General features: G+C 46.6%; 20 protein-coding genes across 20 annotated transcripts; 9 read left to right on the forward strand and 11 right to left on the reverse strand.

Annotated features, from left to right (window-relative positions):
* Positions 1–3480: 3480 nt before the first annotated feature.
* Positions 3481–4631, reverse strand: K444DRAFT_555392 (GINS complex, PSF2 component). The gene is made up of 2 exons (XM_024876704.1): positions 4494–4631; positions 3481–4391 (listed from the first exon to the last, which is right to left on the reverse strand). Exons 1-2 carry the CDS (start codon positions 4605–4607, stop codon positions 3777–3779), a joined length of 729 nt encoding a protein of 242 aa, XP_024741187.1. The 5' UTR covers positions 4608–4631; the 3' UTR covers positions 3481–3776.
* Positions 4632–6353: 1722 nt separating this feature from the next.
* K444DRAFT_521401 (MFS general substrate transporter) lies at positions 6354–8068 on the forward strand (the record flags this gene model as incomplete). The annotated part of the gene is made up of 5 exons (XM_024874126.1): positions 6354–6556; positions 6601–7134; positions 7183–7601; positions 7652–7805; positions 7858–8068. The coding sequence occupies 5 exons, from the start codon at positions 6354–6356 to the stop codon at positions 8066–8068; spliced, it is 1521 nt and encodes a 506-aa protein (XP_024741188.1).
* Positions 8069–9415: 1347 nt separating this feature from the next.
* K444DRAFT_641046 (heterokaryon incompatibility protein 6) lies at positions 9416–11577 on the forward strand (the record flags this gene model as incomplete). The annotated part of the gene is made up of 3 exons (XM_024884559.1): positions 9416–9625; positions 9655–9900; positions 10378–11577. The coding sequence occupies 3 exons, from the start codon at positions 9416–9418 to the stop codon at positions 11575–11577; spliced, it is 1656 nt and encodes a 551-aa protein (XP_024741189.1).
* A 6920-nt stretch (positions 11578–18497) lies between these two features.
* On the forward strand, positions 18498–20518 carry K444DRAFT_714229 (uncharacterized protein; the record flags this gene model as incomplete). The annotated part of the gene is made up of 4 exons (XM_024888322.1): positions 18498–18522; positions 18602–19129; positions 19188–19268; positions 19299–20518. 4 exons carry the CDS (start codon positions 18498–18500, stop codon positions 20306–20308), a joined length of 1644 nt encoding a protein of 547 aa, XP_024741190.1. The 3' UTR covers positions 20309–20518.
* A 211-nt stretch (positions 20519–20729) lies between these two features.
* Positions 20730–21185, reverse strand: K444DRAFT_521499 (uncharacterized protein; the record flags this gene model as incomplete). The annotated part of the gene is made up of 3 exons (XM_024874133.1): positions 20730–20891; positions 20971–21047; positions 21155–21185. The coding sequence occupies 3 exons, from the start codon at positions 21183–21185 to the stop codon at positions 20730–20732; spliced, it is 270 nt and encodes an 89-aa protein (XP_024741191.1).
* Positions 21186–24748: 3563 nt separating this feature from the next.
* K444DRAFT_609237 (S-adenosyl-L-methionine-dependent methyltransferase) lies at positions 24749–26862 on the forward strand. Its single transcript, XM_024879539.1, has 12 exons — positions 24749–24950; positions 25019–25051; positions 25108–25198; positions 25264–25286; positions 25340–25358; positions 25416–25541; positions 25612–25634; positions 25699–25736; positions 25851–25988; positions 26064–26323; positions 26429–26585; positions 26659–26862. Exons 1-12 carry the CDS (start codon positions 24813–24815, stop codon positions 26714–26716), a joined length of 1104 nt encoding a protein of 367 aa, XP_024741192.1. The 5' UTR covers positions 24749–24812; the 3' UTR covers positions 26717–26862.
* Positions 26863–29298: 2436 nt separating this feature from the next.
* On the reverse strand, positions 29299–34001 carry K444DRAFT_583541 (putative nucleoporin). The gene is made up of 3 exons (XM_024877830.1): positions 33546–34001; positions 30282–33499; positions 29299–30233 (listed from the first exon to the last, which is right to left on the reverse strand). Exons 1-3 carry the CDS (start codon positions 33832–33834, stop codon positions 29622–29624), a joined length of 4119 nt encoding a protein of 1372 aa, XP_024741193.1. The 5' UTR covers positions 33835–34001; the 3' UTR covers positions 29299–29621.
* Positions 34002–34204: 203 nt separating this feature from the next.
* K444DRAFT_555403 (NAD(P)-binding protein) lies at positions 34205–35606 on the reverse strand. The gene is made up of 2 exons (XM_024876705.1): positions 35401–35606; positions 34205–35346 (listed from the first exon to the last, which is right to left on the reverse strand). The coding sequence occupies exons 1-2, from the start codon at positions 35551–35553 to the stop codon at positions 34483–34485; spliced, it is 1017 nt and encodes a 338-aa protein (XP_024741194.1). The 5' UTR covers positions 35554–35606; the 3' UTR covers positions 34205–34482.
* A 209-nt stretch (positions 35607–35815) lies between these two features.
* On the forward strand, positions 35816–36348 carry K444DRAFT_521296 (Erg28-like protein; the record flags this gene model as incomplete). Its single annotated transcript, XM_024874117.1, has 2 exons — positions 35816–35890; positions 35950–36348. The coding sequence occupies 2 exons, from the start codon at positions 35816–35818 to the stop codon at positions 36346–36348; spliced, it is 474 nt and encodes a 157-aa protein (XP_024741195.1).
* Positions 36349–36559: 211 nt separating this feature from the next.
* K444DRAFT_521510 (galactose-1-phosphate uridylyltransferase) lies at positions 36560–37923 on the reverse strand (the record flags this gene model as incomplete). Its single annotated transcript, XM_024874134.1, has 5 exons — positions 36560–36786; positions 36858–37487; positions 37544–37679; positions 37724–37775; positions 37823–37923. The coding sequence occupies 5 exons, from the start codon at positions 37921–37923 to the stop codon at positions 36560–36562; spliced, it is 1146 nt and encodes a 381-aa protein (XP_024741196.1).
* A 1007-nt stretch (positions 37924–38930) lies between these two features.
* On the forward strand, positions 38931–39969 carry K444DRAFT_308689 (uncharacterized protein). The gene is made up of 2 exons (XM_024871789.1): positions 38931–39211; positions 39271–39969. The coding sequence occupies exons 1-2, from the start codon at positions 39052–39054 to the stop codon at positions 39792–39794; spliced, it is 684 nt and encodes a 227-aa protein (XP_024741197.1). The 5' UTR covers positions 38931–39051; the 3' UTR covers positions 39795–39969.
* On the forward strand, positions 39970–41031 carry K444DRAFT_308690 (uncharacterized protein). Its single transcript, XM_024871790.1, has one exon. It carries the CDS (start codon positions 40144–40146, stop codon positions 40711–40713), a length of 570 nt encoding a protein of 189 aa, XP_024741198.1. The 5' UTR covers positions 39970–40143; the 3' UTR covers positions 40714–41031.
* Positions 41032–43348: 2317 nt separating this feature from the next.
* On the forward strand, positions 43349–44576 carry K444DRAFT_641053 (ClpP/crotonase; the record flags this gene model as incomplete). The annotated part of the gene is made up of 2 exons (XM_024884560.1): positions 43349–43388; positions 43750–44576. 2 exons carry the CDS (start codon positions 43349–43351, stop codon positions 44574–44576), a joined length of 867 nt encoding a protein of 288 aa, XP_024741199.1.
* K444DRAFT_308731 (uncharacterized protein) lies at positions 44499–45311 on the reverse strand. The gene is made up of 2 exons (XM_024871792.1): positions 45128–45311; positions 44499–45077 (listed from the first exon to the last, which is right to left on the reverse strand). The coding sequence occupies exons 1-2, from the start codon at positions 45197–45199 to the stop codon at positions 44712–44714; spliced, it is 438 nt and encodes a 145-aa protein (XP_024741200.1). The 5' UTR covers positions 45200–45311; the 3' UTR covers positions 44499–44711.
* A 174-nt stretch (positions 45312–45485) lies between these two features.
* Positions 45486–48065, reverse strand: K444DRAFT_308718 (uncharacterized protein). The gene is made up of 4 exons (XM_024871791.1): positions 47716–48065; positions 45777–47655; positions 45670–45721; positions 45486–45620 (listed from the first exon to the last, which is right to left on the reverse strand). The coding sequence occupies exons 1-4, from the start codon at positions 47902–47904 to the stop codon at positions 45572–45574; spliced, it is 2169 nt and encodes a 722-aa protein (XP_024741201.1). The 5' UTR covers positions 47905–48065; the 3' UTR covers positions 45486–45571.
* A 158-nt stretch (positions 48066–48223) lies between these two features.
* K444DRAFT_609245 (uncharacterized protein) lies at positions 48224–48891 on the reverse strand. The gene has a single exon (XM_024879540.1). The coding sequence runs from the start codon at positions 48726–48728 to the stop codon at positions 48522–48524; it is 207 nt and encodes a 68-aa protein (XP_024741202.1). The 5' UTR covers positions 48729–48891; the 3' UTR covers positions 48224–48521.
* A 3921-nt stretch (positions 48892–52812) lies between these two features.
* On the reverse strand, positions 52813–54352 carry K444DRAFT_660624 (glycosyltransferase family 1 protein). The gene is made up of 4 exons (XM_024886487.1): positions 53791–54352; positions 53357–53741; positions 53184–53322; positions 52813–53135 (listed from the first exon to the last, which is right to left on the reverse strand). The coding sequence occupies exons 1-4, from the start codon at positions 54210–54212 to the stop codon at positions 52915–52917; spliced, it is 1167 nt and encodes a 388-aa protein (XP_024741203.1). The 5' UTR covers positions 54213–54352; the 3' UTR covers positions 52813–52914.
* A 3718-nt stretch (positions 54353–58070) lies between these two features.
* On the forward strand, positions 58071–58679 carry K444DRAFT_626160 (uncharacterized protein; the record flags this gene model as incomplete). Its single annotated transcript, XM_024882608.1, has 1 exon — positions 58071–58679. One exon carries the CDS (start codon positions 58071–58073, stop codon positions 58677–58679), a length of 609 nt encoding a protein of 202 aa, XP_024741204.1.
* A 1296-nt stretch (positions 58680–59975) lies between these two features.
* Positions 59976–60468, reverse strand: K444DRAFT_714258 (uncharacterized protein; the record flags this gene model as incomplete). The annotated part of the gene is made up of 3 exons (XM_024888323.1): positions 59976–60157; positions 60214–60340; positions 60454–60468. The coding sequence occupies 3 exons, from the start codon at positions 60466–60468 to the stop codon at positions 59976–59978; spliced, it is 324 nt and encodes a 107-aa protein (XP_024741205.1).
* A 1639-nt stretch (positions 60469–62107) lies between these two features.
* K444DRAFT_521361 (glycoside hydrolase family 72 protein) lies at positions 62108–63627 on the reverse strand (the record flags this gene model as incomplete). The annotated part of the gene is made up of 4 exons (XM_024874123.1): positions 62108–62678; positions 62728–63337; positions 63396–63449; positions 63498–63627. 4 exons carry the CDS (start codon positions 63625–63627, stop codon positions 62108–62110), a joined length of 1365 nt encoding a protein of 454 aa, XP_024741206.1.
* Between the last annotated feature and the right edge of the window lie 1806 nt (positions 63628–65433).

Below are 65433 nucleotides of genomic sequence, written 5' to 3' on the forward strand. Positions count from 1 at the left end.
CAAGTTTGTTTGGTTATGCTCAAGAAAGCATGGGCAAATGGAAATTGCAAGGTTGGTAGTGCATACAAGAACTCGGGTATCTCTCCAGCGTGCCAGCAGTAACTTTCTCAATAAACGCCTTGTTTGCCACATAGGCAAGTTCACTCCTATAGGAATGAAGGCAGAGGTGGTGAGATTTGATTGAGGTTGATGGAATCAGGATTGGAACGTTGTGAGCGAGGAGGACTAGATACATGTACGAAATGAAGGTGGGGCATGAAGACCCGGGAGTTGCAGGATGACAGCCCCACAGGACTTGACAAAAAGGAGTACTGATAGCAAGAATTCTCCACTATCCCCTATCTTTCAAAGTTAAACGATGGGAGAGAAGGAGAGACAAGAGCCCGTTGTCTAACGAAGGGTGTTAGAATCAAGTTTCTATTAAAGGGAGAAAGAAGTTAGGCAATGCAAAAAGCTACATATATTTTGTCGTCTCTGTAACTAAGTTACGTGTGTATCGATTAAGACTAGGGCTGCATTTCTGGGTAAAGTGTAATTGAGAGAATGCTGGGTCTGCAGGGGAGAGGAGAAGAAGCAGCTGTGTTCAGACCGAACAATCAGGTTAAGGTCCAGAGATGCAATGCCTTTCGGGGACTGCCACGCTTCTATCTCAGGTCTCAAATTCACCCCATGTAAACTGTAAATGGTGCATGAACTTCGGAAGGCAGAAGGCACGTGTCTAAATACCAGAAGCATAATTCAGTGGAGGGAGGACTGACAGCAACGCAAAAGTTGATAACAACACATCCTCCCCTCTTTGCATTCCTCGACGTAGGGCAGAGATGTGGAAATCCGGCCACAAAGCAGTTTCACTATGTAGCGGGAATGGATGGGGAAATATCATTGATAGAACAGAGAAAAGAACGAAAAGGCTAAGGCGACTGTTGCCTTAAGGTAAATTGGAAGATAAAGTCTCAAACTGTGTGGGTTTGAGGTAATATTTACACCAGAAGCCATCCAAAGAGTGCGGTGTAAAAGAGAAAGGGAAGTGATGCACTGGTGATGGCATTGAACACCATAATGGCTTAGGCTGGAAGGTTTGAAGAAAACAGTATGGATGGCGCATCGCTAACTGATAAGGAAAGCCCGGCTCTCAGTTTCGCTGCGCTTATGCAGAGAGCGATATAAATAGTGTAACAAATTCTTTTGCATGAGGCAAAGCTGGTACTTACAGGAAGACTTCAAAATTATTCCGGTGAGGGGCGGGGAGTAGAAGCATGGTGCTAGCCGCTAATACCCTGAGCCAAAGGATTATTCAGATATAACAGGGGGAAAGGGGAAGAAGTGGTGAAGGAATAATACTGATCATAGGAGGGAGTGGGGGGGTTTTGACAGCGAGATGAAACTTGATAACCAAACAGAAATCGACAACAGAACTATCTTTCACATCCTTTAGTACAGAGAAACGGAGAGGGAGATGAAGCAGTTAGACATAACTCCTGCCTGCTACAAAGAAGCTAGATTATGAGCATGAGTATGAGCATGAGCTCGCGCTGAGGAAGGAAGGCAAGGGGTCCTAGAACAGTGAGGAGTCGCAACCTCGTCTCTGATACCTTGAATATGTTGATTCCGAGTTATATTTATATTTTCACATTTATGTACAATAAGGAAGGTAAGAATGCGTGGCAGAAGGAGGAGATATCTTTGAACCCACCGGCATGCTGTCTCGAGAGGCAAGAGAGGAAGTGAATAAATGCTACCTTCACACAGGAGTTTGTAAGATGAGGGTTCTTCGGGGAAATTTTTAATATTTTATCGAGAGAGAATATAAATTAGGCCACATGAACGCGGGGAGATTTCATAGTTCAGAGTCTCGACGGGGAGGGTTTCCACGGGTGAGTTGGGGGTCGAAGTGAAGAAGATAAACTGCTGTGCATAAGTCGGAGCTTTTACGCGGAAGCTACTGCAGTGGAAGTAGGACTGGGTAGATGGTATCGCGATCTTCCAGCATTGAGATCGCTGGCTTGAAAATGGACGAAAGAAATGGCAGCAGCAGAATGTTTGACAACAAGGATAATATCTACAATAAAATCCATCAGCGCCAAGTAGTGGCAGACAGGAAAGGGGATCATAGCGAACTCTCTCACTATAGGATCTCACCACAGAATCCGAAAGGGTAAAGGGAGCCAGGCTGAGGCCAGAAATAGTTCGGTTAGTCTGCTGTGTAGACTCTCGAGATTTTGGGCGGGATGATATTTATCCCTGCTACTGAACAAAGAATGCGTTGAACTGAGCACAACAAACAAAAAAGTTTTGGGAAAGTGGCACAAGAATGGCATGGTGTTATGGCAGAAAATGCGGGGGAAAGAGGAAGGAACAAGCTGTGTTCATTTCGGGGATAACATAAATTAATCCACTCCTGAAGTATAGCGGAATGCAAACTTACACACTGGGAGAATGTCGAGCGATCTGGTTCGTAAATCAAGGGTCTGGAGCGTCTCTAAGTTTCCCTCCGTGAAGAGCTCTAGATCGAAAGAAATTTAGATGCTGGAAGAAGTGCTAGTTGTATACCAAGATCACCTCCCGCATAAATGAATCATTGACTTTACGGACGGAAGGAAGTGACAGCAAGAAGGAAATTGACAACAAACTACCTCTCTCTCCTCTTTTAACTAAATAACGCTACAGAGGATTTAGGAGAAGGCCATGAGTTCTTACCTCACTAGAAAAGATACAGAGAATCTCACGGCAAGTAAAGACAGCAAAGGGACTTGGGTCAAGTCCGACCCGTACATCAGGGTGGCCATTGTTTTGATGCGTAGGTTTTGGCTTTTGCTGATCTCGGGGATATTTATATCTGCTGCTAGGGACAAAGAAATTGCTGTTCTACTGCAGAAATGCAAGGCGGAGTATGGTGGGGCTTGGGGATATCTTCGCCTTGTGCAATTCAGAAGTGAGAAGGAAAGGAAATAAAAGTGTCTCAACATCATAGTTATAGAAGTAAGGCTCTCCAGAAGTGGACTCAATCATTTCGGGATATATAAATAAGGCAACGCCGATGCGGGAGGAGAATAGGAATTCCTGACGAAATGACAGCAGAACTCATAACGGAAAGATTGGGGAGTGGCCTGGGGCAGCTCTGCTATTTTGAATCACGGATTTTGCGTAGAAATTTACGTTCATTTGCTATTCATGCTGATTCTCCGACTGCTGTTGCGAAGTAGCGTGATTGGGTGAGGAGCTGAATGAGAAGAAGTGGTAGCAAAAGGAAGCTGACAGCATCGACAGGTGCCAGGGCTCATATTCTTTACAGTCGAGCACCTACGAATTAGGGATGAGGGTGGTGTCACAACTCGTTGCCCCGCAGCAGAGTACTCAAAGAAGGGCGTGTCAATCAAGGAAGGGGAGATGCTGCCAGAAGCCTGTCTCTGTGCGTCCGACGCAGGCTTTTGATGCAGAGTACGAAAGGCTGGGGAGCTGACACCCTTTTAATGTGCGTCTGCGAAGGAAAGATGACGGCAAGAATCAAAGGCGTGGAGGAGTGGCTGGAAACTACCCAACAATTTATTCTTGGGGTTGAAGGAGTCAGGAGAGGTCAAAAGTCAGGAAATGCTCGAATTTGGGATTGTCCTGTTCCGTCATTCTGCTTCTGCTTTTACCGGCCATGATTTATGCAATGCCGCTGCATCATCCATCGCAGCGCCAGCCCTGCCCGTTTCCACCAAAGCAAAAAGGCAATGGTATATCCTTGTTCCCACGCAATGCTCCGTCCCCAAACGCCATTCAAATATGTACTCTTACTCGAACCCCATCGCCTCATCCTCACTCCCTTCCCCACCCCCTTCTTCCTCCTCCCTCTCCCTTCTCGCCACCTCCCTACTACTCCCCAGCCTCCTCAACCCATCGAGAACCCCCAAGATGAAGCCTCTCCCCTCCGCGACCTCCATCGCCCCAACACCCGTCATCTTACTAACCCCTCCTCCCTCCCCTTCAAGCACCTTCACCGACCCTCTCATCTTACTCATTCGCACCTCTCTTAAATCCCTCAACAGTCCTCTCACCCGATCAGGCTCAGGCACATCATCACTCGCTGCCTCCAGTAATATCTCCCCGAGCTCAAGCCAGTGATAGGGTAGGTAATCAGGCGGTGCTTCGGCGGTGGACGAGGGGAGGAATGGTGGGGAGATGTGATCTGTTGGTGAGATTCGGGCGGTTATCGGGTGAGGGTGTGGTGGTGGAGGCGAGAAAGCGAGGGGAGAGGTCTCGGTTTCGTGTTTTAGGATTCTTTCGAGGGAAGAGGGGAGGAGCCAGGGTGGTGGGAGGATGTTGGCTCTTCGTTGGCGCTTGAGGAGGAGTGCGAGCCAGAGAGGCAAGGGAGCGCGGTGCGGTGGGCGGAGGGCGGGAGTTGGGCCCTGGGAAGGAAATGTTAGCTCCAAAGATATGGAAGAGGGGAATTGAGAATGGATTTTGGGGGGGGGGAGTGTTTGGTGGGGTAGAATTTGGGGGAAACCCACAGAGAGGAGATTTAGGCGTTCCAGGCGTTGGCGTGGAACGACAGTAACCATTTCCATTTCACAGAGGAAGGCGACCTCCATTGGCGTCAGGCCAGCTTGCAGGGGTAACGCCATGGTTGCTGAGGGTTTGTGTCTCGTGTTGAGGTTAGAATTGATGTATTAGTAGGACGCGGTTTGACAAGGATAACGCGACGCAAGTGCCTGAGAAATAAGGTTGTAAGGTCTGGGCATACAAACTTCACTCTCAATGACATCTCTTCGTCCTCAACCATGAAACATCTCCATGAGCCCACCGCCGCAAATATCCCAGTGATCTGTCAAAGGGCGGCTGCGTCCGATGTCTCTCTGGTAGTCGCTTTTCCAGTTTTGTATTAAAGTAACCCACTGGCTGTTGTGAGTCAAGATGTGGTCGATCAACTCGGGTCACCGAACATGTCTTGGATCGGGAGGACGACACTGTAGGACAGTCATCAGTATGAGTAGAAAATGGAACTAGCCCGGTAGTCCTTTGAGGTATCGTTTTCAGTCACAGAGATAGAACATGTGAGCAAGTGGTGGCAGTTTCCAAGTGAAGACCTTTCGGCTTCCGGATGGCTGGATAGCTTCCATTCTCTAGTCCCCACGGCTACCTGCTCCTCAGCATGCTATACCGATAGTCTGGAAGCCATATTGCCGGGTCTTGTATCGGTTTTTTGCCAACAGCTGCTGTGCAGCTTGTGATACCTTCGGATACCTGCTGCGCCGTCGATAGCCCTGTCGCACAATCTAATCATCTGCTGCTTCAGTGGTTGACGGCCTCGAGCGTTGTCCTCAAAAATTTCGTGTTTGCTCTTCTTCTTATCAAAGGAGGAGGTTCAGGGCCAAGGAGACTCGATACGTGCAGTATATTAACAATATAATTAAGGTAATTAATTAATAAAATATTTAATTAATTATAATTTAATTACTATCTAAAAAACTAAAATTTAAGTCCCTCAATTCAAATAATTAATTAAACCAACTAAATGATTATTTGAGATATATATATAAGAAAATATATTTCTTTTATTTAAAAAGCTATTTTAAAATTCTATTTTTGTTTTTTTACTCTTATATATTCTTTTCTTTTTACTAACTGTCTTGTTTTCGCCTTCTTATAACTCACGGGCTTTTTATATATATTCTTTTTTATTTTATTTTCTTAATATAATTCTTTCTTCTTATATACTTAAGCTAAAGTTATATAAAACTTTACTAAAGTCTTGTTTTAAGAGTTAAGTAGCTTCTTAACTCTTTACTTCTTTTAGAAGCTTATATAACTAATTAATTAATTATAATTAATTTAGTTAATCAGATAAATGATTAGATTTCCGGCTTAATTTATTTGATTACCGCCTAATAATTATGATTGATAGGATTATTTGATACTGGATACGTGCAATCCCTGTCATGGATACAGCAAGCTGGTTGGTCTTGACAATGCCAAACGGCTGCTTGTTTGTGAAGATGCGAACATGAATTATGTTGGCAGAAAATTGTTTCCTAGATAGGACCGTTAGACCACTGCTTTTATTTCAGAGAACATGTTAGTGAGTCGTCGTTCTTTCCTCGCCTCCTCATTGTTGATTGTGGACAATCGAGTTCACCTCGATCTCTGTCCAGTCGCACAACCAACTATCTCTTCTTTATCCAAGTCTCACCACTTTTCGCGAAACCCCTGCTCATAAGGGAAACACAAGAGAGAGACACGGATATAAATACCCGGAGTCTTTTAATTACATATCTGCCACAAGGCGCAATCGGGGCGAGGAGTTTCTCGTCACCTCCAATCCCTCGAGCAAATCCAGTTCCCAAATGCTGAACGCAGCTGGCACGATCACCATGGCTTCCAATCAACCAAGGAATACACCTACTGATTCCGATCTCTCCCAAGCAAAGTATATCGAGGATAAAGAACTCGGCAGCTTGACCTCGACAGAAGGAACCACTGTGTCTACCCCTCTACCATTCACTGAGGCCGCGACGAAGAAGCTTCTGCGCAAGTTGGACCTCCACTTGATCCCATTCTTGGCACTTCTCTACCTGTAAGTATTTCCAATCCTCGAATGACATCTGCCGACAGCCCAAGACTCTGCTACCTCGACCGCACCAATGTCGGCAATGCGCGTCTCGTCAACCTCGAGAAGGACCTCAAAATGAAAGGCCTCGACTACAACATCTCCCTTGCCATCTTCTTTCCATTCTATGTCGCTGCTGAGATTCCAAGCAACATGATGTTGAAAAGAACACGCCCAAGCATCTGGTTTACATTAATCATGGTGTGCTGGGGCCTCATCATGTTGTGCATGGGCTTCGTACAAAACTTCAGCGGACTTCTTGCTTGCCGCGCTTTCCTTGGCATTGCAGAGGGTGGGCTGTTTCCTGGTGTTAGCTACTTTATTACAATGTGGTATCGTCGAACTGAATGCGGCCTACGGATGGCTTTATTCTTCTCTGCTGCGACATTGGCTGGTGCTTTCGGTGGTCTGCTGGCACGTGCAATATCACAAATGAGTGGCATTGGTGGGAGAGCAGGCTGGTCGTGGATTTTCATCCTGGAGGGACTGATGACACTTTTCATTGGAAGCTTCTCTTATTGGCTCATCAATGATTATCCATCAACGTGAGTGCAGCAGCACCACCCTTTTAGTTTGAAACTAATAACTTGCAGTGCCAAGTTTCTAACGCTCCGAGAGCGAACTGAAGTCCAGCGAAGAATGGCCGAGGATGGTGGCCTCTCTGACGACTTCCATCTCAAATATGTCATTCAAGCATTCCGAGACTGGAAGATCTGGGCCAACATGTTCATCACCATTGGCCTCTTCACTCCTCTGTACTCCATCTCTCTGTTCCTTCCCACAATCATTAACGAACTCGGCTATACTGCGAACGCAACCCAGTTGATGACAGTCCCGGTCTACGTCGTAGCGTGTTTCTGCACCATTTGTGGAAGTTTGGCATCTGACAAAGCTGGGCAGCGAGGCCCCTTCCTCATGGGATTTGCAATGCTTGCTATCACGGGCTTCTTAATGTTGATCACCAGTGGGAAACCTCATATTCAATATGCAGGAACGTTTCTTGCCGCTTCTGGTAAGTCACCACCATTTTGTCTTCTCCGTAGCATTGACCCGTGCTTGCAGGCATCTTTTCCACCGTCCCATTAATTGGCACATGGAACAGCAACAACATCGGCGGCAGTCTTAAGCGCGGAGTCGGTATCGCAATGCAAGTTGGCTTCGGCAACTTCGGTGGTGCCGTCGCTGGCTTCGTCTATCTTGCCCAAGATCAGCCTCGGTGTGCTTCCTACCCAACAAATTCTCGCTGCGCTGAGCTAATTTATACACAGGTTTATCAAAGGACATGCAATACTCATCGCCCTCGTCTCAATGTCCCTTTCCCTGTCAACTCTCATGACTTGCTACTATCGCCGCGAGAACTCCCGTCGTGATGCCATCCTCCGAGGCCGCAACATGACGATCGGGGACTATAGCAGTGACATGAAGTGGGAGGAGCGTGAGAAGGGTGATGATGCTACGTTCTTCAGATATACTGTCTAGCTGACACCCCCACCTGATATTGGCAGATGCGAAGTTCTTGCATTCCGAATGCTTGGCTCGTCTGCTTGAGGGACGATATAGAGTTTGCTCCGTTGTACATTGGCTTGGAAGGACATCGTTGATAAGCGAACTGATTTCTCTTTCCTTCTCTGCGAGTTACTGTGATATCATATTATAGAAATGAAGAACTTATAGGATCCTTCCGCTTCAAGATCAGGCCTCTTTACCCACGTGTAACGAGTACATTCTCAGGTGATTGCGACTAAGTAGGCGAGGTATATTAGGTAAAACCGTGACTGGGTGGAGAGGTGAAGATTAATTGCTTTTTGTTTCAGGCCACTCTCCGCAACATCCAAGTCAGCCTCAACCTACTCGTTCGTACCTTCCACTTGTTAGCATAGGTGGTTCGTGAAAGCGAATGGGCCACGGAAACCGTCGGGCCAAGTATTTACATAGTAAATTTGTATGGGAGGTACTTCATGTCAGCTGGCCCGTGGCACAGGTTTAGCGAGGAACATTAATTCAGGGGGGAGGGGGGTTCGCTTAAAATAAGCGAGAAGGTCAATTGGAGCCGGAGGGGATTAGCTCTCGTGCTCTCACGTAGTTATATGCTCGTTTCACGCGATGCTTAAAGTAGCTAATTTTTGCTAAGATTCGCCAAAACTTGGATTTCGCCTACAACATACCGGTTTTCTACCTTGTTACCTTATAATAGTTGAATTGCTTCCTTTACCCATGCTTTCCTCTAAGAAGTATACAAATTACTTCTCGGCAATAAAGCAATCTTGTAATGACTAGAGAGTTATAGAAGAGTAGAACCAGTTGGAGAAGCCTCGAATCGGCCTTGATTCGATGCCGGGATGGCGTGGGGAAGCTGTCGCGGCGTGTTTTGAACGCCGTCTTACACGTCCGAAGCTTCCCCGCTTCGCTAGCCGCCAAGTGCGCATTGGACTTCAGCCGGTTTAACATTCGAGTTTCAGCTTGTTCAGCTTCCACCGCTGCATACAATACTGTCTAAGTACTCAAACCTCCCTTTCTTACATCCATTTTTGAACCCGGCACATTTCAATACGATCAGATTATACCCCGAAGTCCATCTGTGAGGGCTCCCACCGTTACAACTGAACCTTCTAGCTGCCAGCTTCGAGATCAAAATCGATTTGCCTGGTTATTTTTTTTCCGCCTTGTCAAAGTAATAGGTACGAAGAGGCGGTACTCTGCGGCACGTTTCATACTTAGTTTTTCACAGCATCGAGCTGTCAACAGTGCTTTGAAAGCGCCATCGTTCCGTGTCCAAGGAGAGCTTGTCTTATCCCGCTCAGAAACACGTTTTGTCGCTCCGATATAATGGACCGATACCAATATGAGCCGCTGTCTTCAAGCGGCAAACAGATCCGACTCGTGATTCTACACCCCCTCGTGCCGTCCCGCCCCGAGGAGATCCGGGTGAGCATCTTCGAAGCCCCCCTGGAAGCTGAACGCCGCGTCTTGTACAAAGAGTTTATGGCTTTATCGTACGTGTGGGGGGATACAAACGATAGACGAGATCTCATGCTCGTCGGTTAGGCGGCGATCCCACCCCCAAGCGTCTCTCAGTAACTGCCAATCTAGCGGAAGCACTGCCATACCTTCCATGGCCTGATAGTTGCAGGACCCTCTGGATCGATGCTATATGTATAAACCAGGAGGATATGGATGAACGAGCCGAACAGGTGAAGTTAATGGTAGAGATATACACGTCGTCGAAACACGTGCTCGCGTGGCTCGGCCCGTCTACGCACGACAGCAATGTGGCCATGAACTTGCTGCACTGGATCAGCGACTCAATCGACGTAGACTGGATGTCGTTCGAAATCCATAACAAGGAATTACAAAGGACCGGGGGCGCGGAGTTCATATACTTCAAGCTTCTCCTGGACCTGAACTTCAAGTTGCCCTGGGACGGCCCAGAATCCCAAGCCCTCGAGAGCCTGTTCAACCGGCCGTGGTTCGAGAGGCTGTGGATCCGGCAGGAAATCACTCTCGGGGCACATGGTGCCGCGTTGATATGCGGTTCCTCGTCGATCGACTGGACCGCGTTCCGCAAGGCAGCCATTTTTCTTAATAAGAAGATCAAGGACTCCAGTCATCCACGATTTGACCACTGGAGGGCGAGGACCGCACTCGTGTCCGATACCTGCCTACATGGTCAGACGTCGCTTGGGAAAATGCTCCGCCAAATGCAGCGGACGGCGTGCACGGATCCCCGCGATCGAGTCTACGGTATCATGGGCATTTTGCCGCCCGAGTCGCTCGGATTGGCGGAGAAGATACGTCCTGACTACCGGAAACCCGTGGTGTTGGCCTACCAGGAGTTCCTCCTTGGCGAGATGGAGGTGACGGGCCGGGCCGACTTGTTGTCGGAGTGTCTCATGCCCAAAGACTTGTCTTCCACCTCCACCTCTACTTCCACCACCCCGACCTGGGCTCCCTCTTGGATCTCGAATTGGACTGTGAAGCGGGAGTGGGACTTTCTGATGATGAACCAGAGCGCCGATGGCCAGTCGGCCGTGGCGGCCTTCTACGCGGATCAGGGAACGTTGCGAATCAAGGGCGTCCTCGTAGCCACTGTAGTCGACGTGCTGGAATTCCCACCACTATTCGTCGGCACGAAGGAGAGCAAGAACAACAATATTGCGGACCAGCCTCCAAGTACGCCACCAGTAGTGGCTCTTGTCAGGGAGATCGCGGAGAAGCTCGATCTCTCGGAGACAGCACATTACCGCCCATCACGCGGCAGTACCATCCTCGAAGCGCTCTGCTATGTATTCTCGGGCGGTGGCTTTCTCACGAACCACCTTTCGGCCGAGATGATTAACGTCGCCACGCCGAGCATGGCACAGTTCAAGCGCTTCGTTAGGTTCGCGCTCGAATTTAATGAGCATGATGCGTCCGCTCGAAAAGGGCCCGATCAGGAAGTCCTGCTATGTCTTGGCAGCATCCTCAACGCCTGCAGGGAGCGCGCGCTGCTCGTCACAAGGGAAGGCTATATCGGGGCAGGACCCGTAGCTGCACAACCTGGGGACAAGATTGCTGTGCTGCTGGGGTGTATGCGGCCCTTGGTCCTGCGGCGGCAAAAGAGGCTGAGGAATTTCACCACCACCAGCAGCGATACTGGACATGATGGTAATGCTAATACGTACGCTGTCGTCGGGCCCTGCAATTCACACGGCTTGAATTGGGGAGAGGCCTTGCTCGGCCCCCTACCGGACGGCGTGACTTTTATCTGGAACCCTTCTGGGCCTTATGGGGACGTGGGTCCTGCGTTTGGAAACAATCGCGCGGGAGAGGAGTGTGTAGCAGACCCTAGGGTTGACTGGGACTTGCTGAAAACTGACAGCAAGGAACACTCGTTTGTGCAGAGGGCGGCGGGTCCAGGTGAGGCGGAGGGAGTAACATACTATAGGAGGCCGGATGCGGCATACTTTGAAAGGAAGGGCGTTACATTGGAGAATCTCGATTTTGTCTAGTGGCTGTGGAGTGTTGGTTGCCAAAATCGAAAAGGGGGATAGATAGGAGGAAGCAGGACAACGCGGTGAGGATAGAGTCGTCTCGTCGGTTTAAAGGATAAAAATTCGCCGTGCTCTTCGGTGCATACATTGTGGCTAGAAGATAGTTCTGGCCAGGTTTGTTGAAATGCAGTCGCTGAGTGCGAGCGCCCTGGAAATAACTAAGGTAATCTCATCGAATTTAAACTAGCCATCGTGCTAATTCTAAGAGTTCTAAAGCTTATCTTACTAATACTAGAACCTTAAAAGGCTAGGGGCACGCTGTCACGCGCCTCCGGTGCGCAATAGCGTGCGAAGCTTATGCGTATATCTAGAGCGCGCACGTGTGTGCGTTAAGGATATACTTTTTTTAAGCGATTATAAGGGGTAAGAGAGGGACGTACTTCTTGCCTACCTTTTGTGCATGTACCGGGGGCTAAAGAATAGCTGAAAAGAAAGCCTTACTTTACGACAAAATTGCAAAAATTAGCTTGCTAAGTGCGGGGAAAGGGGGTTAGAAGGAAATCAAACTCTCAAATGCATAAGCACTTGTTCCAGGGTCTGCCCAGAGAGGGTGCTTATGCATTCTAATCAGAGTTGGCCTCCTACCATTACTGCTTTGGGCGTATATCCATGTTATAGGAATACTACGCGAACAAAACAGAAATTTTACAGGGGTTGGTAAGGGCACACTGTTTTTGTATCTATCCTCCCTTCCTTCTAACGGGTTAGTCACCATCGCTGTTCGGCTCAGGCGCTACTCACCCTCGCCTCACCCTCTGGTCAGGCTGTTTTAATTACGTGCCTGCTCTCCCTTCTAGTGACTAATCACGATTTACTTATATATTCGGTTCTGCCGTGGGAAAGTTGTCAACTCTACACGACTACATTCGGGGACCACATCGACTCCTGAGAGGGAAAATGTAAACCCCCCCGCGGGGGGGTCGATTAGGGCAGGGGTGTCGATAAACTTGTAATTGGCTATCTAAGCTCTTCAAACATCTTAAATCATATTTTTAATATAAATATAAGCCAGCATATTATAAACCTAATATTATAATTATATGCTTTCTAACTTATAATAAAAAATATTCTTAAAATAGAAATTTAATTTAAGCGAGTTTATATACTAATTAATTAAGTTCTAGTTTTTAAACCCTATAAAACTCTATAAATTAGGGGCTTATAAGGTTCTTATATTTGGTTTTAGGAACTTATTTGCTAAATTTCTAGGCTTTCTTAAGCTTGTCTTTAAACTATAAAATATAAAAAATTTAACTTCTTTAATTTAAAGAGCTATTATTAAATCAAATTTTATAAAAAAATTATATTTAATTAGCGCTTAATTAGCGCTATAAGAAATAAAACAAGCATTAAATTATATTAAAGAAAAAGCTAGAGTTTTGGTATTCCTGTCCGAGCGCCTCTACTTTAGATTAGTCCGGCCCCCAATCGACACCTGGGGGGGCCGGGGGGGTCGTTTTACATTTTCCCTCCTGAGGCACCCAAATAGGATCCCCCAAAAATATATCGTTTAATCTCCAGGCAAAGCCTTTTCGCAATATAGCATGGCCTAGCACTTTTCAAGGAGTTTATCCAATAGCTGCCCCTCTAGAACTCGGCCTAGCCGTGCAAATCTATACCCGTCTATCCAAATTCTGACGCGGCTAGCACGACCTTACGCCCTCCTATGCCGGCCAGGCCAAATTCGCCCGTGTTGTTATCCCTTCGTCCGGTGAGACATCGCCACATTAGCGCCGCACACGAATATCCCTAATTCGGATTATGTTCTGGCTGAATTAGAGATTTTCGTATGCGGCCGTTAATGTGGCATATGTCTCACTGGATAAAGCTAAATTCTTTCTTTTTCATTTAATAATTAGTTTTTTTTAAAAAAAAAATCTTTCTTTCTTTCTTAAAAGAAATAAGTTATACTTAAAAAAAAATATTATAATATATTTTTTAAATTAAGAAATTAAAATAAAAAAGCTTATATTACTAAAATTTTAAATTAGATAAAAAAGAAAAGAAAGAGAAAAAACTCTCTTGAATATTATATAATTTATTAAAAATGTATTTCTTGGTCTTATAATAGCAGGATCGAGGCAATGGCCAGGGCTCAAAGATCCAAGAATCTCATGTATTGAAAATACTAGGCTAAAGAGAAGAAGGAGAGAGAGAGAGAAGGAAAGGGGATAAAAGAAGGGAAATATTAGCTAAAACCACTGAAACGCCGGCTAGCTAGGTGAAACCAGTCATGTGACAGCCACCCCCATATGGCCCCCAGCCAGCGCCGTCACAGGTCTGGTATAACCAGGCTCGGCAATAATACCTGAGGCATTAATACCGGTATTAATAGTATTAGGTATTTTTCAGGTATTATAAGAATTAATACATATTAATATCTTATTAATTCTTACTCCTAAAAAATTATTTCTTTATTTTATTATTTTATTTATATAAGAATATATTTATATATAATTCCTTTTATTTCTAGTCTTTCTATTAAAAAATTTATTTACTATTATTAATAAAATTTAATAATATCTTAAATTTAAAATACCTCTTATATTTAGAGAATTAAGCCCCGTATTCGTATTTCTTATTAATGGAACGAGGCTCAAAGATCAATGATTTCCTATGTCTTGAGAATCTAAAGCTAAGGAGAGAAGGAGTGAGGTGTGGCAGTGGATAAGTAGGTATGGCCAAAACCACTGAAACGCCGAGCTTTGGAAGCGAGCTTGGTTTGAACCATAGCTTGGAACCTTAGCTGAAACCAACCCCTTTGGCTGAAACCACGTCCGTATCAACCATGTGACACCAGCCGTCACAATTAAGGTACTAAATATATAAGCAAGCCTTACAAAAATCTCAAAAGCTCATTTCTACTTAAAATAGCCGCATTGAGATTAGTTTTAGCCTAAAGTATAAGATAAGTAGCTAGATAGAAAGCCTAAATCAAGGAGAATATTTATACTACTAAAAGTTTTCTAATAAGAGAAGTAGTTCGAAAGTTAATTATAATTAAAAGGGAAAATTAAGTTCAGGGAATTAATACTACTATTAATACTATTAATATCTTATAATTCTGGCATTAATACGTATTAATACCGGAAATTTAGGTATTTTTACCGAGCCTGAGTATGACCTGACAAGGAAATAGTATAGCAGGAGCAGAGGCAGGAAAAGAGACTCGATTATATTAACTAAAGAGAGAAGAAGAAAAAAAGAGATCTCAGACTCTTATAAAGCTATAATCTCGCTAGTCTATGCGGCAGTGCCACGTCCGCACGTGACACCATGTGACCTGTCTTCTTAACATAATTACTAGTAAATTTAGAAGGCTTTAGTAAATTAAAAAGAAATTATAAAAGTTATATAATTAAATATTATTAAATATTTAATAGTTTTATAATAATTATAAATATAAATATAAGAATATATATTAGCCTCGTTAATAAAAAGCTTTTATAGAAGTTTATTATATAAAGAATACTAGTTATATAGTTATATCTTTAAATAAGAAGAGAAGAGAGGTGTGGCATAAATAGCCGGAGCTAAATACAGTGAATGTGTCACGTGTAGTAAGCTCACGTGACCAATCTGCAGTTGCTATGGTGTTGAAATTAGGGGCCTGAGGCCCCTAATAGGCTTAGTAAGCCCTGGAACCGAACGCCATGGGGCTGTGCACTAGCTTAATACCCTGTCCAGCTGGAATACCCTGTCCAGCTGGAATACCCTGTACGGCTGGAATACCCTGTATAGCTGTAATCGGTTCAGCTGGCATAGGGATTTAGTACATGTGACTTAGGGGGTTCAGGGCTATATATACGGGCTACTTACCACTGTAGAACAGCAGTCAATTCAGTATCGTTTACTTGGTTTACATTGCAAGCACGTGACCCTAGCTTTATTACTTAGCTAGTTCAACATATGGAACCGAGTAGTTATCGAAAGGATTCGTCGTCGTATCGTTAAAGGAGATAATAGTGGATTTAATCTTAGCCCTAATCCTCTTAAAGGAGAGGCGTAATCGGTGGGCCGATTGCGACAGGTTTCCAGCTTGCACCACGAGGAGGTGTTGAGTCGTCGCAAGCCGTAGCTAGTTATTTAGGAACCTCCTCCTTCGCCCGATAATTGAGAATACTGGTTTTCTCGCCCCCCTTCGAGCATGAGGACAGGTGGGTCTTCAGGTGGTGCTGTACAGTACCCCGATGGACTTGGGCTGTATATTGAGAAGTTTTATCACCACTATTGAAGCAGGGCTAGGCCTATTTTGGCAAGACTCTCAATCTTAGACTTTAGTTTAGAAATTTACCGTATTTTTGAAGTCAACAAACCCTCTTAACCCTACCGCTACCCTAACTTAACGCCTTGACCCGCAACCCGCTAAGACCCGGTATCCGGCATCCGTTCCCACGGACTTAGGCAAGCGCCAACATCAAACCAAGGTTCTGTACTGCACCTGGTTCGTTTATTTTGCGCAACACTGCTTTTGGTGGCGAGTGAGGTTCTTTTTTGCCGTGTACGATTTTGGACAGTTGCTGCAGGTGAAACTCAGATTACTCCTGGGCTTATGGTTAATCCTGATATGCGCTTGGAGTTCTCGATCTTCTGCAGTTCCTTTCCAAGCACAGTAAATCGGGTAGTATGGGCACTGCTTCGGTTTTATGTGTGTCTTCAGGTGCTTTCTAAAAGCCGTTAGCGTCGAGGCCGCGGACGAATATAAGTAAGTTGAACGAACTTCAACTCGCCTGCAGTATACTCTTTGTGGGACTGACGGCAGTCAGGCCAAGAACAATAGCTCTTCATGTCTATAACTGGAGTTCTGCCGTTGTGTGATTCGGTTGTGGTAGTCGAGGCACTATAAGGAATGCAAGGGAACTGAGGGGTTGCATTCTGGTATGCAGGAAATGAAGTATTGACGTGTGTTCTGTCGTCATGTCGAGTGAGACTGTTGTGACGATCTTGAGGAGGACTGAACTGTGCAGAGAAGCTAGGCAGAAGAGCAGTAGAGTCGCCCTGCTGCATTTCATCTGGAATCTATGAATCTAGATGATGGATCCCCGAAGAGTTCACAGGGTTTTGGAAATTCAAAATAGTTCTTGTGCTCGGGCTGACGTGGTCGGGAGGTGGTTGGGCTTGGTATATTTGGGTAAGCTGGGCACCCACTACGCTGTCAAAAAGTGGCAGAGTATGCGGGACTGGCCATAGATGTTCACTAGTAATCGCCTCGGGCGCCTCAAATATGACTTGGGGGTAAGGAACTGGTGCTGGCAATGCACTATCGCCCGCTGTAACTAGGATGTTGCTCAGCAAATACTTCACCTGGGATGGCAAACTGTAAAGGGGCATACTAGCTTCGCCTATCCGTTCCGCAACATTCAAGGCCACGGTTCCACCTTCTGTGTATCCCACAGGCATACGCTCCTGGTACGGGTCAAGTTCTACGTTTTCTGTTGCCGTATTAGCCGCTTGGATCCAGAAGAGTGAATTTGAGACTGCTGGACTACTACTGGCCACAGAGAACAAGTGTAGTTCCAGATGCATTCCATAGTATATAGGCGACAATTCTCCATGCTTCTTACCTCCCAGGTCAAATTGCATACCAAAGTACGCCACAACGGTCGATTGATCCATTCTCCTAATAACCTTTAAAAGGGATGGACTTGAAGAGAGGCCAAGAAAGTTTAGAAAGGGTGAATATGTAAATACGCAGTGAATAATGACGGCAGAGTAGGGCTTTTCTTAGAGATGTTCCAAGTCTTGACGCCTGCCAGCTTCGCCCAATGCCCCATCATCCAAGTTCCCAGGGATTATAATATCTAAGGTCGGGAGCACCATGGGAGCCTTATAGCCTAGGAAAAGGAATCGATCTCCACAAAAGCGGGCAGAAATATGGTCGACTTCCACTCAAGTCATTCGTTAGCCAATGCGTTGTACACATAAAATTATTCTGGTGATATTCACCGAAAATGTTCTAATTCGTCCTGCTTGTCACCAAATTGAAGTAGCCTTGCCGGTTCGCCTAGATCCAACGAGTTCATGGTCTCCAAATCGTTAGCTGCAATGCCCGCATGAGCCCTGCCACTAAAAAATGATGCATGCGCTGTAAGCCTCGCTATTTTCCACGATATGTGATGTGGCTTCAATCGGCTTGTTCCGGCCAAACTCACCGAGAAATACAACATTCTATGTCGTCCTATCCCGAAGCGAAGAAGCCATGTCGGCATTACGGGCCACGTCTGCTTCTCTAACCTGGCAAATGAGCCATGTTTCCAAGGACAGCGACTGTGCGAGGCCTCCCTCTATGCACGAGGCCCAGACTTTCTGAATGCAAGAGGCCCCCGCTTATGCATGAGGCCCAGGCTTTCTGAATGCAGGAGGCCCCCGCCTATGCATGAGGCCACCCGCCTATGCAAAAGGTTCTCTGGTCCGCCAATTGTACTAAATCTGCCCACTACTCAGTATCTTTCGTCGCCAAAAAAGGAGGCAGAATTGCTAGAATTGGTCCAAATGTATTCTGGACTCGCCAAACGCGTTGAAGAGCACCAGAGGTGAGGCTTTATTGAGGATACTTGTCTAACTGTAAGATGCAGTGTGAGACGCATTTGTAGTATATTTGGGCGACGAAGATAATTGGCAAAAGAAGTAGGTGGTCAGCCAGAGGATCTACTTTCTACTTAGGAACTCTTTGATCTCCTTTTTATTTTCGGTATATAAAGGCTATCTGCGATCTTCTGGAACATGATTGAGTAGTGAAAGGGTTAAGGAGACGACCGCTAATGTACCTATCCCTCTACCCTACACCACTATTTTTCATCTCCACTTCTACTATCGATACTTTAGTCCCTCACCTCTTCGCTATCCTACTCAGCTGTCAGTTACCGTAGTACGTCGCAATGTCTCAGACAGGTGAGAGGGAAAGTATGTACCTGCCTTTGTGCTCAATTTATCGTATCGGTTATACGGTCTACAAATATCACAACTCGCTAACAGTAGCCAGACGAAGCAATTGGTCCCATTTTTGCGGAACCCGTCGTTGTCTCGGCAAAGACGCATCGTCGTTTTTACGAGGTTGTCGTTCTTCTGCTAGCATTGAATGAAGGCTACAGAGGCACTGCCAGCAAGAAGAGCAAGGATCTTCCCCATAGCACAGGAGAAGATTCTGACGAACACTTGTTCCACAATTTTGTTTCCAGGCTGGGCCAAATCTGTGACTCACGCCCAGGCGGGTCTACTGTCACGGCATTTGCGGTTCTACAGCAGCCAGACAGGGTGGAATACGTATTCGGGTCCAATAGAAGGAAAGAGGTGGAGCTGGAGACGACCAGAGCTTACATTCGCGCCATTCTCACCAGCCTCAGGGAGTCCACATACTGTGAAGATGACGATCAACGTGAGGAATATCTGAGCAACGTTCTCCGGGATGTTTTGATGTTCAACCGTGACCGTATTCGTCGTTACTTGAATGGTTTGACGACTGCCTTAGAAGCCTGCATTGCGATTCGCGAGGCGGAGAGTTCGTCGACTGGTGAGTTTGAGACTTGCCATTTATTTGATCCCTGTTTCTAATCTCAACCGCTTTTAAGTTGTGTCTCGACAGAAAAGCTTTGTCCGAATGCTGGAATTGGTTCAACTTGCCAACCAGAATGATAACGACGACGATGAATGTAAGTTTCGCTAACTCTCCAAATTCCCAGTTACACCGACCAAGATTGACATGACATGGAATGACGCAGTCTTGGACCACACCGAAGGGCTGATTAACGCCTTACAGAGCCTGCAAAAGCCTGTCACAGCCCTGTTCCTTCGAAAGAGAGCAAGCAATGATAAGGCTGGGAACACAAAACCTTGGCAAGATCTTCAACACCACTCTTCCAGACTCTTGGCCTATAGGCGTGCTGTTGAGGTGCTCTGGGAATCCAGTTGTATGTGGCCAAGTCTCTTCGATACCTTCGAAGTTACATGTATTCCATCAAGCAGTAAAGCAATTAATCCGCTCAATACATGCCCACAAACGGCATCAGAGATCCTCGCCCGTATGGTACCCAATTCGGAAACAAAGGGCAAATTTCTGGACCTGGCTGAGACTATGCAACAAAACTTCGATCTGGACAAGACGATTGAAGATGAGTGGACCAGCAGCAACTTCCACCCTATTGTCCATGCCGAGATCCTTGTCCACAGCTGGCTCGAGAAGACTGGTGGCACGAGGCCTGAGCGGTTCTTCCAGAACTGGCAATACATCGGCTGTAGCAAGCCTGTTTGCAAGCTGTGCCACTACTATTTCACCAGTCACCCCAGCGGTGTTCAGATCCGGGGCACACATGGCAACTTGTACCGCAACTGGAGAATGCCCGATTATGCCGACGTTTACTCCCTACGCACGAAAGAGGAAGCCCTCGCGAAACGTCACGAGATTTTGCGAGGCATCATGAGTCACCTTCGGCAATGTGTTCTAAGAACTCTCAGCGAGAAGACCACTGACTCCAGGCCGTGTGACTCTAATACCATATCCTCCTTTGCACTCAACGATAGTCATATTGGCATGGGTGTTCGAAACTCAAACTTGTTTGTGCCTAGAACACGTTTGAACAGTTTAACAGGGGCCGAGCCACAAACTTGGGTGTTCAATGAGGACTGGGAGGCAATGGATGGCGAGAGTGAAACTACAGATGGAGTCAAGGGGAGCTGCGAGGCATCGAATTAAATTAACCATGAGGAGCTAGAGTATTGAGTCACTGGCGGATCTCCTGGCAAGACTGGAAAGTCCTTGCACAGCTGGCATGAATTGTGGCAGGTTTCTTCTACTCTACACACTCCATCGTTGATGTTAGCAGAGGCTATGGGAAGCTGGAGGTGTTGCAGAGAGTAGGAAGGCGAGGACTGGAAGGAAGTTTGAGAGCAAGTTCAGAAGGCCACCGGGAAAACTTTAATGAGGGTCCGTTCATATTCACTCGCCACTTCCTCAAAAGTAAAGGTGACCCGACTGAAAGCCACAGAACTTTCGAGTATTTCTATTAGTCTTGCTTCACATGTTTTCGAAGGTGAAACTATTTCAAAACAACATTGATTAAGGAGATCGATATGCAAATGCCAGATTATTGCCCAGCTTTCTCTCCGCATTCCTGTCACTGATCACCCGTCCCCTTCCCATCCCCTTTTTTCTTTTCTCCACCGCTGCCACCAACCATCTTCCAAAGTCCACCCACAGCGCCACTGATAGCACCTATCAGAGGGTTCGAGCCTTGGGGAGGATATTTCTTCCCATCTCTCTCTATTTTTGGCTCACACTAAGAAAGTATCAGCCTCCACCTTTGTCGAGGAAATTAAAATTAGGGCCGGAAAACAAAAAAAAAAGAGGGGAGTTACACTGCATCTCTCATTTGCAGGGATACTATCCATTACGCCTGGAACATGAGCTCCGCAGCCCGACCAGGTTGCTTTCTCTGTCATAGATGTCAGGGTCCACGACTCCACGTCCTTAATCTGAACGGAATTATAAGGAAACACGAGGGAGGAGTGAAGAAAAAATTGGGCAGGGAGAATAACGTACGGCAAGTTGAGCAGGTGGTTTTCATACACATCTTGACTTCTTATCTTTGCGTCTTGTAATCCAGGTGAAGGTACTGAGAGATTAGGGGTGCAATGGTGGTAACGGTCTTTCTCCTGAAAGTAAACGTGTTTGTGTACTTGTCCTATTTCGGATGGAGGATATTGCGATCTGGAAGAGGGAAGAGGTTGCTGCTTTATAGGAAGTGGTCACCGAACTTGAGACATGGATAGATCGTGGCGTCGGGATCTACGGCCGGCTAGATTAGCGAGGTCGCCGATAAAAAGGGGGGTTCATGTAATACTTTCTCAGACCACGACTTTTAGACATGAGACTTTCGCTCTTCCTCTCAGTATTGAGATATTATCACTGGCTCTCAGAGGCTTCGCTACAATAAGTCCCTGTGAGAAAACGAGAGTTCCAGGTCGAATGGTCTTAAAAACACAAGATCCATTATTTCCATAGCCTTCCACCCTATAATTGCATACCTAGCTTGTCCAACGAGCATCACCATCGCGTGTCAGAAATAGTTCAAAGTTCTTGGAATTGTCTTCCCCATGGCCGCGGTGGTCCTAGCGCTTGCGCTTGTAGGTGATTTCCCCGTCACTGTCGCTTGTGGTGGAGAGTGCCAGGGTGAGATTTCTATACTTCTGGATCTCTGCTCTTCCCACTTGATAAATTCTGGCTATATATTGCGACAACGACAAAAGCGATATGGGTTTTCCTAAGGTTCTGCTCCGAAGATGTGCGATCGGCATGTGTAATAGTATGAGTTGTTTACTATTAAAACAAGTCGTTGTGGAACACACCAAGGGGTTGGTGCGTTCCCTTGGTTCAGCACCATTGGTTATGTTGGGAGGGTGGAGGAACTTACTTCGGCGGGGAGTTCTTGGATGGCGGCAAGGGAGGCGGTGGTGTAGTGGAGGGCGGCGTGCAGGGCTGTTGCAGAGTTGTCGGAGCCGGCGAGGCTGTATATGGGAGTATGTATTAGCAGGGATGTGGTGTGGCGTGAGAATGAGTTAGGAGGTGAAAGGGTAGGGAAGGTATAGTACTTTTGAAGAACAGTTGCCGGCTGGGCTTCTCTTTGCGTGAGGCCGTGAGCAAGGAAAGGCCCAGGCATGTCGTGCTTGATATTTTTATTTGGAGAGAATCGTTCTGCAGCTGCTTTCTTCCTAATCCTAATGAGAGAAACGTACACGTTAGTTTCGAGGTAAGGAGCGTTGAAGGGAGGGAGAGCGAACCCCATCAACTTTCCCAAGCCGATTTTATCCGTCTCTTTCGGGAGAAATGGCCTAAAGCGCTTCTAAAAAAAAATTTACTTGGCTAGTGCAGGCGACGTCCCAATCAGCTTAATTAATAGAAGCATATCCTCTATCGTCTTTATATAAGAGATATTTTTATCTAACTCTAGATATTTGTTGTCTTTACCGGAATACTGGAGTTTTTGTGAGCTATGATGCGAAGGATTGATTGAACATGCATAAAGGACATACCCCTATTACAGCCTTAGATCGAATCATATTTTGACGTTCCTGTTGCTCTCCGAGAACATGGAATCATATTCCGGCTCCTGGGGCGCGGCGTCATACCATTCAGAAGGCGTCCAAGGTGATCTCATGGCGGACACCTGCCTCAGAATATTAGGGTCGCCTGTGGCGAGCTCATTTGGCCCTCTCCGTTCGATCGGACCTAGGATTGAGGGCTCATTATCTACTGCTTCGCTAACTAGTATGGGATTAAAGGTCAGGCTACAGGCACTAACCGTATTTCTGGCATACCTCAGCAGGATTTAGATGGAAGCGGCCGGCCAAGGCCTTCCTGGTCTGCCAGAACTTCGACCACCTAGCCACGGCGGGGCCTGAGGCGTGTCGTAAATGAAGCCACGTGCGGACCCTGGAGATGACAGAGGCGGGACAGCAGGCGGGACACGGTGCAGGGTCGGCCCGGGGAAGCAACGCCATAGGGCAGTCAGTGTGTCAAAGGATTATTCAAGTTATTCGAGTTATTCATGAATAATTCATGAATAACTTGAATAAAATAAGAGTAACGAATATCTTAAATAATTTGAGTAAAATAGAATAATTATTCATGAATAACATGAATAACCATGAATAACCACGTGAAAGTCACGTGAAAGTCAATTAATTATAGTAAATTGACATATATTTAAATTTAAAAAAAGGAACTAAGGTATTTATTAAGCAGCCTTATATAAGGCTACTTAAATACAGATTTTCTATAATATATAAACTAATTATCGCTAAGGTTCGATCCGCTTACCAAGCGCCACTACCACCTGATTGGGTAGCGAGGTGGCGCTAGGTGGCGCTAGGTGCGGGCCCTCCCGGAAGCCCTACCCGATTAGGCTAGCTCAATCACGTGCAGAGATCACGTGCGTCATTTAAATTATTCATGATTATTCATGAATAACTTGAATAATATATGAATAAAATAAGAGTAACGGCCGTTATTCTATTCTACTCTATTCATTTGACACACTGAGGGCAGTGGGCTTTCACCGCTCAAACATCTCGTTGGTATCGACGCTGCACTGCTGCAGTTATGGACCCAGGGTTGCTAAGCGTTCGGCAGTTCTCACCTAATATTGCCTATTAGGGGAGAACAAGCGATGCGCAAGAGCCAGCGATACGCAAATCCCACCCAAATTTGTGTGGGTAAATCGCTCAAACCACGAAAACGCCTCATACTTTTGTTCTTTAAATTTAATAAGCAGCTACAAAACCTGGGATGGACTTGAAATATACGGTTTACGTAACCTTTTAGAACGTTGCGTTGTAATAATAAAAAAAGGGTTGTTTTTGGTGGAGTTCTCACATTTAAATATCGCTGGGATCTGCATATTGCTCTTCCTCACCTGTTACTTAAATTAACTGAGTAAAAGGTGAGAACTGACGAACGACTATTGCGATTGTTGAAGTTAGTAGGGATTAGACAATTTAATTTGATTTATATAAAATAATATTAATATAGGTTTTATAGTGTTCTTGCAGTAATAGTGCAAGAAATAGAGGAAAACCAGAGATTAGAAAAGAGGACTAAAAACTGAAGATACTTACCTAATTAATATTAAAGAAGAGAAGTTTGGATGATTGTGCGAAGCTCTGTCCGCACGTGATAATAAACCTGGTGATTCTATTAGTTTAGAGCAGGTTCTAGCCTATTTGAGAAGAACACCTATAAATATCTCCATTTATTATATAATATTATTGTAACCTCATAAATCTATCCATAATAATATTGGTCTCCTTAAATTCTTACATATGCCACCCCAACTAAAGTTGCCCCCACCGGGATGCTGACCGGCTTCTGGTGGGGGGAGGAGAATTGCTCGAACCGACTTCCCTTTTGGTCCCTCTCCGACGCGAACGGCCCTAGTGTATTGGTTGTATCGGCGAGCTGCACCCAGCACCACCAATACTGCACTGCAATTGCTGAATGGCTAGATAGCTGGATAGACCGTTGTAATACAACGCAGCCCCCTCCTCTCCTTGTCAGATAACTGAAAGTCGGCACGGGAGACCACTGCCCAGGGTTGCACGGGAAGGCACTAGATTGCGCACATAAGAATGCGATGCTGCCATTTCTCCACTCTTCTCCGAGTCCCAGATCCTGAGATTCTCTCGAATGCAACTTCAGCAAGATGTCACCCCAAGAGACCCTCTCTCCAGTAGTTACGGGAGCTAAAGCCCAGGCGACAGCGGCTGCTACACCTGAAACCAGAGCGGCCACCGAGTCGGACGCCCCCATCGCAACACAGGTGCTTGCTGCCGATGATACTGTTTGTCAGCCCTCGCTTTCTTTCCCCACGCAAGGAGCGATTTTGACTGACAATCCCTTCTCCCCTAGCTGGACGACGATAATGATTCTGCGATTGGAGGGGTAATTTCTTCCTTCCTTCCATCCATATTCTTGGAGCAAAAGTGACACCTCCCGAGGATTCTCTGAGCTCGACTGCGTCAATCGCTTCCTCCATATACAAGTTCCGAGTCGAGAATGGGAGGACCTACAATGGTTACGGAGACCGCAGTACGTACGGCCTGGCCCCTGGATTTCATTCAAAGTAGGCTTTTTGCTGACCGTTAGGTTTGCAGGGTACTTTATGCCAAATGATGAGGCATGTGTTCTCCCTCTTCAATAAATATCTTGTCTTAATAGTCGATTGTACAGGTTGAGCAAGATCGGCTGGGTACCTATTACTGCTCCTTTCAAGCCACACAGCTCAATTTAACTAAACACGTGCCAGATTTGCAACATCATTTGTTCCAACTGACTTTCCGTGGCGGGATGTTCACCGCTCCTATTGACAGGAAGAAAGTCCACCGCATTCTTGATGCTGGAACTGGAACCGGTATTTGGGCAATTGATATGGGTATGTCCTTCTCTCCTCTCTCTCGTTGAAAAAAAGAGGAAAAGGAATTAACTAGGAGGGAATTGAACAGGCGATATGTGTCCTGAAGCAGAGGTAGGCAGCGTTGCCTTAGAATCACATCGTGGGCCCGTACTCAACACATACTAATCTAGACCAGGTCTTCGGAGTCGACGTCAGCCCCATTCAACCACAATTGTAAGATCAAATCTCCCCGAGATATTATGCTATTTTCCTATTCCCTATTCCCCAGTTGCTATTTAATGGCGATGTGGTAATTGTGGCTCTTGCTAACGAGGGATCCCTGCTAAGCGTACCCCCGAACGTCAAATTCGAGATCGACGATCTGGAGAAACCATGGACCTTCACCTCAGGCTTTGACTTTGTCTTCAGTCGCATGATGACCGGTTCGTTCCCCGATTGGAGGCAATACATAAACCACTGCTATGAGTAACCCCCCCCCCCCCCCCCCCCCCCCCCAAAAAAATAACACTCTCCATCTGTGCCAATTAACAAAACGAAAAGGTTCACCAACCCAGGCGGCTACTGTGAAGTACAAGACGTTTGTCTCCCCGTGCGCTGCGACGACGACACCCTCACCAACACCAACCTCGAGAGGTACGGGAATCTCATGTTAGAAGGGAGTTTGAAATTGGGCGTGGGGCTAGATGTCGCATTGAAGACGAAACAATGTATGGAAGAGGCTGGTTTCGTAGATGTTAACCAGGTGACTTATAAGTGGCCTTTGAATCGGTGGCCGGCGAATAAAGCAATGAAGGAGATTGGTATACTTTCCCTTGCCCTCCTTGTTATATTTGAAATTTGGCAACTTGCCTCAGTCGAGTCAAGTGAGAGTCCTTGTGCTGAAAAAATGGATTTTGATTCAACAGGTCTCTGGGCACACGAAGTTACAATGTCCAATTTGTCTGGCCTCAGCATTGCCCTTTTCACACATGGTCTTGGCTGGTCGGTGGAGGAATTGGAGGTCTTCCTCGCGGATGTAAGGAAAGATTTGAAGAATTCGAAAATTCATTCTTATATGCCTATGTCAGCTCTCCCCTATCTACCCACTCGGATCATTTTTTTATTTATTTGTGTGCGTGCTTACTTGTTTCGGTAGTTATGTTGTAGTTGGGAGGAAACCTGGAGCGAAGGAAGAAACGACGGTTGTTGCGTAAAGAGGGTGGAGGAAAGGAGGGTTGCGTTGTTATCCTTAAAAGAGCTGCTCTGCTCAACGCCTAGCGTCTGTTGACTGCAGGAGTAAGGTACATTCATTTTCTACAGCACACCGGTTTAGGAGCTGTTAGACCATCTTCAATTCCACAAGAACAAAATTTAAAGTTTGCACAGCTCTATCTCTCCAAATCTCAAATATTCAAAAAAAAATAATAATAATGCTCACTCACTTATCAATGCTTGAACTGAGAAGCGTTTGTCTAGTTCAACACACGCTTGTGAAAATGGCTTTGGAGGACCTGAATCACCTATCGACCACGAATAACTGCGCTCAACTTCCTCACAGCCAACAACTGTTACTGATCACAATATGCATGCCTAAATCAAGGCAGCGGGATGCAACATCAGGTTTTCTCGTGCAGCCACTCGGCACAAGCCAGTTGGGAAGCGCTGGGAGAGAGTGGGGCCAGAATTGGTCCCATGCTTTTGACCCGGGCTAGACTACCATTGATCTATGTTGACTCCGCAAAGTGAGGTGGACTTCCCTTCTCCGGAAGGGGTTACTAGTCGGTTTGTCCTCCTTTGCTCGCTTCGCTCAAAGCCTGGAAAAGCAAGTGTCCCGCGAAACTAAGTATCCCGTTGGGTAAATCCGAAGCTGGTAAAATACGCCTAAAAACGCGACTTTCTATCGCGCGTATAGCCTCCTTTGTTATAATTAATATGCTGCATTCTATTAAATATATCTGGAATCTCTCCTATGAATTTTAGTTAATTATACGATATTAACTACTTTATTATTAAATAAATACTAAAAATAATATTAAAATTCTTTAAGAGTTAAGAAGAAAAGAAGATATCTCGGCTTCATTCATTCAATGGGGGTTCTTCTATACCTCTGTCACCTGATACTTTCACAGCATTTAAGTTGGAGCGTTTTGCATCTACGAGTTGCACTGTTATGTCCAGGATTCAAGACTAATTGCTCAGTTATGTCCAGGCGCTTATATGAGATGCGTTATCCTCTTTATTTTGACCGCTTCTATGACTTGCTGTGTTCCTTCATCTCCAACATATCTGGGCACTTCTCCTTATCCTTACTTTAGGAGGACTTGTCAGGCTGTGCTTCCTTTCAATTTTTTTTTTATAGCCACTAAGCGGCACCTAACCCCTTTCTATGTATCAATTCCGAGGATCATGCCTCCAAGACTCAGTGGGCCCCAAAGAAGTCCGTGTCTACCTAGGTTCAGTCTCATCTCTCAGCCCCGATGCAACCTCCGACCCTGCAATCGACCCTGCTAATCTATGAAAGCTCTGGCGAGGTTCTGAGCTTCTTGTCTTATTAGCAAACTACTTCGAGGAAATCTTTGAGGATCTCAATGGCTTTCAAACAGGTAGCCTGAATGGCGATTTAATTGTTATATTCGGTGCAATACTTGTCACTGCTTCGGGGATTATAGCTCTGACCGGTTTGGTTCCCCGTTCAACAGGACCAAGACTTGACCAGAGTACTTTACATAGCCTTTTTGGTGTATTCTGGCGTCTTTTGGCACCAGAGAATGTATAAGTTCTGTATTAAAGGAGGTCCAACTTGAATTTCAACTTTTGGGGCTCAAAGTCGACCTTATTTATTTGATGTTGAATGTTTCCGTCAGCCAGAAAACGAGTGAGATCTAGCATTGATTTAGGAAAGGAAAAGATCGAGGCTAATGGATCTGATATCTTATTTTACTGCCTCTCTAAACAGAGCTTTCTCTTGTGCTGGCGTGAATCTAAACTAACTCTGGCAGCTAGTACAATTGTGGCGTCACTTGTCCCTGCCCCTTTTGCTGCCCCTCGGCTTAAGACAGACTCTACTGCATGTGATTCTCTTTACTCTCTTGGATAAAGCTTTAGCTTGAGTAGCTTATTAGCTTTTCAATCGATCCTTCCTATACGGTATCTAACAAATCCTAACATAGAAGGGAGTAATTTCCTGCTTGAAGCAGAGCAGCCAAGAGTTTGGAAAGAATAATAGGTGGGAGCGACACGTGACATTGTCTCACGACACGGCCTTCTGCCAGATGCCGTTTAGAAAGCATACATTGAAGAACTAAGAGGCTTTCTAAGCTGAAGCTATATACAAGAGAATCACCCGAGATGAAGCCTTTCAAGCCGAGGAGTGGAACAATGGGCCGCCCCGTCACATGACTAACTGAACCATTTTCCTATGACGAGGTGGATTGCGCCTCGAGATCTGCCGTTCTAGCTTCTGAAATGCATCTACATTTTACAAATCGAATTAGGAAGTTTGGGAAAAGAAGTATAAAGTAAGCTGCAAAAATGAGCCTATTTTCAACAACCTTTCCTCCCCTCACGGCTCCACGGCAGCATAATTATCCCGGAAGTAAGAATGTGTCAAGAACATTGTAAAGGCACTTCACTTCCAGTTTGTAATTCAAATACAATGCAAGTAAATACGGCGTCCGGAAGTAGTTTTGTAACGAGTGCGAAGGCAGGTTCTTGTTGAATTACTCCCAGTAGTCAGGTAACGAGAAAGAGGGAGCACATCACAAAAATATAACTTAAACTTGCAAAAATGAAATCATTTCATCAATCAATCAAATTTGGTATCAAAGGGAGAGCAGTTGGCTCTAAAGTACAGTATGTGCAAGAATCTTCCCGCAACGCGCTTGCTTTTCAATTCATTCATCTCTTCATTTCCATGTATCTGCCCTCTGCTGCTTCACAAAATCATCAACCAACTCTCAAATATACGCATCTGTCTTTCCTTCCTTCAATCAAAAAAGGCTCACGATGCTCGCGCGCCGCAGAGATGACACTCTTCCATCCCAAACGCCAGCCATGCTTGAATCACTCTTCCTTCCGTTTGTCTTTCCAATGCACACACAGATTCATTATGAAGGCCGCTTAACTCCAAGCCCTAAGAATCTTCCTCTTCAGCGTATTCAACGCATCCGTATCCTGTGCGCCCAGCGGCTCACTCCCCAACAGCTCCAGCAACTGATTAACATCATCCGCATTCTCATCACTGCCAAACAGGCGCGTGTTACTGCGGATACACTCCTCGTACCACTGGCCCAGCACATAAATGATGTGTTTCGCCAGGACTTGTTTCCGAATTCCAGTGAAAGGAGCAACATTGTGATACCACATGCTTTGGATGTTGGCGACAATGGATTCGAAGGGGAAGCCAACAGAGATGAAGAGGTCCTCGACCCAGGTGCGTGGGCCGACGTTGTTCTGGTATTCAATGGCGTATTGCTCGATCATGGGGATAAGGAGGGCGGGCGAGAATGTGGTTTCGGAGAGGGAGAGGCGGTGCGCCATGTCACGCATCACGTTAACGATTGCCTCATAGGGTTGTTGGGTGCCGTTGTTGTTGAGGGCTTTCTGATGTGTGGCATCGATGAGGGATTGCCAGGTGGCGCTGATGTCTGCTTCATTGCGGTGCGAGGCGGCTTCGTAGATGGTGAGGCAGATGTCGAAGTAGGATGCTTGGTCAGCGTATTCGTTGTAGAGCTGAAAAGAGTTAGCAGGGTCGGCTCGGACGAAGTGGAGAAAACATACATCCGTCAAGTTCAAGATCTGTCCATCGAGCGCCTGGACCACCGTCACCTTTCGTTCTGCTGGAACACGCTCATCGGCACTCAGTCTGTGCAGCAGCTCATCTTGAATGTTGGCGACATCAAGGAGTTCTGTGACTTCATACAACAGAACCTGGCGTGCCTGTCTGCCAATGCCTTGGCTTTGCGCCGAAGCGTTTGCCTTTGCTCTGCTGAGATATTCGACTCTCTTCGCCAGAGGGATAGCGAATTCGCTCTTAGCCAAATCGAGTTGAACAACTGCTGCCTCGTAGAAACTGTCGCGGTGGGTGTAGTATCTCCATAACAGATCAGCTCTCTCGACATCGGTGGTGGCTGATCGAGTAAGGAATTCAATCACAAATTGCGAATTGACAGCAAGAAGCATTGCTTCCCAGCCTTGGCTGAGGTACCACTCGTATAAGCCGAATTGGAAGAGTTCATCATCTGAGTTGTTGACGACATCATGAGCTTCGCTTCGTTTTGTTGCAGCAAGAGTGGGTCGACCGTCGATCACATCCGGCTCTGCGCTGGTAGCAGCATCGACGGCCATTATGACCTGGTGGACGAGATTGTAGCATTGCTTGCGGAAGTTGTAGAGAGGAATGCGAGCATCATTGGCAGGCTTCTTCTCATTGACCCATGCCAATGCTCTGTTCCCACGGTCGGATTCAGAAGCGACATGAAGAGCCAGGCTGATTGCACCAGCGTAGAATCCAAGGGCTGTGTATTGATCGGCAGCATTCTGAAGAGTCTCAAACGAGAGAGAGCCAGCCACATCATTGAAGAGTCGAAGACTTTCATTGAGATGGGTGCGTCCCCCGTCACTGTTCCCGCCAGCTTCCGCAGCCTTGTTCAGGAGCTCTTGAGCCTTGAAGATGATGGCATCGCCAGCGCTGCAGAAGCTACCACATCGGCGCCTGAGTGCATCCGCGACGACGTCAACACTCGCTCCTCGGGCAATATTTCGATTGACAATGGCCTTGACCAACAGCTTGGCGAGATCTTTGCCCTGGCTGGAAGAGAAGAGAAGTTCGTATGTTAATTCACGAAGTCGCTGCTTGACAGAATCATCAAGAGAAGTCCAGATCTCGTCTATTCGCTCGTCAAAGAGCATCTGAACGAATGAGATACCTTCGATGATGCTTGAGTTCAACTTCTGGAGGGAGTGGAGAGCTTGATGTTCGCCCTGGAGAGCAATTTCCTCCTGTTGGCTGGCAACGCGTTGAAGACCTTCCGGTCCAGCAAGCCCTTCGATGAATGACTTGTTCTTCTCCAGAAATGTCGCCAACTTCGTCAAGTCATCTTGCACACTCGTCAGTTTTAGCAGAGTAACCGTCGACTTGATCTTCATCGGCCCCCCATCCTTTGGTGGCACTACTTGTGTGATGACGGATGCCTTCCAGAGCGATCGGACCAATCGCGCCATATAGAGTGCCAGTCCTTCGTGCCGTGAAGATGGTCGCACATTGTCAACAGCCTGTGATGGACCCTCGGACACCATGTTCTCATTCAGTGATGGTCGTCCTCCGAATTCTACAAAGCACTTTCGAGCCAACTCCAATGTCTCAGGGTCGCTGGCTCGGGCCAGTCTCGGGTCGCCAGGAGTTACATCATTGCCTTGCCCACAAGCAACAGCCAGAGCAGTTGCAGTTGTTTCACCCCGGCCGTAATGTCGAATGAACTTCTTGATCTCAACTTCAAGGGCTTCATCACCACCTTGATTACGGATCGCAGCAGCGAATATATCCACCAGTCTTCTTCGTCTGATAATGTGAATGCCATTATTGGTCAGAATAGCAACTTCGGTTGGCGGCTCGTCATATTGGACAGCAAGCTCATTCCCGAATCCCAGTGGTTGCGCTGCGGCTGCAAACGGTTTCGTGACTAGGCCAACGTCCTCAGCGGTACTGTTCAAAGAAATCCAGCAGGCTTGTTCGAAGTATTTTGTGCCCCCCTGTGCAGCTAGATCTTGGACTCGCGCTGCAATTCTGCCAGTGTCCGGGCCAGCGAGGAAGAGTGAGTCTCGTCCGGAATTGTCGTTCTTTGTGACAAAGCAGAAGAAGAAACCAGGTGGGAAGCGGAGGCCCTGTTTAGTGAAAGCAAGAGCGAGTGAGCCGGTTTCAGTGGTTGGCTCGGTGCCTGGGTATGCTTGCAGTTGCTGTCCAGGTGGCCTGGGTTCCAGTCGGGGCGGGAACTTGATGTGCTGTACCTGCATGCTCTGAGGTGCGCCTTGGCCAGTCAGATATCCATAACCTCGAGTCGCGCTCAAGAACAATCGGCAGCCGGTGGTAGTCGTAGCCATGAGATGTAGCTTTGAGCCTTCTTTTGCAGAAATCGGGTTGATAGAGCAGATTCTCATGGTGTTGGTAAGAAGACTTGATTGCGAGATCATGTGACTGATGTCCCTCAAACATTCTTGCCTCTTCTTCTCGATAACTTGTTGGAGGGTGGTTGGTGAGTCCATGTGGAAAGTTCGTATGCAAGATTCGGAGGAAAGGGTGTAAAGAAGTCGTCTAGTATCATCCACCACCATTTGTATGACGTGTTCTTGAGTTCTGCTGCCCCATATCTGAGGGACAAGAGATGTGTAGCCCGGACTCGTGTGATTGATCCTCCCACATCTGCTCGCAAACCACTTCTCCTCTTGTTGATATGTGAGCTCGTGAATCTCGTTGGCGTCTTTTCCTGAGAAGAAAATGCGCCCAGTTGCTGCCGAACCAGCGATACATTCGACGTTGATGCCTCGGATGGAAATTGACATCTTCGTCGAGTAAAGCGATACCGTCCGAATACCAGGAGTTTCCAGCTTCGAGCCAGGACTCGTGGTAGTTTCCAACTTCGACGCCACGCCTAGCAGAATCATCTCGCTCACAGTCGCAACCACCAAAAGATGTGTAATCTCTTTCACGAACACCCCAGCCCTCGGAATAACAAGCTTCACAGCGTTGATAGTGTTGTTCTGCTCCTCGTACCCAATAATATCTGGATTTGGATTCGTGTAGTCCCAGAGATACAGCGCGCTATCAATCGTAACCCAAGCATGGTTCAGATCCGCGAACAGCCCCATCATGGTCGATACCTGAGACTTATTGTATTGCTCGAAGATCTTGTCTGGGATATCGTACATCTTTGTTCGCTGGAAAGGTGACCATGCAGCCTCGCTGGTATTATTTGGGAGATCATAGTCGGAAGAAATGCCTTCTGCTCCATTGTCAGCTCTGTTCTTCGATCTTGGGCGGACACTTACGTCTGACATAGCTATCAAGATCGGGGAAACTTGCTTCTCGTTGTAACACCTCATTAATTGTTCGAGCCGCTCGTTGAATAGGTCGCTGAGCTTGTGGAGGGGGGACTTCACGCGATTGAGAGACAGGCTGTGAAGGGTCTCCACTAGGAGCAGCAGGCTGTCTGGTACCTTGTGGTTGGAACATTGGTTGTCGGATGGGAGCTCCAGTCGGGAATCTAGATGCTGCAGGTGTATTGAAGTATGCGCCAGGCAAAGGCCGCTGGGGGGTTTGCATTCCGGGGAAAGACATCTTTGCTGCCCGACTGCTCTTTCAAGCGCGGTCGCAATACCAGACACGGCGGTGACTTTCGGTCTAGGAAGACTGCATGGGGAACTGCAGCAGCTGAGAGATGGGCGAGAAAGGTTGTGTGGGGGTTCCTGAGGGCGATGTCGTGGTTGATGGAAGCTTGTAAACACTGACAAAAGTCGAGATGCGCCTCGAAGACGCGTTGGAGGTCGCAACTCAAAATTTCCCAGCCACGCATCACGTGATATGAGACACAATAGCAAACGTCTTATTGTCAATGAGGGAGTGTGAATTGTAAGTATGGATGATGAGAATTCTGTTCAAACAATATGGTTGAAAACTCCATGAAATTTCAGGAGTGGAAAGCTTCGAGGTTGTTCTTGTCTGCGCCTTCTCTTTCACCGAGAAGTCAATTTCAACTCCTGAGCCTGTGGCAATCACACTCTTCGAAGGTGTTTCAATGCATACATTACTTGCTTCTATTCTATACCCAGATGAGGTATTAAGCTGTTATAAGCAATGCCACCACCATGCAGTCCCTATTCTCCGATGACCTCTCCTCTGGGTTGTCCATATACAGCATTTCCCATCGCTTTCACCAACAGAACAATCCGCCCCAATGGGCCACATTTCCCTTGATTTCATTCCCCCTCAAGCTTTCTTCGCTTCCCTCTCCGCCTTCCTCAAAGCCCTCTTCCTGATTCCCTGATGCATCTCCTTATTCTTCACCACCACCATCTTCCCCCCAATCCCCACCGTGTTCTCCAACCACCACTGCATCAACGCATGCCCCGCAAACGGCGTACTCGTATAGGCCATATTCTGCGCTCCGCCACTCCTCCCAATCTTTCCCAGTACAGCCTTGACGAACGCTCTCGGATTTGGGATCAGCATGCTTGTCTTCCTCACTTTCGACATAGCAGTCGTAACCAAGTAGCTCAAGCAAAGCTCGACATCTACCCCACTGCCCGCCAACTCCCCACCTAGCGCCGTAGACCACTGCTGCAAGAATGCCTTGCTGCCCGAATACGTAGCCAGTAACGGCGTAGGCAACCACCCGCCAAAACTCCCCATCGTAAGAATCAGTCCTCGTTTCCTTTGCACCATACCAGGAGCAACAATCTGCGTCACGTGGAGTGTGGCAACACAGTTAATCGCAATAATATCCCTCATCTCCTCCTTCGGCGTCTGAATAAACGACACAGGGATAGCATGACTCTGCCCGACATTATTAATCAAAATTCCCACATCAAGTCCATCAACCAGCGCCTTCAACTTCGCATAATCGCCCTCCTCATTCTTGCTGAAGTCCATAGCGAGGATCTTCACGTCGATATTCGAGCCCGCATACTTGGTCTTTATTTCGGAGGAGAGCGTCTCGAGTTTCGAGGCAGTGCGCGAGATGAGCAGCAGGTTGAAGCCTTTTTGCGCGAGCTGGATGGCGTATTCTTTTCCGAGGCCGTCGGAGGCGCCGGTTACTACTGCCCAGGTGCCTTTCTTGCCGTATTTGCGGAGCTGGAGGGCCAATTAGCAGTGTACTCTTCTATAGTCTTCGTGGGGTAAACCTACATTCGTTCCTGGCAGGACGAATAAGCTGAGCAGCAGTCGAATGTAGCTGATGAAAAAGCGGGCGATGAAGAAAAGTCCTACGAAGGAAGTGCCGTAGACTAATGGACGAGGGGCCTTCTCGAGAATAGCGCCAATATCCATGACTGCGGTCATGTCTGGTGTTGTCAAGATTGATGCTGACGATGTCGATGTATGATGGTGTTGTTGAGGTCAGGTTGAGAGCTTCACCCCTGTCCGTCGTTCCTGATCTGCAGACGCGGCCGCGTCTAAATTCCCAAGAGCTGTCTCCAACGACACGCCTCAAGAAAAAGCAATGTTAGCCACCATAGCTGAAATTCTATCTTGACGACAACCTCCCCGTCTTCCCCATCTCGGACTTTTCAATTGAGTCCGCTGTTCAAGGCCCAACCCCAAGATGGCATCCCTAATCAGCGCAATCCAATCCCTCCTCCCGCAACACGAAGGCCTGTTGCCAAAATGGCTACTTTTCGTATGCCCCCCCTTTTCCCTAAGTCAATTGCCTTCATATGCTGAGAAACAGCTTGCCAGGTCGCCATAACAGCATTCGGCAACACAATCCAATCCTACACCACCCTCTCCTTCACCTCCCGCGTCTACGGCGGTCCCACCTCCTTCCCCACAGTCCCCAACCCGACGCCCACGACGCCTCCAAGTCTCAATCGCCAGGTCACTCCGCTATCGTCTCGGACATTCGGTACATGGAGTTTGATACAGGCGTTTGTGCGGTTATATGCAGCATACAACATCGATAACCCGGCGTTTTACCAACTGGCGTATTTGACGTACCTGGTGGCGTTTGGACATTTCATGAGCGAGTGGTTTTATTTCGGGACGTGCAGGTGGGGAAAGCCGCTTGCGGGGCCGGTGGTGGTTAGTACGGGGACGCTGGTTTGGATGTTGTGGGTTTGGGGGGATTATGTACAGTGAGCAGGACTTGGGAGAAGAGGTCTGGGAAGGAGCTTGGCGTAATGTGAAAGAACTGGGAAAGGGAGTAGGACTAGGAGGAAGGGGAAGTGTAGATATGGGGTGGGTATAAGACATTGTATCACAAATTTAAATGCTAATGAGGAGGAATCTTTCCACCGAGCTTCTGTCCCGACTCCAAATGCGCGCTCTGCCTCCCAAATATGCTCCGGTTTTACTCCAAGTTCTTCCTGTACAACTCTCCACCGCAGTCTTCACGGAGTCTCTTAGCAGCCTGCTCAGGCGTGATGTCCCTCTGCGGCTCAGCCATCAACTCATAACCCACCAAGAACTTTCTAACCGTCGCGCTGCGGAGAAGCGGCGGGTAGAAATGCATGTGGAAATGGGACGCATTAATCTCCTCTTCCGTGCCTTCGAGTGGAGCTTGATGGATACCCGAGCCTGCGATCATCAGCATCAATAACAAAAGGAGAGCCATTGGACCAAAGGAGAAAGAGAAAGGGGGAACTCACTGTAAGGAAAACTCGTCTCAAACAAATTATCATACCTCCTCGTAACCTCCGCAATCGCCTCTGCAAAATCCTTTCTTTCCTGTTCGCTCAAATCCACCAAACTTCTCCTATGCCGTTTACTCACAACCATCACCTCAAATGGCCATACTGCCCACCACGGACACACGACCAAGAACCCTTCGTTCTCAAACACAATCCTCTCCTTCTTCTCCATCTCAAGTTTCGCATAATCCTCAAGTAGGTTCCTGCCTCCATGTTCCTTTCTATATTTTATCAACTGCTGTAACTCAGCAGCAGGTTCCTCAGGCAGCCCAGTGGTCGTCCATATCTGCCCATGGGGATGCGGATTCGAACAGCCCATCGCGGCACCCTTATTCTCAAAGATCTGCATCCATGTATACTGCGCGCTTGGTTTTTCTATCATCTGCGTCGGGGCGGGCAGGTTCAGCGGTATTCCGGAGAGCGGGGAGGAAGGAGAGAGGTGCGAGGCGTAGATTGAAGTCCAGACGTTGATTACGGGCAGGATTTGTGCCGGGGATAGGTCGGCGAGTGTTAGGTTGTGGGAGGAGGAGAAGGTGAGGACGTAGCATTTGCCTGTTACGGGGGCGGCGCGGAGGAGGTTTGAGAGGTCTGGGGGCGGGTTAAGGTGGGGGGAGGGAAAGCGGGAGGGGAGACGGGAGACGGACCAGAGGGATCCCCTTCTTGCGTGTATTCTGCTTGCGATTCTTTGACGGCGCTGTAGTCGTTTACGAAGACGAATGTGGTTTCGTATTTCGGGTTCACGTCGCCTTGTGCTCGCTTGTTGCCGGGGCAGAGGTAGCACTGGTTTGGTCAGAGGGGTAGTTTTCGTGGAGAGAGGTGCGTACTGAGGGATCATATTCGGGGAGTGAGCTCTTAGAGGGAGATTCCTGTTGGCCTCTGCGAGGGAATTAGCACTGCTTGAAGCTGTGGAGTGGAGGTTGTACTGCCATGGTCTTTTCGTTCGATGTGGAGAGACGAGAAGCCAGCTGCCCCGCAATGGGTTGTATCGTCGATGCGAGATGTCGTTGAGGATCTCTTCCGGCATCTTGGCACTGAGAAACAGAATACAGAGGTAGAAGAATCCAATTGAGCATGCAGGAGCCCAATTGGATTTATAACTGGGGAGAAGCTCGTGGAGTTGAAGAAAAGAAGTGTCCAAAATCCAAATCTTGCTTCTGACCATGGCGGGGTCCTCCCTGGTGCTTGGACCTTCTTGACCCGCGCCAATCGCTGAGCTTCAATTCCGACGCTTCACTCTCTCCCGCATCACTCCTGGTGACGCCGCCACCCCCCTTTTCTTCTTCTTCTTAATGGAAATCACACCTGCATTTCGTCTCTCCCACGCATTGAGCGCCTCCAATCGCCTCTCGCACCATCAAACATGGATGCTTTTTTCTTGCTTGATTTACCAGCCAAATTGTTGGGATTGAACGGCACTCGTTCCATGCAGGCCGCGCGCCTGGGGTACCTGGTAGGGTTATGATGAGTCTTGGCCATTGACTCCATTGTGTTTGAGATTGCGGGCAAGAAGTCTTCGAGTGTCAGATATCTGACCTGATCCAATCCATTTCAACCCCGACACAATCTATCTACCATTCTGAGTCTGGGCAGTTCCGTTGCTGCTTGGCTGATACCGTGGATGATGCTCTCTCCTCTCGAATATCGACATCTTGATCGTCCTTGATTCTCGTCTTCTCTGGCTGTCTCGTCGCTCTATTAATGGCATTTATGATATAGGCGTGCGATGGCCATTCAAAGGCAAGTTCACTCCCCAGCGCGGGAAATCCCCATTGTTGGTGAAGTGTGGCGCCACTTTTTTCAAGCCGCAGCGTCTTCAATCAATATTTACAATTTCCACTTTGCCACATTGGTCAACAAAGCCAAGTCCCCCTATGATTTTTTTTCCTCGCACAAACGCCCATGATCGAGAGCTGAGTGTTCGAGGCGAGCTGGAGGGGGCTCAATAATTGAGCTGATGCGGCGCTTGCCGTTGCTAAAGACACCACACTTTCCTCCTTCCAGAGCCAAGGACTTCTTTAACATTCTGAGTTTCTGTCTCGCACTTGAATTTTCTCTCTGATGTTCGGACGTTGATTTTGCATCAAGCTGCGATTTTAGGAACGCTTTATTAGCCTTTGTTTGTCGGCCCTGCTTCGACCTCCGGGGCAGCATAATGGCCTCTAGGGACGTGCTCGTCGCTCTTCCAATGAGCTTTGTGCTCAGTGCCATTTTGCTTGGTTTCTACCTCGTTGTATTCCTATTAATATTGTTCACTGGGATGCTTTCGGGTTCAGAGAGCTTTGCCTCACGTTGGTGGTGGCTATTAATACTCGGTACGGCTCCAATTCGCAAACCCCTCTCTAATACCCAATTCCCTGACATCGCTCTATAGTTCGAATCGCCGGAGCTTCTGCAGGCTTCGGTGCAACTTACAAGAAGCCACTCCCACCCGATCTTTCCGCGCAGTACGCAATAACCTGGCTCTACGATATCGGCACACTCTTCATCGTCATGTCCATACTCCGAACAAGCTTTATGATCAGTGAAAACAAAAATTTATGCTTGTTCAGTATTACACGGCGTATTTGGGGCTTCCTTCTTTTTGCTCTTTTGAATGTTGGCTGGATTCTCCAGTTAATTCTCGCGGGCTCAGAACAGAGCCCAAGCCTGGATCAGATTGGCCACACCTGCCATGGAATGGCGATTACTCTGCTCGCCATCACACTGGGACTAGCTTCTGTTCTCACTGTAAAGCCTTTCCTGGCAAGATGGAGTAGTAGATCGCACTCAACCACTCCAACTGGGTCCAGTCACTGGCTGTCTACATCACTTTCATTCTACTTGCCATTCGCATCATTCCCGATTTGCTCAGGGTGTGGACGCGTCGCAGTCCGACCAACCTCTCCTATATTTTGACGGGGATGGTGCCCGACTTCTTCATCGTGTGCGGGTGGATCTGGCTTGGGCGAGGGATATGTCGCTGGGACCGGCGATTCAAAAAGCTAGGCCACAAAGCTCCAGAAATACTACGAAGAATGTGGTTCGGATGGAAGATACTTGAATACGAGAAGAGATATTTGGAAAGAGATACCAGCATTTACTCCACGATTAGCAGCAGTTTGGTCCTACCTGACAAACCTCAAACTTGCTCAATCGAGGTCCCGGGTCTCCTGGATTACATGAATATTTCACCTCATATGACCTTGTCCAACGCCAAGAGAAGTTGCTTGCACGTCCAGGAATTCTCGCCGCTGCCGAGAAGCTCATGCCGAATTTAGCTTCACCAAGTCCACTTGGAGGTCTCAACACACAGGCGTATACGGAAGAAATTTTGGCCCAGAGGCTCAGGGACTTCAAAACAGCCTGTTCAGGGCGCGTTACTTTTTTCAGGAAAGAAGTCTACCCACGAGAAGGGTCTCCTTCAGAGCTGGAAGCCTCTTCAATCTTCATGACCACTCTTTCGAAACCACCAACGAGATCTCTTGACTGTGGAGCCAAATTCTACAACAGAGAAGAGGTAGTTCAGCTCGTAAGGCTGTTGAGGACACTGTGCCAGGCAGCAGTCTCCAACCTGTGTTTCAAAGTTCCGCTCTCACACTCCGTCTTCCATTATCCAAATTGGATAGTCGATATACCTGAGACACTAGATCGAATGAAAAGCTACCTAGTCGCTGTGAATGGATATTCTTTCCATGAGGCGGACGCGGTTGTTGCGAAGTGGGGAGAGCATATACTGAATGAACGAGGGCCACCGATTGTACGTTGGGGGAATGACTATGTAAGGAGGGAAGCAAATACGCATCCGTACTTGTATTGGTTCCTGGATGATGTGTGAAGAGTGCTAACAGACCGATACCCATTTATGCTTGCGAATGGGCTCTCTTGTATCGAGAATGCGGTCTTCATCCATTAACATCTTCTTAAATCAACAACCTGACTTACATCTCAAAGCATCGGGTCCTGTGTCAGTCAATACGCCGTGTAGAACGAAAGCTCGTTTCTCAAAGTTTGTTTCTCAACTAATTTAATATCTCAGTCATCGCCTTCAATCGAATCACGCTGCTGTCAGCTATTGTGGAACATCCGGCTCCAGGTTCCTCGATTAGGAAGCAGTTAAACCGGTTCCAGGACTGAAGGTTTATCCCAACTCGACTTGTGTCTGAAATCTTTTCAGTCTGAACATAGTCTGTCCCTCCAACTTCAGAATGTCCAGCTGCTTGTACAAATCCTCGAAGCTATGCGTTTTGTTTTATGCCCTAGCCAATGCTTTATCAGTCATAGTGCCTGTGAGTTGTAAGGGTCGTTTGAAGAAGTCTGGTTCGCTAAACGTCCTATGTTAGGTGAATCACTTGAGATGTGAGTGAAAGTCCTATCGCCTTTTAATTGTTTTCACAACGATATTTCTTCCAGCGTCTCATCTGTTACAACAGCATCTCTGAGGCAATTCTCCCACCCCTCGCCTTGCCTGCAGCCCTGAGGCCGGTTTGCTAATAAAAGAAGGTAACAGAGTCGAATGTGGCTATATAGGTTCTTGCGGCAGAAACTGGATGGATGCCGAATCGAACATGAGAGGTGTAGGTGGCGTAGAGTTCTTAAATCCAAGAAACACACATTCGAACGTATTCGAACCTGCAACACAAGCATTCCCTGTCAGGAACCAAGTTTAGCGCAATGGCCCCGCGAGTCGACCCGAAGGAATTCAGCTGGGCCCTTTCAGAGAAGAGCCAGTGGAGGGGAGTCGAAGAGAACAATGAACTTCATTAGGTTGCTAAGGCACCCGGCCTGACACTCTCAGGATAGAGGGGGCAAGCGTATAATCCGAGGCGGCGAATACCTAGTGTGGAAATTAGTCCACGGTTCATTGGCAGCTGTTTAAGAACATCCCACGTTCTTATGCGTCGACATCGAGATTTCGAGTTCCTTGTAGTTTGGAAAGTTGAAGGATGACTGAGAAAATAATGTTAGAATGTGAAAGTTGGAAGGTCCATTGAGCGTACATATACTTTTCTGGCTCTCTGTTCTTAACTTTGCATGTGTATGGCTGCCATAGAGAGGGGAGGATCTTAACGAGTGATCAGCAAGGATATGAAGGAAAGCTGTCTAGCTAAAACGCGATAGTCAGGAGCATTTCAAGAGCCCCAAATAGCTAATTGCCGGGCAACTGCCAAGAACGTAAATGAGCCAACCATACACTTTTCGATGCTACTACAACACCAACTTCGGAAGGCTTCTGGCTCCAGTAATCTCTAAGATGTTCTCATCAAGGGGAAACAATAATTTATCCGTACGAGAGGGTTCTGTTTAAGCGAGTCAATATGCCATTATTTTATCAAGAATCAAGATGAAGATTCACAAGTTTTCCCACATCTGATACCCAATGATATTCTCGGACTCTATACTTTGTTTCACACAGGAGGTGCAAATAAGAAGATTATCCGGCTCTCACAGTGTGACGATGAGCGTAGAGTACTAGAGAAAGGCTGATCAATTGCTGTTCTAAGAATTCTTCAAATAGACTTGAAAATCACTTGGTCCACTATCTTCAGGGCCCAATATTGGGATAAATGGGGTGTGCCATCGCGCCCATGGCACTCAAATGATCTTGAATCACAATGTAGGCTCCGAAGATCCGCATTTTGTCCACCCTCCATCACCCACATTCGGCTGCAACTCACCTCCATGTGTGACGCGTCCTTAATCACCTCGTTCCACATGTACATCACGCAATTTGCCCTGCCCTTGTCCTTGTGATCAGGACAACGTGTGATAATGTTAATCTGAGAAACTCCTTTATGACTGCCGAGTAAGTGCCGAGAATGTCATCTAGCTCAAGGACCAACTTTCCGCCCGAGCGAATCGGACCATCCACCCAGTTCTGTGTCTGATGGGCCAAATTTTGTTAACAACCAGCCTTAAAAGGATGTCACCGTGTCAGAAGACTGACTTTCTACCAATTCGGGCTCCGGTATAACCAGATCTGTTACGTGTGATTTCTTACGGGTGTCGCTACCTTCAAAATGTTGGGATCCTCTGTAACCCTCGAAAATGGTGGATTGAAAATCGAAAGCACCGCACGAAAGCTCTCTCAGCTCTCGGGCGATTCTATCTCCAGTCCTGCAATCTCGGGATCGGCTGCTCCCTGAACTTGATTGCGATATCCGGGGCATAATTACCTCAGTTCTCACAGCTGATAATTGTAACTAGTGGCGTTAGGGAGATGACAAAATAATAAGAAGGCGTCGTGTAGCAGCCCCAATTGGCGTTGAACGCGCAATGAGGAATTCGAGGGCCAGGATTCGTAGCTTGACCACAATTTAGATCAGGAGCTGCAACTAAGGCGAGGTTCTGTAAGAAATCTAAACACCTATATATGGCAGAACGAAAGGTGCAGAACTGCCGAAAAACAAAGACAAGGATAGTGAACAAAAATTTCCGATGAATCACTCGAGCATGGATGGTGGAACACGAGTATGAATCCCAGCTTCGCTGTACAGTCCGCCCGAGCTTCTGGTGTGTTCAGGCTGACCTCGTGCACAAAACCACAAAGAACAAAAAGTGCTTACAGAAACCCCAAGTAAACAGGCCCCTGAACCCCTTTACCCCAGATCTCGGCAACCATTTAGCCGAGCCGAACCTCGGCTCCCTGCGATTATCTAATCGGTACTTCAACTTCACTCCAACTTCAAGGCATCACGCACGCAAACATCTCCATTATTCAACACCAATTGCATGTCTCACCATCTTTCCCACCAAGCATTCTCCTCCTACACCCTCTCCCAAACCGCCTGCCCAGTCCTGATCTTCCAGACGCCCTCACGACCCCAACAGGACTCCGCGAAAATGACGAGCTTTATAACCCCACCCCCACCAGTCCACCACTCCCTAATCACCTTCCCAACGCCTTCAATTCTGCTAATAACGCTCAATCGTCCGAAAGACCTAAACTGCATCAATTCACGCGGCCACTACGAGCTCGACGCGCTCTACACCTGGTTCGACAACGAGCCCTCCCTGCGCTGCGCCATCTTAACTGGCGCCGGACGGGCATTCTGCGCTGGTGCTGATTTGAAGGAATGGGATAATGCGAATCACAGCACACAATCGCAAGATGGGAAGGAGGGGTTGTCGAGGGAGGCGAAAGAAAGGGGCATGCCGCCCTCTGGTTTCGGCGCACTGAGTCGAAGAGGTGGAAAGAAGCCTGTGATATGCGCTGTGAATGGGATTTGTTTCGGTGGTGGATGCGAGATGATAATTAACGCCGATATGGTCGTTGCAGACCAGGACGCACAGTTCGGACTACCTGAGGTGAAAATCGGTGTAGTAGCGCTAGCTGGAGCGTTGTCTAGGTTAGTTAGGACGGTGGGGAGGCAAAGGGCGATGGAGATGGCGCTTACTGGGCGAACATTGAAGGCGGAGGAAGCGAGGGAGTGGGGACTGGCTAATAGGGTTGTGGAGAAGGGAAAGTGTGTGGAGGAAGCGATTAGGTTGGCGGAGATGGTGGTGGGGAATAGTCCGGATAGTGTTATTGTGTCTAGGGAGGGAATCAAGATGGGGTGGGAGGGAATCGGGGCGGAGGAGGCGACGCGGTGGACGCAGGAGGTTTGGTATAAGAGGATGGATAAGGGGGAGAATATGAAGGAGGGGGTGAGGAGTTTTGTGGAGAAGAGGAAGCCGAGGTGGGTTCCTAGTAAGCTTTAAGGCGGAAACATAGGCACTCTTGCACAACTAACACTTCTCGATGTTTATTTTGCGCCCCTGGACAATCTAAGAGGATAGTTCTCAACCACGACAGCAGGACACGTTCCCTCTCCTAACTACCCTTCCTATCTTCAATCAGGAGAACTCTTGAAGCTGGCCCGCTCCCTCCACGCTTCCCAACCATGGCACACGATTCTTCACCCACAGCTCTGCCCCAAGTTTCACATCCCCAATTTCCATCCCCCCTTCACCAGCATCCAACGTCCCCGCCTGCACAATCGCAACGCCCTTGAATGCCTCCCCATCCATATCCTTATAAATCTTCGTTCCACAGTTCTCGCAGAAATGGAGCGTCAAGGTCATGCCACTGGGGTGGGCCGCCGCGTAGCTTCTCAAATGTTCCTTGCCGGAAGTGATGGTTAGAGCGGCGAGAGGAACGAGGATGTTTGTCGTGTGGGTACCGCCGGAAACTTTGCGGCAGGGGAGGCAGTGGCAGATTGCCTGGGGGAGAGTTAGTTGAGTTATGGAACTGGAAAAGAGGAGAAAACTGCCTGCATAACTGGCTCGCCAGTGAAGGTATAAGCAACCTTCTTGCAGAGACAGGATCCATGTGATTGAGCCATGTTGCGATTGAGTCTGGTTTGTACTGTGCTTGCTTGCCGTGAAAGTTTGGCCAGAAGAGAAATAGAGGCCTACTTATACTCTTCTTGCCTTTCCAGCTCGAGGCCAAGGAGATGCCCCGCTTCTGGCTCGCGGTTCTGTCCGTCATCCTCACGGGACCAACCAATCAGAAGCGAGCATTCGCACTATTCGCCTGATTCAGGTATTCAAGTCAGCATCACCCACACTGAGCATCTAAAGTGCTGACACTTGATTAACTGTGGCTGCTCGGAGTGCGGATCCCCGCAGGAGTTAGCCTTATATGCATCGTATAGAGTTGGCCCAAAGAAGCAGGCCCGATGGACCGCATCGACGCCCCGGATTCTTCAAACTGATCAAATGACGAGAAAGAGCAATTGTTGTGTCAAGACTTTATTTCTGATTCTGATTTCTGACCGTTAGTTCAGATAGCAACCATGCGTCTTAGTCATACAATTCAGGTTCAACCCTCTGGCAATCCAACGTCGCAGCCAGGGTCGTTGTCACTATCCACAAACGGAAGCTAATCCCCACCCTCATCCTCCCAAATCCTCGTCGGACTAACCGCCGGACTCGTCTTAATCTTCGGTCGACTCTTGAACACGCTCTCATAATCAGGATCCCCCTCAAGCAACTCAATCGCACTGATATCGGGTGTCACTACCTCCTCCTCAACCTTCGGAAAGTAGCTCGACTCCCGCTGCTTCTTTTTTGCATCCTTGGCACTCTTTCTTCGCTCGAGCTGGGCTTTCTTCTGTGCTGCCTCAAAACCGGCCATGCTTTTACGCGTGCGTTCGATCAAGTCAGCATGCAAACCTTCGGATTCGGAGCTGGAAGTCTTTGAAATAGGCGCTGTCGACTGTCGGGGTTTGATTGATAGACGGGATATGTCGGGGATGTCCATGTCGTCGTGAAGGTCTGAGTATTGGGAGTGTGATGCGCGAGACATTGAGAGACGGGTACGTTCGGCCAGTGATAGAGTGTGACGGGGTTTCTTGGGTGAGGGTGATGCTGCGGCGACGGAGTTCAAGATGTGATCTGCGAGATCAGAATCAGAATCTTTTGGCTTGATGAACTTTGTATCAGTAGGTTCGATGGCTTTTCTGGGCTCGAGGGGTGGAGGAGTGCGGAGGTATCGTCCTGGTGATGGCGATCTAGTGCTCTGGGGTTCGGTGGGCATCGTGGAAGAGTCGGGAACATCATCTGTGACGGATTTGCTTGCATATTTTGGGACTGGGGGCTTCTTGGATGCAAGATCTCGTTCGGGTCGCGACGCTTTCGGCGGAGCCTCTAAAGGGGGGGTGCGAGACGTGGACTTGGTAGCGTAACCGAGAGAGCCCGGTGAGGGTTCGTCCATCTCGCTAACAGACGACCATTCTTTCTCCTGGGTTTCGAGTTCTTCCTGCCCAGGAATGGCAGATGGTGGAAGAAAGAGCTGTCGCTGTTCTGGAAGGAGGCTTTGACGTGGAGGTCGCCTGGTCTGGGCCCGTGGCTTGCCAACCTCTGCGAGCTCTGATTGCATGTTCTCGATCAAACGGGTATACTCTTCCAGCGAGGTGGAGGTAGGGTGTCTATCCTTCACTAGACTACTGCGACCGATTTGCAAAGCTTGGTGTTTGTTGAATCCCAGGTCGACTTTCTTCCGCTCTGCCAAAACTGGCGCAGATTGTTTCGTAGGAGAGGCGGCTCCAACCTTGGAAAGCGTCTTACCAAACTCCTGCCATCTTGACAACCGACTCTCTTGAGCCTTTACTCGTGCATCGAGCTGTTCAAGAAGACCCACATGCTTCTGATCTTCCAATTCACCGATGCTACCATGCTCGACATGCCTCCAAACCTTGTCAAACCGTGTTGCCAGAAGCCCATTTCCGCCCCTTATGCTGTCCCCGTAGAGGATAGTATCCAACCACTCTTGCTGGCCTGACCAATTGCTTTGGACTAGCTCCTGAACCGCAGCAGCGTCACGCTCTGAAATCTGTCCTTGCGGCCCACTCTCCTCAATGGCTTGTTTGAGTTGCTCATGTCGGCGTGCGATGCGTCGGTCGTTTAGGTTGAGAAGATCCGCGAAGTCATCGTAATTAGCTCTTGCGTCGTCCTTCACCCGTAACAGCCTGCTTAAGGACACCTTGTGTGCCGTGATCAAAGCCGATAAGACAGTACGTTCCCCCTTGTATGAGAAGTTTTCAAACGCCAATTGCTGTGCCAAAGCTTCATGTTGTTTAGAGCCTCCTTGAAGTACTTTCTTCAGGACCGCATTCGAGAATACCGCGAGGACCTCCTCCAATCTCTCTCCTTTGCATTCATCCAGCATTGTCTTCCTCAGTACTGTGTCCCTCCCAAGTATTCCATTCTTCTTCGCTTGGTCGAGACATCGGAAGAGGGCTGCGCGAAGGTTGAGAGATTGTAGAGGTTCGAGAGGCGGGAAGAAAGGTTGAAGTTTCTGCAGAGGGTGTTAGTTAACATGCATAAAACACAAAGAATTGGAGCTAGAAAGACATACATTTCGGGTTTCCTCTGGATCACACAGCGCAAACAGTTGGTAGAGAGCCCATTCGACGCATTGGATCCGCTTCTTTTGGTTTTGCTGAGAGGTAGAGAAGGTCAGAGCTGTGATGTCAGGCCAGCTATCTCGAAGGTCGAGGTCAAGGAGCCGCAGATTCGTGAGGAACAGCGCGACATTTGCCCTCATTGTTTGTGCTGAATTGATTGTTGGTGGGAGACGGTCAGGAGGTGACGTGGGGTTTTCGCATTCGTAAACAAATCGCGTTCGAAATTGCGCACGTGACCCTGATTGGCCGACCCCCCGCGTAGCCTCATTGCACAACCACGCCCGACAACGCCAGTCCCGCCACACCCCCCTCCACTCTAACCAACGCATCTCCACCCCCCTTTCCGCCCTCTCCTCCATCACCCTCCTCGTCCCGCCGAGCTCCTCTCCCCATTCCACCCATCTCTACATCTTTGCCCTTCTCCCCCTCCCCCTCCCCCTCACTCTCCTCGTCCGAGGTGGACGGCAACATCTCCCGCGCATTCTCTCCCTCCTCGACGAAACCCAAGGACATCCACTTGACTCGTTCGGCGGCATGGCCAGCCGGCAGAACTTCCTTGGTAGGTGGCCCTGGATAGTATAACCACTCGCCGTCCGGTGTGTGGCCTACGCCACGGTCGTCGAAGACCAGGCTGGCTCTCATAGCCTCCCAGTCACGGCGCAGGGGCTTGGGGTCATGCTTTCTCTCTGCAAAAATGCTGTCAGTGATTGTTCATAAAGAACGGAACATCGAGGAAAGAGAGGACCTCATTGTTTTGTCAAGATCTCGAATTTTGGCTGTGACATCTTGGAAAAGGGGTTGACTTACTCTTCTCGGCCGGGGCCGGGGCCGCCGCCGCCGCCGCCTTCTCATCGGCCTTTCTCTTCTTGGTTCGCTCTCTCTTCGCCTTGTTCTTCGCGGCATTCTTGCCGCGCTTCTCATCCGAAGTTTGTTGCTGAAAGCGTTGTGTTAGCCCATGTGCCATTGCAATGAACGAAAGTGATGCGACAGGCCCGATCAGAGAGGCAGAAACTCACGTTGTCCATGGTTGCTTTCGTATGTAATCTTACGAGAGCTGCTTCAATCGTTAAATATATACTCACATACGCTCCAATCATCGAAGGGGAAGTGGGATGGAGGTGGTGGGGTACTGTACCTACTGTCTATTTTATGGGAACGGGTGGTTGAAGGAAAAAGGAAGGATCGCGAGCGAGAATTTTTATATATCTCGATCTGTGGCCGTCTCACGCTCGCTTACGAGACCCCATTGCCGTTGTTTCCTCTGATCATTTCATCTCAGCCTTGGGCCATAGTGAATACGTCTGAGATTTCCTCTCACAAATGCTGAATCTGCAATCAAATCGGGAACCCAGAGATCGGATCCACCTTGATGCTCTCATTTCTGTAGCTCTATCTTTTCAAAATGTCTATCAACTTTCAAACCTGGACTTCCTTATATTTAGACAAAGCGGGACATCCATCTCATAACAGAAACACGGTCGTGCTCTACAGCTTCCCGTTTCATTTTTAAATGTTTGTAACTCTAAGCATGCTCTCTTGCTTGAGACCACGTGCAGTATAGAGGATTTACTCAGTCTCAGGATAACAATTGATCACGATATAATTGCGGGCTGTGTTTATAAGAAGAAGTGAATGTTATCTGCCCCGTCGGTCACACGAGCGGCCCGAATTCGGCAAATTCTGGGCCGGGTATCATATATTCAATTAAGAACTTTTGCGATTACCGAAGTTTGGGGTGTTAAGTTATCTTCCAAGTTTGCATCGATGCCATAAAAAATCTCCCTCCTAAGAGAAAAATCGCCAATACAAAAGAAGTACAAGGCGTGGATCAACATCGTTGCGAATTAGGAATGTGACACGATACCCAACGCAGTGGGTTCAATTCCCATGAGAATACCTTGGTGGGCTCAATTCCCGCCCCGTCCCAACAATGCCAGCGTTATAGCTTTGCCCTTAACGGTTATGGGTTCAAATCCCATTAGTGGCGGAGTCAGGTTTTCTCGAACTTCCCTCTTTTTTTCTTTTATCTTTTAAGCGGAAGTTTAGCTTGGTATATTTCAATATTCAGGTATGCGCTTTATAATTATTTCTGCACTCTCTTTTATTGCTTAATTTTTTTTGAGGCGATATTAATATTGACTTCGGCTAAGGCCTTAGCGCCTCGCTTAAATCACAAAAAATCCCCCCCTAAATGCAGCCCTTAACCTCGCCTCGTATATCTCCGGATTAGTCCACAACGAATAGTTACTGCTTTTTGAAAACGCAATGCTATCGGAAATAGCATGGTCGTGAGAAAGCCAGTTCTCATTACCCAGTCGTGCTCTCAGACACCCAACGCCCTGTCGCGAGGCATCCTTGAGAAGGGAGGGAGCGCGGTCCAGCACAGGTAGGGGACCTCCACAACGCGTGCATGCAATACAACAATTCGTGCATTCTCAAGATTCAAAATGGAGAAAAAAAGTTGGTAAGCCATAGAGTTCTGCGATACTTTAAGATGCCAAATTAGTTTGCTCAGGCGCAATACCGCGCTCCAAATTGCTGCGCAGTGTGCCGTAATGGCTTTGTCACAAAAGACCGCAAGGATCACGCTCTCTTGAGAGCAAATCATACCTCCCCTGATTTTCCAGATCGATCCAAGTCTTCTCTTGTTAATCGTGCAGCACTCCACACTCCAAGGCGGCATGGAAGTGTTTTTGCTTCAGTTGTCCTGTATTCCTCGGCTTCTATGCATTTTTATGACCTGGTTTGTTTCGTCTTTTTTTAATCGCCACTCCATCACGACATATAGGAGTTAGTGGACCAGTGTGAAGTACAGAATTTCAGGCGCATGCTCAATCCCACGAGGTACGTGGAAGAACCGCGTCTTAAATCAAATGGGATATTCATCAAGATTGCCCGGGGAAAGAAGGACTAGGGGAGAATGACCTGAAGTTGGTTTCAAATTTCATCATCAGAAGGAATTATACCACCTGAATACTATCCTTGGGCAGATTGGGCTTTGACATTTACTACAAATACGTATCGCAACTTTTGCCCACGGCAGAGTACGAAAATCTACAGGTGCAATAAACGAAATTTCCCTTTAGCGTTGACATATAAATGTAATATAGCATCGTTATTGGAGAACCAACGACGATGACGCTGAGCGATTCATCCCTTCCCCGAAAGCCGGAAATCCGCGATGTGGACCCTTCTGTTCGAGGCATTCAAACACGATTGATATGCCTACTGCAAGCAGAGGTCAGGTTTGCAAAGATTGCAATCAGCTCGCATCAATCGTTTGTTAATATTTTATTAAAGCTTGGCATTGATATGGAAACGTGCATAAAGGTACAGAAGTAAACCGAGGTCGCGAGGCCGAAGATGCAGGAGTGACTTCCTGCTTGGAATTAGGAAAGAGGAAGAGGATAAGAGCGGAAGCTTGCCAGTTACATTCGATTCTGAAAGAATCTGCTCCTATTTGTGAGGACAGACATATCAATGAATGGTGTTAGAAGGAGAGATCATTGATTGTTTTCTTTAGCATACTTGTGTGCTATTGCAAACAACAGAAACAACACATGGAGACTTTGTTGCATAAAGCCCTCTCTCTTGCCCTTTTCTTTTGGCCAAGGTATGATTTCCTGCAATTACAGCCTGCCATTCTTCTATCCAAGATTCAACTTCATAACTAATACTATGTATTTATGTATCGAATGCCGGCCATTGTGGATTGATCAACTGGGTAGAAAGTGGGAATCTTCTGGTAGATAATGAAAGGGTTTACAGAATTCATTGGCAGCTAAACCGCTCTCACTGGCTCGGCGTTCTCAAGTATATTCTGGACTCCTAGACAGTGGTCTCTCTTTCAAGCACCCACAGAGTCACTTTAGTTGGAAGACAATGATTACTCGTTAGTTGCAATGGAGCGGCACCATGGACGCGATACTGAGCCGGTTATTGCGACATGGAACGGCACCGACTCGACCTTACAACTCGCCGCCTTTAGAAACCACTAAGAAGTGGAAATTCTTTGGCCTCACAGGAAGTATCTAGAGCAAACCCTCTTTGTAAAATCAACAACCTCAATCGATCTGTTCTCCAGTGTTCAGATCAACACCACCTGGTGTTGACCGACGAGCCAGCACGACACGATGAGTGAAACCTCGCTCTCCGACTATGATCCCAACGAATGGTCCCCTACTCAGCCTCCTATTCTATGCTGCGCCACAGTCCAGAAGATCGACACGTCTCCGAATTCAGCACCGCTTCACCTGCAACTCCAGCACCTCCACAACCAACTGTTCCAACAAAGAGGAAAGATCCCTACCTCTGACAATCTCGATCTCCCTCTGACACGCGACTTCTACAACTGGGGAGTAGTTCGCGTTTCCGTAACAGAAAATGGAACAAAGGAGACAAAGAAGAGATGGTTCGCTCCAACAGGTTCTGAGAACAATGGCTACTTTGTTTTGATCCCCAAACACAAAGTCTATACAGCACAACGGAAGAGGATCGTTGAGAAGAAGGAAGAGCCTGGAAGTACTTGCCAATTTGGACAATGTCCCAACCATTCAAGTGTTGGGTACGAAGCCACATGGTATGCTTTCATCAAGGAGAAGGATTCGGAGTCAAGGCTGGGAGGGACCGGAAACAGCAATGATGAGACAAGGTTCGAGGAACAGCCTGAACAATCAATCGACACACCTGAGGCAACGTTCGAGACCGAATCGGAAGAGGGAAGCATCGAACCACCTTCCCCAATCTCCTGCGGCGAGTCGGAACAACCAAGCTTTGCACCTCAGCCCTCGATATCCGACGCCCATCTTACACACCCAAGCGCTGCATCTCAGCCCTCTATATCCAATACCCATCCTTTGCAGTCATCCGGAGGCAACCCTTACCAGAGTCTACGGGACAAAGTCAAGACTGGCAAAGGACTGCCGTGCGACGACTGTGCACGAGTGAGAAGACCATGCTCCAGAAAAATGACACCAGGTGGAGGTCCAAAGTGCGACCGTTGCCAAAGAAGGAACATTCAATGCACTTGGAACACTGTTGGAAGTGGAAAGCGGGACAACCGAAGTAACAGGTGAGGGTTACTCAGTCGAGCTTCACGAGGATAATAGGGATGAGACACAGAGAATGAGATTGGACTGCTGCAGCTCAAGTCATAGTAATTTCACAACACCCAGTACCCTGTCAAACTCCTCCAAGTCCTCCTTGGTCTTCTGCAAAATCCTCCTCTTCGCCTCTTCCGTTGTGACTTCCCACTCCTGCAGCCCTTGTGCAATCTGAGCTTCCCGCATCGCTCTCTTTGATTTCTTGCCTCTTGCCTTCTGAACCTGTTCATACATTCCTCTCCCACTATATCCAGCCAAGCCTAACGCCCCTGAGTATTTGTCAGTAGCGGTACTTCAATTGAATCCAGCGATTCTACCTGCTGCAGGTTTGAACGCAAGGCCAGCAACACCCTTTCCAAAACCTTTCATGCTTCCTAGAACCCCGGTCTCCTGGGCGCCTTTGACTGGCTGCATAACGAGTCCAGAGACGCCGTCCCAGCATCCGAGACCGAATTCCTGCTCATGTTAACATGCAATCACCAAGACACACCATGAAACAAGGAAGTAAACATGCCTTTCCAGCAGCCTTAAACCCACTTCCCGCACCAGTAATTGGGTCCAAATTCCTTACCATGCGGTCGCCATATAACTTCGGCAGATTATGGAAACCTCTAGCCATGTTGTACGTGATATCGACCGGGGCTTTGAGTCCCGCTCCTACGATTCCCGTAACTCCTTTCTCCGGATCACGGGCGAATTTGGTGGCTTCATCGCTAGCGTTTGAGCCAGCTGGTGGGTTGAAGACAGTGGAGAGTATGAGAGGGTAGTCAGCTACGCGGAGACAGACGGTGCCTACGGTGCCGAAGACCGCGGAGATGGCGCCCGTGATGGGGTCGACGGGGCCTTGGTCGTTGAGTTTTGTTGTTGATTTGTATCTGGCGAAGTTAGTTAGTTGATCATCGGAGGACAGCGAAGAGAGCTTACAGCCTGAGGTCCTTGTACTCTAATATCCCTGCTTTCACCAAGACCGTGGCTTCCAGAGCGCTGAGTGTTATTGTAGTACGTTTGATTTGCCAGACGTGAGGACGTTTTGGACCAGTAATAGCCTCTGAAACGCTTAGAGACCTCACTGTCACTTGGTGCGGTGTTCCGTTTTCGTCAATGCCAGCTGACGTCACTGATTCTTCATAAGTAGGTGGATGACTAATCTCTGGTTCTGGGAGATTTTCAAGTGTGGTGAGACTCTTGGCATCGACTTGATGCCTCCCGAAGTAATTGGGGCTATCATCGCCCAATCCTTCTTCCGCAATAACTCCTTGACGATTGCGACCAACTTCGATCCTTCGAAAAATGGGATGCGTCAGAGACGAATCCGGGAGTTCCGGAGCAGATTTCTCCACCAACATCTCGATGCTGGCTCTCTGGTGAAGCACGCCGAGTTTTCCAAAGGGTCAAGATTGAAGTCAATATCAATTAAGTAAAGGTAGAAAAACTAGAAAGCACGAGAGCCGAAGCTTCGAGAAAGACCCACAGCAGCCACCTCACCATAACTATATCTTCGGTCTTTGTGGGATCGAATACGTAGCTTACGTTACACCCGTACACGCGTCCGCCAACGCCAGGGCTGCGGCTTCAACGATTTAAACGAATTAAGATGCAACGGGATGAGAGAGGAGGCTGTGCTGGCTCAGTCATCACGGAGTGAAGTTGAAGCGACTCCTATCGAATTGTCATGATTGGACCATTCGTACGTACGTGTCACGTGGCACCGTGCTCGACCCCACGACTTGGCATGCACGGAATATGCAATATATGAGACATTTGACATTCTGGGCATTTCAAGGATTTGTTGAACGAAAAATCAGGCAGCAGCGGAAATGTGGTATGCAGCCCTGTCATTGGATGGATTCAGCCATGTTCGTTTGAGGTAATACCGTAGGGGTAAACTCTCAACACTTCAAAAATTCATGCTTTATGGAGATGAAATGATGGTAGAGTAACCTGATGAGATGAAACTCCATAAGTATGTTTCAATTGTGCCTTTGGGATATCCAATGAATTTGCGTGTAGCGTGGTTGAAGTGTTCTGAGCCAAAGTGCCATCAAGCGAAAAGCAGAAGACGCAAAGCCTGTCGCATTTTAGGCTGCCACGCTCGGCATCATCCTCGGCAGCACTTGTAAGCAGCGACTTAGTTCCTGCTGCTAGAGGAGTATTGGGCTGGTTGACAATTTCCGTGGTCCAAGCTGGTTGCAGGAGTCGTGGTTTTACAGGCAATACGAAGACAACGGCATAAAGTATCGGGAATACAGGGCATTATTTTATGAAGGCCACTAAATACCCTGTAAGGTCTTACTTTAATCTCCCTATAGCTAGTCCTAGTCCCCTGTAAGCCCCTATAAGCTTACTAAAAGTGCCCTGAAGGCTTAATATGGGCTTATATAGCTTGACAGGTACTAAACGCCCCCAAACGCCCATAAATATAGGCGAGTTCACTAATTAGTAGCGAGTAAAGGGGGGTGTAATTAGCCCTAATATATATCTCTCCATATATACTTCGTTCTGAATTCTAATTCTAATTAATTAGAAAAACACTTGATATCTTTCGCTTTACTTTAGCTATTATTATAGCTACTTTTAGAGGTTTATTTGATTTTTCTGATTTATTAGATAGCTAATTAGAGCTCTCCTCTTCTCCTAATTCCTTAGATAACGAATACTCTAATAAGTATACTAAAGATAAAGAGAATATAGAGTATAATTTACTATTAGATTCGGATAATTCAAATAATAATTTAGCTAAACTAGCCCTTCTATTACCCGCTTTATTAACTACTTTTATACTTGCTACTCTTGGGCCTAAAGAGTATTTTACTAGTACTAGAATTAAGGCTATTTTCATACTTAAGGATAAGAAGTCTTTGAAATAAATTAGAGAAGCTATAAAAGTATCCAGATTAGCTATTTATTAACTTATAGCTATAGCTAGGGAATAAGAATATGCCTTTAGAAATCTCGTATATATTTAATATACCAAGATCTGATTAATCTATAATTTCTTTTAAGGTAATTAAGTATATTTTGAAAATTATTCTCTAAAATTCTATTATAAGAAGCTTGTTTTATATTATAATTACAAAAGAGATAAAGAAAAGGGATTATAAGGTTATACCCAGAATTATATAAAAGGTTCTTACTTATATAGGCTACTTTTAGTATAAACTAATAGTTAAGCCTGGCTTAAATACCCTTAGTAAAGAGGAAAAATTAGCCTAATACTTGAAATAAGAATATTAGATATTTAATAATTAGAAAAATATAATTTTTATAAATAAGACTACTATTTAATTAGGAGATATAAGAAGAAAGAGACATATATAGAGATTACCTAAAGAAGCATATAATAAGTATTATATATAAAGAAAATAGAAAGAATTTTCTGAGTTTATATTTTAGGAGTCTTTTTCTTATAATAAAAAAGGGCCTTATTATATATAGGAAAAGAAGACTCTATAAGAGAAAAGAAATTATAAAGCTAATTTTAATACGGGAAACTTATTAATTAAAAAGGCTAATAAATAGAAATGAGAAAAAAAGTAAAGAAAATAGCTAAGGGAATAGAAGAAGGCTTATAGAAAGGCCTCTAGAGAAATATAAAAGATATAGAAATATAATAAGAAGACTAGTACTTATATTATAAAGAATAGACGAAAAGGAATTAATTAGTATTAATACTAGAAAAAGATCTTAATTAAGAAGCTCTTACTATTTATAAGAAAATACTAAAAGAATAGCCCTAATACTCTTATATAAGAGAATAATATAGGATCTTATAAATTATATTACTAGGGAGAGATTTATAATTTATAGAAAATTATGAAAATACTTTGGCCAGGAAACTTACCTGATCTTAATATAATTAAGAAAGCCTGGTTCTGGATAAAAAAGGAAACTACTAAGCGGGGACCTACTAGTAATAGGAAGAAGCTAAGAATGAGGTGAGAGAAATACTGGGAAAATCTTTCCTAGAGCAAGATTTAAGAGTGAATTATAGTAATTCCTGATTACGTAAAGGAGATAATATATTTGGAAGGGGGAAATGAGTATAAAGAAGGGAGAAAGAACGGTTAAGAGAAGGTAGCTATATATTAGATAGTTATTTAGATAGACAAAATCGAACTAATTAAAAAATAATCGAAATTAGAGGTTTAGCGAGGTAAGCCACATTTCAGGGGACCCTTATAGGGCTTACAGGGGACTAGGACTAGCTATAGGGAGATTAAAGTAAGACCTTACAGGGTATTTAGTGGCCTTCATAAAATAATGCCCTGTATTCCCGATACTTTATGCCGTTGTCTTCGTAGTTCGTTGAGGTTCAAGTCACTAATTAGAGAAAGCCACTACGAAGGGAGCGGTGGCACCTGGAATGTATCTCCAAGCCTTCTAGTATAGGTGCACGACTCATCTATGTAGGGGAAGTAATTATATAATATCTCTCTTTGTTCGGGGGCTGTTCCTCGGTCTCTCCTAATGCCCGCTTGGCTGCCAGTGGAACGAACGTACTGCTATTAGCAATAACCGTTGCCTCGACTCTCTTCAAAATGACCTGACATCACACAAGGCCTCTCGGAGCCCGCTATCATTAGGAATTAGTGAGGCGGCAGAGGTGTTTCTGGTGTCTTTATTTGGGGTTGGTGGCTCTCCCCGCCCTTTGGCTATTGTCCTGTCGCCCTCTATAGGCGTGGACATGATGCGACGACTGCCGAATGCCGCACACTTGAGTGCTCCGTCCCACTCTGGATTTGAACTTCGAATAGTTTTTGTCAGAGTCCCGTTGTTCGACAGTCCTAGTTGGCGTTGTGGGCAAGGAGGGCGATTTGCAAGGCGAAAAGCAAAGTTGGGATGTCCGGCTGTTCAACTGTGCTGTTGACGTGACCTCTGAATCTCTGATTGGTAAGTGTAACAAAGCGCTCAAGCCACGAATATGCAGTTGATCAGGGAATCGAGCCAATGCCACCGCATCTTAAAACTCGATGATTGCTTCTTTGCAATTGTCTCCTTTAGAAGGAAGGAACAATGCATTCAAACTTCTGAAAGAAAAGAAGCTCGGCTAGATAGAATCCAGAACAATCGATAAATAATAATTTATTAGAGCTATAAGATACCGATCGCATAATGTCTCTCAGCGCTCTAATTATTCAACCTCAAAAAGTCCTACACATCTGAATTTGAAGTATTTCCCAAGGGAAATCTTGATTCCTCACAAAATGCAGAACTCAAGACGAACTTCTGGTGAGCTGAACAGTAAGGACGAGGAGCTTTGGAATGCCTGGCTTTCTTCGAATGTTCGAGCGCGAGATACCAATTCTCTGTTGGCAGACGGCTGTTCGCGAGAAGGGGCCAGCACACAGGCGGATTTCGACTTCAGAGTTAACACTCAAAGATTGGGAGAGCGACAAACTTCCCCAGAAGACGAGATAGAAATGTTCGAGCTCAATAACTATGAGATGAAGCTCTGGAGCTTGTGGAGCACATCTAACACTCGAACAAACCACATCACATTCTTGATAATCATCGGATTCTCTCCTGAAGTTGCCATCGGACAAGCGAATCCCGGCTTCAAAGCTCACTATTCCGGATTTGGCGATGCTCCACAAGACGAGATTGTAGCCTTAGAGCGACACAGCTGTGAAAAAATGCTCAAGAGTACATGGAAGTCCTCGAAAGTTCGTGAAAAGCACATCAAATACCTTCTAGCTAACAAGTTTACCGCCGGCGGAGCTATTAGACAGGCCGATATCGATTTTGACGACCATGTTCAGGTGCTAGTCAAGATAGACATTTCACCCGAGGCCAAAATCGGGGTCTTTGAATAATACTTCGACTCGAATTTTGGCGCCTCTGCTGGAGGCTACGAACTAGAGAAATCCAATGCTATCAACGCAAGAAAGCGGGACAACCTCTGGAGACATCTGTGCGACCAGGCTGGATTAGACCCCGAAGATGCCATTGGAGAATTCGACGAACAACCAACTCCAAGGACGAGCTGCGCGCTGTTGTGGCTTTCCTGTCTGACTTAAAAAATTGGGTTAAAGTAACTAGAGTGCCTGATAATGTGGTGGGGCTGCTATGCAAGGCTTCTAGGCATGCGTGGGTCTCCTAAAAGTAGCCCGACTTTATAAGATCATTGCTTCCCTTTGTCTTCTGACTCGAATTAAAGAAAGTTCTTTTTAGAATAACAAACAAGTGAAACAAAAGCCTTCTAAGTAGTGATGAGAACTATTACTATAACTTTGTAGTTGCGCATATGCGATATAATTACAACTCGAGTGCGTTAATTAAGGGGGCATTTATTTCGCGATCTAGTAAGCGAGGTGCTAAGGCGTTAATGTCAGCAAAAGTGAAGAAGCTAAGCGAGGCCAAAATAAACTTGGAAGCCACCAAAAAAAATAAAAATAAAAATAAAAACTCCCAAGAGCATTTCACGTCAACTGGAGGCAGTGCAATACCAGTGACACTACTTTGCTATAGTGGTAAGCTAGTCATTCTCCTCATCTAGCCCGGACACTCCACCACGACACGTCGCATATATTCACCAAACTTTACGGAGTGGCTCTGGCAAGATTCATACCGGAGTGTAGCATCGTCGGAGAACAACCTAACTTACAACCCCCGAGTACCCACGAATTTGGCCGAAGAGTTCTTCATTGAATATATGACCCTCAAAACTCCCGACGCATGCCGATATCTCGCCGCTCATGTGGCCGCTCGCAGCGCAATTCACTTTTGCTTCAAACTCTTTATACACAGCACGCGAATATATAGAGAACTATTGTTAAAAATCCTCCAACCATTTCTGTGATATATATTTAAACAGCACGGCACATGTAACAGTAGCTGTGCGCCAACCGCATCCGCGAGACTTTACACAAGGTGCCTCGGAACTCTCTTGAAGCGATCCAACCAGACAACGACTCCATTATTAGTCTCTAGCCATGGCCCTTCCTCCTTTGCTCTACTACCCGGCGTATGAATTTTCTACTGGAACATTGAACTTCATTGTGTTTTGGTCACAGGGACAATGTGGAACTGCTGTGGGCATACGCAGAAAAGATCTTCCTGTGAGGTGGACAATACCCGAAGGAGCGAAGAAAGCAGCCAGACATAACATATCAAATATCTTGCCCGAAGGCGCTCACCCTCGCCCTCTCCTCCTTTAACTCCCTCCCCCTCTCTAACCAATCCCCATCCAACGAGCCCCCAACTGCCTCCTTCCCCTCCACCTCCTCTCTCCTCTTCACAACCCTTTTGTACAACGGCGCGAGATTCTCTCTCATCTTCGATCGCTTCCGGACTTGCTTTAGATGGTAAGTGCCCTATCCGACCAACAAACGGGATTGTAAGACTGACCCATGCCCGGGTTCTCCGCCATCCACTTCTCCTCCTCCTTCTTCTTCGCCTTGCTCTCCTCTTTCTCTTCCTTCTTCTTCTCCCGCCTCGCCTTTATCTTAGCTCGCTGCTCGAGTGTGAGGTCGTGCTAAAAGGCTATGTTAGCCATGATTCATTACAGAGATCGAACCGAAAGCGTCAGAGAGGTATCGGAGCCCACACTGAGGAGGACCCAACAACAACGGCAGTCGAAGAGCTTACATTGAAATTATCCATTTTTGTGGCTGATTAATTGAAGGTGTGATCTGCTGCTTGAATATCAAATACATACTCACAGATACTGCGACCGTACGCCAGCAGCTCTGATTCGGGCGGTTGGGGACCTACTGTTAAGGTATGAGGAGCTTAATGGAGAGAATGAAAGGACCGTGAGGGACGAAATTATTTACATCCCGATTTCTGTCAACCTTGCGCGCTTGCTTGCCGTATAGCTCAGCCTTGCCGTTGAAATGAATATTCACATCACTCAAGCTCTACTCTCTAGGGCCCTGTGTTGCAACCCTTGAATATTTGGACTACTACCGATTTCGTAATACTAGTATTCGGATATTATAATTAAAAGTGTCGCAATTTTTCTTTTTTGAATACTAGCAATAAACGCTAGCATTTAGCTACTAGTATTTGCTCTCATACTAAGCATTTGAATACTAGCTTTTACTTCTTTTATCCCTTCGTCCGGCGAGACATAGTCCACGCTAGCGAGGGGGGTGTGGCGCACGCAAGCCTCACCTCGCTTTATTATGCTTCAAGAGACTTGCGTGTAGCCACACCCCCCTCGCTAGCGTGGACTATGTCTCGCCGGACGAAGGGATAAGCTTTTCTAGAAAACAAACTCTTTAAAAGCTTTATATTTTGCAATTTTCCTAGAATATTACTAATATTAATTTATTTAATAATAAGTAATATAAGCCGAATTTTTTTGTTAATTACTTTTCCATTTAATAATAAAATAGATCTAGGCTTTAAGATCTTATAATTATAAGAAGTAATTACTAATTATTAAATAAAAAGAAGTGAGATATTAAAGAAGCTAAAAATAAAAGCTAAACCCTTTGTAATTACAATAATTATTAAGTATTTGTATCTTGCGAAACACTTTTAATTTATTAAATACTAGCTTTGAATATTGAGTATTAGACGCTAGTATTTGGGTGCTGCTAATCGCCAGCAATCAACTTAGGCGAGTCTGTGCGAAACAAGACCTAAGTGGGGCGGTCTCAAACTCGCGGTGTCCCCCTGGAGGAGGAAGAGCAACGATAACACAAGTGCAACAAAATTGTCAGTGGTCCGATGAATGTAGAAGCAGAGATAGTAGATGCCGAAAATATTTTCCGGTCTCCGGGAAGTAGGGGAGAAGTAATTGCAGATGCGGAAACTTAAAACCAAGGTTGGGTGCAAAGAAAGGTTCTGGTATGACAACTGTCAAGTTCAGTGAGAGTTTAGGACGGCAGTTCGAGAGCTTTAAGCTACTTTCTCTTCCAATAACGTTATATTCCAGGATTATTATGCAGATGTAGTGTAAGATTGGAACGTGGGAGTATAATTCTCGGTACTGGCACACAATCGAACAAATGTTCGCTGGAACAACTAACATTCGACAAGTGCGTTGTTATCTGGACCTTCTAGCCGTACGAATATACCAATGGATTCCGATGTCTCCATGATACTGACCCCCATTGATCCTCGCGATATGGAACAATGTGTGTGCGACCACGGACAGCCATCCCGTCTTCAATCAAGGTTTGAGTAAGAGCCTTGCAAAGCTGAACCTCTTTACTGACAACTAAGCAGTACGCCGAAAAATATTATGAGTTTTACATGCAATATCTCCAAGAGCCCTACAACTTCCCGCACATCACAACAAAGCCATCCCTCCCGCCATCGAGAACAAAATCACCACCCCAACCGTTAAAGCCCGGAAATCGAAAGTCGGGGCTCTCGCACCCTCGCTCTTCTTGCTACTCGAGGTCGCAGTCTCGGTCACTGTCCCACTCCCCGCGCTCGCTGTCCCCGTACTCTCTGTGCTTGAATTGCCCGAGTTCTGACTCCCTGCACCACTCAAACCAGGTCCCGCCCCAGCACCAGCACTTATATATACTTCAGCAGCAGCCGGGATAGCAGGCAGGTCATCGTTCGCAACATCCCACTCCGAGCTTTTGGTTGGGCAAGTAGTCGATGCAGAAGTTGAGCTGGCTCCTCCGTTTCCAGTCGGGTTGGCTTGGGCGGAGTAGGCGGATTGCAAGGCAGTGAAGTCTGAGTTAGGCGTCACGGTGTCCCCAGAGATGGTCACGAGACCGTAGCCGTTGCCTTCTTGGGAATATTCGTACACCAGACCGCCGGAGAAGACTCCAGTCATTTCCGTGTTGTAGAGCGCGGCGACTTCTTCGAAAGTGCGGGTGTTGGTTATGCAGCCGTATTCGGACATGCTTTTCCTATTAGCTTTCGTTAGGTGCGTTGGAAGATGGGGAGACTTACAAGAGAGGAATTCCATAGCCCGTGTAGTTCTTCACTAAAGTGTCCCAGCCTGAGGTGGTGAAAGAGGAGGGATCACACCATGAGTAGTCATTGATGGCATAGAAGTCGCTGCGTTGATCGGTCGTTCCACAATTCATGTAATCTGCCATCAATTCCTGGTTCTCTGCCACGTCTGCCGCGGAATACCCAACTGGGATGGAACGATAACCCCTGCTTCCAATATACTGCTTCATGTCCCGAGTGACGGCTTTTACGTATGGCGCGCAATTGGTGTTCGCGGCACTGTTGATAACCTCATTGCCCGATAGGAACGCGAGCGTGTTGGAGTAGTTGGCAAACGCATCGATAGTGGCGAATACACTTTGGAGATAGACGCTGTTGTATGATTCGGAGGGGTCCTCTCGGTTGAGAGAGTATTTCGAGGTATCAGTGTCGAGGACGAGGTAGATTCCAGCAGCAGCGAGTGCGTTCATACACGTGTCGTGATTCTTGGAGTTGTCGACGGCATACACCCGGATTGTGTTGATGCCCAGCTTGGTGAAGTATGGAATGTCTCTCTCGCAAGCGGTCAAATTTGAAATTGGGTCCGATTCAACACCAGTTCCTCCACCTGTGATTCTGAATATTAGCGACGATATCTGGCTTGCGGTTCTGAAGTGTTTCCGCACCTGGTTGATAATCCACGCCTCGAATATAGAATCGGTCTGAGCCTTTATAAAATGCTGCGGCAAATTAGTCAAAAACAAGTCAATCGTAGTTGTATCGCGAACCATTTCCCGTAATTGTAATTGGGGTGACCGTCGTTGAGGCTCGAGGAATCAGGACTGGTGTCCCCTCCGCCGCAACACACGCTGCAGAAAATGCCAGTGCCAGAATACCAGTCGCAACTTTTTGTCTCATCGTGAAGAAATCCAGAAGATGAAAATAAGAATTGGATGAAAGCCAATGACCGAAAACGAGCGTAAAGAATAAAGGCTTCAAGTTCAGCCTCGTGAGAAAAGGAAGGTTGGAACGAAAGGGGCCAAGCAAGAACCGAGTGTCTTGGCAAAAGATTGGCAAAAATGTTTGAATGGAAGCGAGGATCCCCTGGGAAGGGAACATATTAAAGCGGCTTCTAAATTTGGAATCATCTCGTGTTGCGAATGTGTTTCGAAGCATTACGCGTCAGGGCCACCAAAGATCCGCTTGCGTTGTGTTAGTGGAGTTTCTAAGAAGGAGCTCGTACAACCCCCTGCCGGGCCAAATCAATAAGCGAGCATGTGAAAGAGGGGGGTGGGAGGCATTCTGTCAATATCAATGCTAGAATTGTGTCTTCGCAGCAGCTCTTTCCTCCAAAACGAACTGCATGTCTTGCTGCTGATCAGTTATTCTCTGTTCACCTCATAATCGATCGTCTACCAGTTTGGTCAATTTCATGCTCTGGTGTGGATACGCGCATTGCGAAAACATTTTTTTCTCCGAAAAAGAACTTTATTTCCAGTGCTCGCTTTTTAAAATTAAGACTGAAGCTTGGAAGTTTGCTTTCCCATCGCTCGAGTCCACGGAAGCGGAGATAAATATGAAGTCCCGGCCAAGGCGCTCCACCGGCTGTGCTGGTTTCATCTCCTGCCTTAGCTCTCGTTGAGAGCCGCTTTGTGCTTTGTGGAGTACTGGACGATAACAACAGGCCCCGCGGTTTTTTAGATTTTGGAACACCTGCAAACTGGGAAACTTTCATGGTAGTTGAACTCTTAACCTTCAATCTTCGTTCCACAGTCGGTTGGTAAGCTTGCCGCTCTTGCTTAGGCACCCTCGGCTCACCCTCGGCTCAGCCAGCTCATCTACGTAACCTGAGCAGCTTGAGCAGTCCCTGAGCAGTCCCTGAGCAGCCCCAGAGTAGTACCCACTCAACTAACGAGGCTAGATTTTAGCTTAAAACATATCCTGTCATTTTTGTCAAGTTTTGGCAATTCTTTCGAGAAGCCTAAATAAACTCTTAGGTTCCCAAAATAAGGCTTTTATAAAAATAAACTATATTATATTATAAGCTATTACTTATAATAACTAAATTGTTTTAAAAAGAGAAATATTTATTAATATTTATTATAAATCTTATTTTTATTATTATTTTTAACTTAAATTTCTATTTTTTAAATATAATTATTAAATTTTTTTAAATTTTTATTATTTAATTTTTTTGTAATATTAAAAGCTATATTAATAAAAAAGTATTATTATAATATTTAGTTTAAGAAGCTTAATATATAACTAGCTAATAATATATAACTAGCTAATAATATGTATTATATATATTATATAATATTTTATTATAATAATTTTTTGACATTTAAATTTTTTAAAAAAAATATTAATATTAATTATTTATAAAGAAATATTATAAGTATATTTTAACTTTATTAATTATAAATAATTAATTTATTTATATAATACAAATATTATAATTAAAAAATAAAATAGTTTAATTATTTAATAATAATATTAAATTTAAAAGTTTTTTTTAATTATTTTTAATATTTAATTTTAAAAATTATATTAAAATAAATAATATTTATTTTATAAAAATATTATAATTAATATAATATATAATATTAATAAAGATTAAACTAAAACTAGCTAAATGTATAATATTAAAATTATATATTATAACTTTATTAAACTAATATATAGACTTATATATAGCTTGTAATTATTTAGATTTAAGGCTTT

Source organism: Hyaloscypha bicolor, assembly GCF_002865645.1.
Source record: "Hyaloscypha bicolor E unplaced genomic scaffold K444scaffold_39, whole genome shotgun sequence".
Lineage (NCBI taxonomy): Eukaryota > Fungi > Ascomycota > Leotiomycetes > Helotiales > Hyaloscyphaceae > Hyaloscypha > Hyaloscypha bicolor.

Coding starts and splice junctions, on each gene's coding strand:
- K444DRAFT_555392 (XM_024876704.1), bottom strand. CDS start 4,607: ATGGCGTTACCCCTGCAAGCTGGCCTGACGCCAATGGAGGTCGCCTTC. Junction 4,392..4,493: donor AACGCCTAAATCTCCTCTCT/GTGGGTTTCCCC, acceptor TTTCCTTCCCAG/GGCCCAACTCCCGCCCTCCG.
- K444DRAFT_308731 (XM_024871792.1), bottom strand. CDS start 45,199: ATGGCTCAATCACATGGATCCTGTCTCTGCAAGAAGGTTGCTTATACC. Junction 45,078..45,127: donor CTGGCGAGCCAGTTATGCAG/GCAGTTTTCTCC, acceptor ACTCTCCCCCAG/GCAATCTGCCACTGCCTCCC.
- K444DRAFT_583541 (XM_024877830.1), bottom strand. CDS start 33,834: ATGTCTTTCCCCGGAATGCAAACCCCCCAGCGGCCTTTGCCTGGCGCA. Junction 33,500..33,545: donor TCTTGATAGCTATGTCAGAC/GTAAGTGTCCGC, acceptor ACAATGGAGCAG/AAGGCATTTCTTCCGACTAT. Junction 30,234..30,281: donor AGATCTTGAACTTGACGGAT/GTATGTTTTCTC, acceptor AACTCTTTTCAG/CTCTACAACGAATACGCTGA.
- K444DRAFT_555403 (XM_024876705.1), bottom strand. CDS start 35,553: ATGACCGCAGTCATGGATATTGGCGCTATTCTCGAGAAGGCCCCTCGT. Junction 35,347..35,400: donor TCGTCCTGCCAGGAACGAAT/GTAGGTTTACCC, acceptor TTGGCCCTCCAG/CTCCGCAAATACGGCAAGAA.
- K444DRAFT_308718 (XM_024871791.1), bottom strand. CDS start 47,904: ATGAGGGCAAATGTCGCGCTGTTCCTCACGAATCTGCGGCTCCTTGAC. Junction 47,656..47,715: donor ATCCAGAGGAAACCCGAAAT/GTATGTCTTTCT, acceptor CACCCTCTGCAG/AAACTTCAACCTTTCTTCCC. Junction 45,621..45,669: donor CAGAGGGTTGAACCTGAATT/GTATGACTAAGA, acceptor GTCAGAAATCAG/AATCAGAAATAAAGTCTTGA.
- K444DRAFT_308689 (XM_024871789.1), top strand. CDS start 39,052: ATGGCCTCTAGGGACGTGCTCGTCGCTCTTCCAATGAGCTTTGTGCTC. Junction 39,212..39,270: donor GTGGTGGCTATTAATACTCG/GTACGGCTCCAA, acceptor ATCGCTCTATAG/TTCGAATCGCCGGAGCTTCT.
- K444DRAFT_308690 (XM_024871790.1), top strand. CDS start 40,144: ATGCCGAATTTAGCTTCACCAAGTCCACTTGGAGGTCTCAACACACAG.
- K444DRAFT_609237 (XM_024879539.1), top strand. CDS start 24,813: ATGTCACCCCAAGAGACCCTCTCTCCAGTAGTTACGGGAGCTAAAGCC. Junction 25,199..25,263: donor CAATGGTTACGGAGACCGCA/GTACGTACGGCC, acceptor TTAGGTTTGCAG/GGTACTTTATGCCAAATGAT. Junction 25,635..25,698: donor ATATGTGTCCTGAAGCAGAG/GTAGGCAGCGTT, acceptor AATCTAGACCAG/GTCTTCGGAGTCGACGTCAG.
- K444DRAFT_660624 (XM_024886487.1), bottom strand. CDS start 54,212: ATGTTGGTGGAGAAATCTGCTCCGGAACTCCCGGATTCGTCTCTGACG. Junction 53,742..53,790: donor GAGTACAAGGACCTCAGGCT/GTAAGCTCTCTT, acceptor TAACTTCGCCAG/ATACAAATCAACAACAAAAC. Junction 53,323..53,356: donor GTTTACTTCCTTGTTTCATG/GTGTGTCTTGGT, acceptor TAACATGAGCAG/GAATTCGGTCTCGGATGCTG.
- K444DRAFT_609245 (XM_024879540.1), bottom strand. CDS start 48,728: ATGGCACATGGGCTAACACAACGCTTTCAGCAACAAACTTCGGATGAG.